This window comes from Lactuca sativa, chromosome 2 (assembly GCF_002870075.4).
Source record: "Lactuca sativa cultivar Salinas chromosome 2, Lsat_Salinas_v11, whole genome shotgun sequence".
Taxonomy (NCBI): Eukaryota; Viridiplantae; Streptophyta; class Magnoliopsida; order Asterales; family Asteraceae; genus Lactuca; species Lactuca sativa.
Genome location: NC_056624.2, coordinates 2,688,424 through 2,760,512, shown reverse-complemented (window position 1 = coordinate 2,760,512; position 72,089 = coordinate 2,688,424). Strand labels below are relative to the sequence as shown.

At 39.4% G+C, this 72,089-nt stretch overlaps 2 protein-coding genes across 3 annotated transcripts; one reads left to right on the top strand and one right to left on the bottom strand.

Moving 5' to 3' along the window:
* Positions 1-42,160: 42,160 nt before the first annotated feature.
* LOC111891982 (uncharacterized) lies at positions 42,161-45,962 on the top strand. Of its 2 annotated transcripts, XM_023888042.3 has the most exons (8): positions 42,163-42,975; positions 43,091-43,217; positions 43,891-43,987; positions 44,284-44,320; positions 44,424-44,595; positions 44,729-44,830; positions 44,910-45,005; positions 45,515-45,962. In XM_023888042.3, exons 1-6 carry the CDS (start codon positions 42,742-42,744, stop codon positions 44,815-44,817), a joined length of 756 nt encoding a protein of 251 aa, XP_023743810.1. In that variant the 5' UTR covers positions 42,163-42,741; the 3' UTR covers positions 44,818-44,830; positions 44,910-45,005; positions 45,515-45,962. The 2 variants fall into 2 exon arrangements, with proteins under 2 accessions (XP_023743812.1, XP_023743810.1); XM_023888044.3 differs by lacking the exons at positions 44,910-45,005; positions 45,515-45,962 and having other exon boundaries at positions 42,161-42,975; positions 44,683-44,822.
* Positions 45,963-51,313: 5,351 nt separating this feature from the next.
* LOC111891977 (uncharacterized) lies at positions 51,314-55,391 on the bottom strand. Its single transcript, XM_023888037.3, has 5 exons — positions 55,070-55,391; positions 54,285-54,627; positions 53,712-53,983; positions 52,688-52,884; positions 51,314-51,933 (listed from the first exon to the last, which is right to left on the bottom strand). The coding sequence occupies exons 1-5, from the start codon at positions 55,257-55,259 to the stop codon at positions 51,499-51,501; spliced, it is 1,437 nt and encodes a 478-aa protein (XP_023743805.1). The 5' UTR covers positions 55,260-55,391; the 3' UTR covers positions 51,314-51,498.
* Positions 55,392-72,089: the final 16,698 nt, after the last annotated feature.

Here is a 72,089-nt window from a genome sequence, read left to right as displayed (position 1 = left end):
AGGGTTTGAAATTTAAATTGTCCAAATTAAACTTTTAATAATAAAACATAAATTTCAAAACTTGAGGGCAGGTTTTAAACTTTTCAAATAGGGGATCAAATAACAAATAATCTAAATTAACATTTAATCACATAATTATCCATATTTGATTTATTTAAATATTTCTTGCAAAACAATTTACCAATTTAATTAAAATAATTAATCGATTATCACATAAGGAAACTAATATTTAATTAATTGATAAATATATTCAATTAGGTCAAGGATATACTCAAATATATCTTAAAATCGGATTTATATTGACCTAATATGATTAAGGTAAGTATCCAAAGGATAAACAGCAAGAAATCCCGAAATTAGCTCTTTCTAACGCTCGAACTCGCCGAGTACCACAATGGACTCGCCGAGTCCACTATGGAACTCGCCAAGTTCATCAGGCAGGAACAAAAAAATCAAATTTTTCAAGCATCAAACAAGCAATCAATGAATCAATTCAATAGAAACCAATCTAGGCTTTGATACCACTGATGGGTTTTGGCCATATGAACATTCCTATGTGCACATTCAAACCCTAATGCTTGGATCTAGGTTTCTCTAATTAAACATGCATTGTATCCAAGACTTCTAATGGTTATTCTATCATAATAACATTGAGAAATCAGAGTTATAAGTTTACCTTGAATTACTTGCTTGATCTTCTTGTCCTTGGAGCTTTAGAGTCACAATTTTCACTCCTCTAATGGCTTACAAACACTAAATAGCAAGAGGATGATTTGAGAGAGTGGGGAGGGACTTAGAAATCGGCCAGGGTTCCTTTAATGACAAGGGTGCTGATTTCCATGACCCCTAGGGTCTATTTATACTTGTAAGGCTCCTAGGGTTTTACCTTTAAACCCTAATTGGATAACTTAGGCCCTAAGCAATCCTAATCCCCTTCACACGGTCGTAAACACCTTACGACCGTAAACTCTTCTCGGTCTTGAGGTGTATATATAGTGGGTTTGTCAGACGATTTTGGTTGTTGATGCCTTTTGTATTCACGGTTCCCACCAAGTTGTATCAGACGTTTTAAGCTATAAACCGTATGCAAGCTTGGTTTGTTACTTCTTTGCGCATTAATTCGTTTTATGTGATTGTTGTTTGCTTTTGATCTCTGGTAAGATCTGTTTTTGGACCTTACAAGTTGGCTGTTGATTGGGTTCTTCAGTTATTTTTTGACTCAAATAGTGAGTTCGTAAGAGAGTACTATATGATGAACCACGACATAACCCTCATTGATCTCACCTATATGCTTATTGCTGCTGAATCAGCAATGATTTGACGCACTGGAAAAGCAAAGTTGATTGGTGGATCTGCCTTCCAGACCTCTATGGATATAGGCAATGGCAATGAAAGGCATGACATGATCGAAAAGTTTGATCATAAGAGAAAGGCAAAGTCAGAAGTAGTTCCATGTGCTGTTCCAAAAGAGTAAATTTGCTTTTATTGCCAAGAGAAGGGGCATTGGAGACGAAGCTGCCCAATTTACCTAAGAAATCTAAAAGATGGGAGAGTCAAAACGTATGGATCTACTTTAGGTAAATTCCATTAACTAACTCTTTTAAGTTCCTTTTCTAGATTCTTAATACATGATGTGATAAGATTGCATTTCGATGTTTTGTAGGATCAAAGAAAAGAAAGGAAGCTTAAGGGAAGAAGTGAGTGGAATCTAATCGTGAAGAAATGGATTTCGATCGCATTACTTGAAGATTAGAATCTTGAGCTACTACTTGGAGTTAGAATAAGATTGCTAGGAAATATGTATTAACATAGTTTTTCAATTGAATTGCATTGTAAGGACGAATTTTTCCGCAATAAAATAAATTTTGATTTTATATTATTTATATTATTTATTTATCCTTTCAATCAAATCGTTCTGAAAAATTGATGTTTGCATATTTCCAAAACGAATGGATGTGATTCTTAATTATGTTAATTGTGGAAATGTCAAGAATTTACCAAATAGGGAAATTTTCTCATCGCCCAAGTTTCATTTGGACAGAAACTTGGAATCATACAACTTGGTTGCATGATGAATGAGAATTTCATATTTGGAGATTAGACTAATTCGTTGACAAAGTGTCAAGTGAAGGAATAGGAGATCGAGTACACAAGGTTGTGTGTTGATCAAGTCCACCACAATAGTAAAAAAGATATTCGTCATGATTTAATAAAGGTTTAGTGAATATGGTTATACTTATAAGATTGAGTATGATTCTGAATTGATTGAAAGAGTTAAATCAATAGCAGAATGAATAAGAAGAATCAAGTAGGCAGAAAGATAAAAGTTTCTCTATTCTAAGAAGAAGGGAGAGTACCTTGTATTATGTTTTATGATAGGTATTAATGATTAAGAACCATATCTCAATTGATCCTCTAAGTGAGTCTTAGTACAATTGTATGTCTGGGAAGAGGGATCAAGAATTGAAGAAATGGTTAAATCAAGAAGTCAATCATACTTCATTCCAAAACAAGTCTTAGAGTTAAGATTGTGACATTGAGTGAAAAATCTTAAGAAGGTTTATAACATTCATCAAATATAGAATTTGGAGAAAGGTTTTCTTATTCTTGCACATTTGAAATTGGTAAGTTGTGATGTCTTGGATTAGACAAAGACCAACGAGGACCAATTTTATGAAGTGTTCTATCTTGATAAAAGCTACACTAACTCTTTAATATTTGTTTGTCAAGAAATGTTTATTGACAAGAAAATCTTATATTTCAAGGAGTCAGTGGGAGTATCGATGCTCTTGAAAGGTTTCAAGAACAAATCAAGAATAAACCTTATCGAAAATCACTAGCACACGACTTGAGGTTTACAACCTATCGTGTTGACACTATCTTGTTTCTGTGTCGTTCCAATCGAGTTAATTATGCATATGAGTTCTATGAGTTCTCATTTGAACGCATAAAAGGCAAGCACCTTGATCAATGAAAAGTACATTTATAGGAAAGGGTGAGCTGCTTAACTACTTGGAAGACATGGTGAGCACTCATGTTACCATAAGGCAAGAAATCAAGATTGAGAAAGTTCGGTCCAAATGAGTTTGGATTTGTTGCAAACTTTGGTTTTGAAAAATTCGCATGGATAGGAACACATACACCATTAAAGTCTAAGTGTCATAAGATTCCCTCCTTCATGAAAATGAATGTGAGGAAAATGCTTTCAACAAGAGAGATTTTAAGAAGTTAGTGATTGTGAAAATTGGATTCTCGAATTCGATTATGGTTACAGTATCCCTTTCCAAGATTCGAATTGTGAGATTTGGCAATTAGTCTGAATTGTTTAAGACACACATATGAGCTATCTAAGGCAAAGGTGTATAAGTTTAAGAAGCTTTGATAAAGGATTATCAAAGCATTAGGTATTAGAAATATGAACTTCAAAAATTCAATAAGTATTATTTTCTAGAAGTTCAGTTGTTTTCTAAAACATGTCAAAGCTAGTGGGACCATAAGTGTTATGCTTATATAATAATAATCATCATGATAGTGGGAGCATAAATATTATGCTTGTATGATTATTAAGGCAAGTATTGCAAGTTAGCAATATTAATTATAGAAAACAAGAGTTATACTTTGCAAAGTTGTAAGGGTTGAATAGTTGTTTTGCTATAATTAAGGGAGAGAATATTATACTTCATTTCAAATCTAAAGGCTTAGGTTGTGGAATGTTAATAGATAGGGGTGTGTATGGGGCGGTTTGGTTCGGTTATTGGTCAAAACCGAACCATAACCATTATGATTGGTTAATGCATTTTGGTAACCATTGGGTATGGTTAATATTGGTTATGGTTAATGGTTTTTGTTGGTTAACGGTTTTGGTTAATGGTTAATATTGGTTAACCACAATGTTCAAAATAATATAAATGACGAAAGTATGTGGTCATAAAAATGAAAAGAGAATACTAAAAGTCATCAGCACCAATGTTTGTAACCTAGCTTATAGTAATATAATAAAATGTGTATCTTTGATACTCAAAGTGAGATAACACATAGTCACATTTAAAATAAAAAACGTTTAATAAAAAGTATAAAACATTAAAAAAAATGATATTAATAACTTCATATATTGATAATCGATATTAACATTAAAATAAAACCAAACATTTATATATGTTCAATGCGATTAAATAAAAAACTATAAAATAAAATAACAAAACATTTATATTATGTGTTATCTGGATATAAAAAAATAATCACTCATATATATTCAATGTGATTAAGTCAAAAACAGTAAATAAAAAAAGAAAATTTTAAAAAAAAATACATTCTTATTATATCACAAAGTGAAGAAGAACCAAAAACTTAACTTACCTAGAAGTTTTGATAATAAATTAAAAAAAAATCCTTCGAATAGAACTATAAAGTCAAAACAATCTTTGATTATGATTAATGGTATGAGAAGCCTCCAATTAGGATTATGAGTGTGATGATTAAACCAATGGTGATTAATGTTTATAAATTATAGAATTAGCCGATTAAAAATTACAACATTAATCAATAATCTAACTCAATGCATGATTGGAAAATTGTGTGTATCTGCATGATCTGCGTGATCATCCTTTGATAGTTTGATTGCACGTTCATCTCCTAATAAGTGAGGATTAATGAATTATATTTTGAAATTTTAATAGGTCTTAAATAAGTTGACTATGTTATTTTATAAATAGTCCATAATTTTTATGTATTAAAATATCAAGTTAGCGGTTCGGTTAACCTATAAAACCATAACCGAACCGTTTGTTATCGGTTAACAAAAATTAGAAACCGAACCAACGGTTTTTAAAACGATTCGGTTATTATGGTTCGGTTATATCGGTTAATTTGGTTATGGTTCGGTTTTTCGGTTATTATGCTCACCCCTATTAATAGATTTAGTCAAGGATACATAGTGCGTTCTCAAAATTCCGATTATGATTGTGGCATCCCTCTTCATAGTTCAAATTGTGAGAATGTGACACATAAAATATTATGGCAAAAGATTGATAAAGTAGCGTATCTTTATGTAAGACATTATGCATCGTATCCCATACGCATCGGGTAAAGGATCGATTACAGATGCAATAATATTTGAGCATTCTAAAATTTTCCAAATGTCTAGCGCATTTAGAAGGAAAAAGGACAAGAATCGGTTTTGACTAAGATAATTAAACAACTATCAAAGGACGATCCAAAGTTCGCCGAGGATTGGTCGCTTGTGAGTAGTTGGAAGTATAGTATTGAATGGACCATATCGACATTATTATGAATAGATAAGATTCTATTAAGAATGAGTTGTCATATGGAAAATATGGAAATGGTTCCATGTTAGGAGTTGAATATTGAGAGTCTATGTCTAGATTAGAAATTTTATGCAAAAGGATGTTCAAGGAATGTACTTTGAGTGAGAGACATCATGTCTATGGAATTGTATTGTAACAATCTCAGATAGAGGACTTTGTAATTTCATTGGCAATAGTCATTGTGACTTTTGTACTATGACATTATGAAAGGATCATTGCATAAAATGATAGAATCTAGCATATTCTATAAGTGGTAAGAATTTGATATTCTTTCACTTGTGAAAAAAGGATTAGGGTGTAAAATGAGTATGATTGGAAATGTGTTCATTTGACCTATTTCAAAAAGTAAGGACCGTAGGTAAACATTGTGTGCATGCTAAGATCATGGGACAAGTATAGTTATCTTTCAAGTAAGAAGTTGATTACCCGAAACAACAAATAATCAATAATCAATATGGTGATAAATAAAAGGTGTTTTATTTATACTCAAAGGTTTGAGGCCATATGGGATTAGTATTATTCTTGTGTTTCACTTTGCATGTTTTGACATCCTGAATAATTTAATTCATTTAGAACAGTCAAATTATTCGAATGGACCACAATCGTTCATATGTTGGATGTAGATATGAATGAAGACTGTCGTGAATTGGTGTGTGGATTGTCTAAAGTGTATTAGAAATAAGCAATTGTTTGTTGCAATGTTCATGAGTGCTTATGAATATGATTTGAGCATTGGATTAAACCCACGCTCACATGGATCACTCCATGAATTCTATCACGAGTGATTGGTGAGACAATAACATCTTATATTCTTGAAACCGAGATGTGTGAGTTGTATCTTGCGAGTCGGTTGCACATTGATAATATGTAAACGCACCAGTAACTTGGTGTTATAAAACATATTGTTGTGTGTAATTTGGTAAATGAGTGCAAGCGAGCATTGAGTCAAAGTTTATCCGTTCCTTTTATCCAAAGTAGGATAAAAGCGATATCTTTGGGCCCCTCGATGATTTAGTGATGGCACCTAAGCGTTTGGCCAAGCTGGGACTAAATTGATGGATCATGTGTAGTCTGTTGTCAGTCATCATAAATCGGAAGTCAGGAAAAAGTATAGAGGGAATAATTAAGTTCATGTCTCATATCTATGCGATATCTAGAAAGGAGGAATATATGATCCCTTATCTAAAGGACACGCGTATCTGATAAGATCATAGTTGACAGCAGCTTTGGAAAGCTACGATTGCAAATCAGGATCTGAAGTCATACGTAGAATAGTTATTAGACTTATCTAAGTGGGAGACTATTGGATTAGTGTCTAACTCCATAACAATTTTGGTATGTACTTGACCCGATGGTGCATGGTCCTTTTGGGTTGCCTTCACCAAAGCAACTTGATAGGATGAATTATGGAGAGAAAGGATTAATTATGATTTATTAATATATTATGAGAATAATATATTAAAGGAGAAATCATATTGTTTAATATTAGTCAATAATTAATTAGGAATTAATTTTGTGGCTAAAAGACATTAATTAAACTTAAGGGACTAGAATTGTCAATTGTATGATAGTTGAATATTGAGCTAATGGACTCCATATTAGAGGGGTGGACGAATTCTATGGGGAAACCCATTAGAAATCGTCCTAGGCCTTTAAGGAAGGAGTCCATGGATTGCTTAGGGCCTAAGCATCCAAATTATGGTTTCCCTGTTAGATAACCCTAATAGCCTCACTATTTAAAGATCCCTAGAGCACCAAAAACGTGTGGAAGTAAATCCTTAGGGTTTTGGACGGTTTTGGGTAGCCTCCTCTCTCCTTATTCTTCATCCTCTTGCTCTTGGTGTTTGTGAGCCATTAGAGGAGTGACAATTGTGACTCTAAGCTTTCTAAAGTCATTGTAAGGAGGAATTGAGATTGTTATTGCTACATAACAATCAAAGATAATTCTCTAAACCCTAATTTCAGTTTATAATATGTTATATCTAAGATTGTAAGTCTTCGATACATTGCATGTACAATAGAGAAACCTAGATCCAAGCATTAGGGTTTGTATGGGCACATAGGATTGTTCTTATGTCTAAAACGCATCAAGTTTATCCATGTTTAATCTAGAGTATCTTGTTAAATAATTATCTCGTATTTGATTACTTATACTTTACCTTGTACCAAACTATTATCTCGTGAATCAGTTAATACTAGTTTGTGAGATTGTCTTCGTTATACCCTTCGGGGTACCAGTAAATCCTCTCCGGATGTATAACCAGAGTCTCCTGGAGGGAGAACGTGAAATTTCTGGATAGATCTATTCGGGACTGACAATCCCACACCTAAAATGCTAGCTACAGTTAGGCGGGCATGCCTGGGGTGACAAATTTTGGAATCGAACGACGCCTAAAGAACGTCAAGGAGGTCACGGGTTAAATTAGTATACGACTCACAATGAGTATTAAATTAACTAACTTTATTCATGGATTTCTTTCTTTCTTCTATAGTTTTATGTATTAAAACTACCCACTTATTAGTCTTATATGCGCGTTAAAACTAATGTACTTCTCAAGGATAACAAGGCTTTTAGGATATTTCACTTAAACGCTACAAGTATGGTAGATACTTGTACATTGCATTCCGAATCGATAACCAACCGCCTACTTTTAAGGAAAATAAGGTTTTTTCTTGGGATAACTTAACTGTTCTTAATCAAGTTGTGTAAACAAATACATAACTAAACTTTTCTTATAAGAAAATATGGGATTTTCTTGGATAGCAACTTTTTCAGTAAACCAAAGGAAACTTGTTCTTTTATCATAAATAAATTGCTTATGAACTCACCAGCTTTATGCTAATATTTTTAAAACTGCTTGTATTCTCAGGTCAACGTTAGACAAGTATCCCGCAATCTTTTGGAGAAGACGAAGCATTTTAGTAGTCTCGTATTTACTTTTGTTATACTGATGTATATGTAAAACATGTATTACCTTGCTTTAAAACAAATGCAAATATTCTTATGTAATGTAATGGTTGTGTTTACTATGCTTACTATGTACATTGGTTGTGATACTTTACATGACATCCTCCGCCCCGGAACGTTTCCGCCATCGGTTTCGGGGTGTGACAGATTGGTATTATAGACCTTGTTTATAGTGAACTAAGTATACTGAACCTTACATGGTATATAACTATAAACACTAAGGGGCCAAAGCGCTCTGAACTAAAAGTATACTTTAAAATACAAGTATTTTTCAAAAATGTACAAGAATACCTAAACGCCAGAACCTGTAACCACGAGTAGAACAAAACATAAGTAATTGGGTGTTGGGCACTGAGGTTAAACGTGGGCAGTTATGTGGTCGTGTCTAGGGTCAACATAGCCTGATCAACTATATTCATTCGAGACACGACCAACATGTGCTTGAGAGTGATTGTGGTGTGCAACAGGCCTAAAACTTACCTAATATCCAAACAATGAGTCATCGTCGCAGCGAAATATAAAATACTATAGGAGTATTTTAGACCAAACCGAATACGTTGTAGAAATTCATTCCGAGTGTTGCTACTCATTCTTTCCTTAGCGATAGTTTACCTGCTTTGATAACTCCTTCCTGTTTTATCGCTTAGTAGAACACTATATCTGCCATAATGAGATATCTCTTGTTATATATCTCTAGATCCAATCTAGAGGACTAACCATCCTCTCTTTCCTGACCATTTTAGATCATGATGCCTCCAAGGAAAAGACCCAACTCAAAGAACAACAATCCTCCTCTACAACCACCTCCCTCTCCATTTGATCCCACCATGTTCCGAGCAGCTGTTACTTCTGATGTGGCTGCTGCCATGTCACAAATGAACCACGGTGGTTCAGGCGGTCCAGAAGGTGGTACTCAGCCCCAAAACCAGGAAGGTAGCCAGGGACACCGGAAGGACTTTTCCTACAAAGACTTTATGAACACGAAACCCACAACCTTCAATGGAACTGGAGGTGTTATTTCTCTAACTCGATGGTTTGAAAAGATCGAGTCTATTTTCGAAATCTGTGCTTGTTCTGAATCTGACAAGGTGAAGTTCACTGCCTGCACTTTCACCGATAAAGCCCTGACTTGGTGGAATGGCCAATTCATATCCTTAACCCTGCCTGTAGCCAATTCTATGGGTTGGGAGAGCATGAAGGAGCTTCTACTTGCAGAGTACTGCCCACGGGGCGAAACACAGAAATTGGAGCATGAACTCTGGAACCTAAAGATGAAGGGTTTCGATGTCGCCGCTTACACCTCCAGATTTGAAGACTTAGTGCTTCTCTGTCCAGGAATGGTTACCCCGGAAAGAAAAAAGATTGAAAGATTCATCTGGGGGCTGACCCAGCCAACCAAGGGAAATGTTTTGGCTGCGAAGCCAAACACATCCAACAGCGCTAAATGCTTGGCACAAACTCTGATTGATCATGGTGACGATCTCGAGGAAGTGGCCACCGCTCCTGAACCGGCTAAAGGGAGCGGTGAAAATAAGAAGAAATTCTGGAACAAACGGAAGGGTCAGGGTTCGCAAGGATCCTCGAAGAAACAGCAAACTATGGCAGTTCACGTTGCTACAACTCCCATCGTCGCTCCTACAACTCAAACTCCAACCAGCAGATACACTGGTACCCTCCCCTGGTGCGGCAAGTGCAGATACCACCATCGTACTCCCGGGCCTTGTCGTGAAAAGCTCTGCAACAACTGTGGCAAGAAGGGCCACATTGCTCGAAACTGCAGAAACCCAGCCCAATCAACCACTCGAGCTTCCGGAATGGGTGTTGGTCAAGCCTACTACGGTTGCGGTGAAGTCGGGCATTTCAAGCGAAACTGCCCCAAACCAGCAACAAATGGCAACACCGGGAGATTTCCTACTATGGAACGAGATGAGGCACACGCCTATTCCACTGTTGTTTCGGGTACATTCCTTCTCGACTACTCTTATGCTTGCATCCTTTTTGATTCTGGTGCTGAAAGAAGTTTTGTTAGCCATTCATTCAAACTTCTTCTTAAATGTAACTCCCAACCATTAACCGAAACGTTTACCGTCGAAATGGCTAACGGTGAGAAAAAGAATGCCAACGATATATTCAAAGGTTGTACCCTTACCCTGAACAATCATTCTTTCCCCATCGACCTAATGCCAGTTTCCATAAAGAGCTTTGATGTTATCATTGGCATGGATTGGTTGAGTCCTGATCATGCTGATATCCTTTGTTACAAAAAAGTCATCCGTCTCAATCTCCCCTCTGGCCAGACTCTCATCATCTACGGCGATAAACTTAGTTCCAATCTCCACATCATTTCCTGCATCAAAGCTCAAAAGCTTTTGCGAAAGGAGTGTTACGCATTCCTAGCTCATGTAATCAACGAGAAACAGGAAGTTAATGACCTCGAGAGCATCCCTGAATTCTGCAACTTTCCTGATGTCTTTCCCGAAGGGCTCCCAGGAATTCCTCCCGAACGTCAAGTTGAGTTTCGCATCGACCTAATTCCTGGAGCTAACCCTGTAGCCAAGTCTCTATATCGTTTGGCTCTGGCAGAAATGAAGGAGGTATCCAGTCAGCTCAATGAGCTGCTTGACTAAGGGTTCATCAGAACGAGTTCCTCACCTTAGGGATCCCCGGTATTATTTTTGAAGAAGAAAGATGGATCCTTTCGGATGAGTATAGACTACCATGAGTTGAACAAATTGACCATCAAAAACCGTTATCCTCTTCCTCGAATAGACAACCTTTTCGATCAGCTTCAGGGAGCCAGTTACTTCTCGAAGATAGACCTTAGATCAGGGTACCATCAGCTTCGAGTTCACGAGAATGATGTTTCCAAGACAGCATTCAGGAGTCGATATGGCCACTACGAGTTCGTAGTGATTCCCTTCGGCCTAACCAATGCACCGACAGTGTTCATGGACCTGATGAACCGGGTGTGTCGTCCCTTTCTGGACAAGTTCGTTATCGTGTTCATTGACGACATACTTGTCTATTCCAGAAGCGAAGAAGATCACAAACAACACTTGAGGTTAGTGTTGGAAACTCTTAGAACGAAGAAGCTATACGTGAGATTCTCCAAATGCAAATTCTAGATTTGGAAGGTAACTTTCCTTGCTCACGTGGTAAGCGAGGAGGGTATACACGTGGACCCGTCCAAAATCAAGGCGATAGAGAATTGGTCGGCACCAAAGACACCCACAGAAATCCGTCAATTCTTGGGTCTCGTCGGCTACTATAGAAGATTCATTCAGAATTTTTCTAGAATCGCCGAACCCCTAACCACTCTGACGCAGAAAGGTGTAACCTTTTGTTGGAGTGAAAAGCAAGACACATCATTCCAAACGTTGAAGCGAGCCTTGTGCAGCGCACCTATCCTATCCCTACCCAAACGGACAGCGGACTTCGTTGTTTATTGTGATGCATCCAATCAGTGCTTAGGATGTGTGCTTATGCAGAGAGGAAAGGTTATCGCTTATGCCTCGAGACAGCTGAAGGCACATGAAGTTAACAACACTACCCATGACCTGGAGCTAGGATCAGTGGTCTTCGCACTGAAGATTTGGAGACACTACCTCTACGGAACTAAGTGCACGATCTTCACCAACCATAAAATCCTACAACACATCTTCAATCAGAAGGACTTAAATATGAGACAACGGAGATGGGTAGAACTGCTCAGTGATTATGAGTGTGAAATCCGCTACCATCCCAATAAGGCCAATGTGGTAGCAGATGCCCTTAGCCGAAAGGAAAGCTCAAGCAACAAGGCGAAGACATTGATGATGACCATCCATTCCTACTTATCCGTAAAAATTCGAGAATCCCAGTTGGAATCCCTAAAACCAGAGAACGTGTCGAACAAATCCTTGAGAGGAATGGATAAGAAACTTGAAATCAGAGGTGACGGAGTCTACTGTTTCAAGGATCGAATCTAGACCCCAAAGTTCAGAGGTTTCAGGGAAGTTGTTATAAACGAAGCTCACAAGACCAGATACTCTATTCACCTAGGTTCGGATAAGATGGACCTGGATCTCAAGAAACAATGCTCGTGGCCAAACATGAAAGCCGAAATCGCTACCTTCATGGGCAAGTATCTGACTTGCACCAAAGTAAAGGTCGAGTATCAGAAACCCTCGGCTCTACTCCAGCAACCCGAGATACCTGAGTGGAAATGGGAGATGATTACTATGGATTTCATCACCAAGTTACCCAAATCTCCGAGTGCGTACGATACCATTTGGGTAATTGTCGACAGATTGACAAAATTCACTCACTTCCTTCCGATTAAAGAATCATTCAAGATGGAAAGACTCACGCGAATCTACATCCAATAGATAGTCCGACTACACGGTGTGCCTGTGTCCATAATCTCCAATGTAGATAGCAAGTTTACCTCAAGGTTTTGGCTATCCCTTCAGAAAGCTCTTGGAACTAAGTTGGATATGAGTACAACTTATCATCCTCAGACAGACGGATAGAGTGAGAGAACTATCCATACCCTGTAAGACATGCTGAGAGCATGTGTCATCGATTTCGGAAAGTCTTGGGACACCCATTTACCCTTGATCGAGTTCTCGTATAATAATAGCTATCACACCAGCATCAAGGTTTCCCCGTTCGAAGCCCTCTACGGTCGCAAGTGCATATCCCCTATGTGCTGGGCTGAGGTAGGGGACACGCAGATAGCTAAAAGTCAAGTCCCCGACAATGCTCTCACTAGTCCTAAAATCATCCGCGAAACCACCAAAAATATTATCCAGATCCGAGAACGACTGAAAGCTTCACAAGACAGACAGAAGAGTTACACCGATAAACGATGGAAACCCTTGGAATTCCAGGTTGGAGATCGTGTCATGTTGAAGGTCTCACCCTGGAAAGGCATGATACGCTTTGGAAAGCACAGGAAACTTAACCCGAGGTACATAGGACCATTCGAGATCCTCGCTAGGATCGGTGCCGTAGCCTATAAACTCCGACTACCTCAAGAGCTTAGCAACATCAATCCTGTCTTCCACTTCTCAAACCTTAAAAAGTGTCTATCCGATGAAACCCTCGTGATCCATTTTGATGAGATTGAGATCAACGAAAACCTGAAATTCGTAGAAGAACCAATCGAAATCATGGATCGAGAGATCAAACGTATGAAACAAAGTCGCATCCCGATAGTGAAGGTTCGCTGGAATGCCAAGCGGGGACCCGAATTCACTTGGGATCGCAAAGACTCGATGAAACAGAAATATCTGCATCTCTTTCAAAATCCATGATTTGTATCTTAATTCTAAATTTCGGGATGAAATTCCCTCTAACGGGGGGATAATGTGACAATCTGAAAATTTATCCGTCACTGTAACCCGTTTCCGTTAATAAAACCGTTTGTACATCAATTTTTCCGTTAACTTTTGGATTAAGTTAATTAAATTAAGAGCTTTATTGTGACTTCATGAGCGTCCAAATGCATTAGGAACACGCGAAAATACCCTCGATATTCATTGGGAAATTTTTTAGTTACAACTAAGTCGGGTTACGACAACTTAATCGGGTACGACCATAAGCTCCGTTTAACGTCGGTATCTGGTAGATTTCCACCGGGCCTCAAACTCAAACCCTATGTAAGGGTGAGTGGACTTCATTTGAAGCTTTTTCACTCTCCCTCACTACTCTTTCTCTCTCTCTTCAAGCCAATTTTGATCCAAAATCACCCCCTTTCAAGCTCCAAATTGGTAAGTGATCTATCCTAGCTTATAGTTTAGCTTGTTTAGCATACAAATCCATGTTTAAATCATCCAAAAGTACCAAAAACTTGTGTTTATGGCCCAGGCACAACCCCAAACTGCAAACACCCATAAATGGGGTTTTGAAGCCCCAAAACCCTTCCAAATCGCTTTTGGTGCTTAGCTATGACTTAGGGGCTTACATGTAGGAGCTTAGACCACCAAAAACTTGTTATTTGGGGAGTAAACATGAGTTTATGGCCCAAGATCATGCTTGGACCATAAACCCTCCTTCAAGGGCCGTAAACACCATTTAAGGTGTTAAATTTCCCCTTAAACACCTCCTATGGCTTGGAATAATGTCTAGAACCAACCACCATTGCATTAGGGATCTTAAACTTGAAAGAAAACGTGACCATAAAGGGATTATGGTTGTAAACCCCCAAGGGAAGGGTTATTTGGCCGTAAACTCCTCTAAAGAGGTCAAATGGTGCCCTAACTTCATTCCAAGGCTTGTATATTGGACTAGAATCATATGTGCTTAACCTAGGACCATCAAATCACAAAAGGAAAGGGCAAGTAAGAGTTTATGGCTGTAAACTCTGTGTTTACAGCTGTAAACTCCCCAAAATGGTCCATTTGATGATTTAATCACTTCCATTTCCCTAGAACTGAACCTAGCCTAATTCCACAAGTGTTGTAAGACCATTAAGCATCCAATAACACACCACCCCTGAGTTTACAGCCGTAAAATCATGGGGATATGGTCTATGGGCCGTAATCTCCCTAGAAGTTTACTCTTGAAGAGCAAACTCCATATCTAGGCCTTACACCTCCTTAGATGCAACCCGGATCACTCTTAACACTTGAGATAAAGTGTTTTCGCGCCTCGGAGTGTATTATCTTACTTAATTAGTAGTTCAAAGTCTAATTAGATACAATTATGTATCTCCTTATGTTACATAGGAACCTCGTGTGTGTTCAAGCCTTAAACTGATACTTAGCATCCTAACCGGCACATTTCTCATCTGGTGGGTTCATACCCCTACACTTTTCCGAGTTTTTCATGTTTTCAGGGGGAATACAAGCAAATCATAAAGGTTTTGGAAACTTAAAACTGATGTAATTATACGATTTACTAACAAACTTTTAAATACTTAATCCCTTTTGTAATATGCGGAGCATAAGGGAGATTTTCGGAATGTAATTACATAGTTTTCAAAAAATGTGGGAACTTATCAAATCTTCCCAATTATAACTTACCAAATCATTCAAATTATTATGGGAATAATTTTGGATCATCGTTACTTGTTTTATGGATTCAAACTTCGTGCAAAGTCAATAATATAAACTATGTCTGATTTAGTTTATCCATGTTTAATCTAGAGTATCTTGTTAAATAATTATCTCGTATTTGACTATTTATACTTTACCTTGTACCAAACTATTTCGAAACTCGAGAACAATCTATTATCTCGTGAATCAGTTAGTACTAGTTTGTGAGATTGTCTTCGTTATACCCTTCGGGGTACCAGTAAATCCTCTCCGGAAGTATAACCAGAGTCTCTTGGAGGGAGAATGTGAAATTTGTGGATAGATCTATTCGGGACTGACAATCCCACACCTAAAATTCTAGCTACAGTTAGGCGGGCATGCCTGGGGTGACAAATTTTGGAATCGAACGACGCCTAAAGAACGTCAAGGAGGTCACGGGTTAAATTAGTATGGTTATACGACTCACAATACGTATTAGATTAACTAACTTTATTCACGGATTTCTTTCTTTCTTCTATAGTTTTATGTATTAAAACTTCTTACTTATTAGACTTATATACGCGTTAAAACTAATGTACTTCTCAAGGATAACCAGGCTTTTAGGATATTTCACTTAAATGCTACAAGTATGGTAGATACTTGTACACTGCATTCCAAATCGATAACCAACCACCTTTTAAGGAAAATAAGGGTTTTTCCTGGGATAACTTAACTGTTCTTAATGAAGCTGTGTAAACAAATAGATAACTAAACTTTTCTTATAAGAAAATATGGGATTTCCTTGGATAGCAACTTTTTTTGTAAACCAAAGGAAACTTGTTCTTTTATCATAAATAAATCGCTTATGAACTCACCAGCTTTATGCTAATATTTTTAAAACTGCTTGTATTCTCAGGTCAATGTTAGACAGTTATCCCGCAATCTTTTGGAGAAGACGGAGCATTTTAGTAGTCTCGTCTTTACTTTTGTTATACTGATGTATATGTAAAACATGTATTACCTTGCTTTCAAACAAATGTAAATATTCTTATGTAATCTAATGGTTGTGTTTACTATGATTACTATGTACATTGGTTGTGATGCTTTACATGACGTCCTCCGCCCCGGAACGTTTCCGCCATCGGTTTTGGGGTGTGACAGATTGGTATCAAAGCCCTTGTTTGTAGTGAACTAAGTATACCTAACCTTACATGGTATATAACTATAAATACTAAGGGGCCAAAGCACTCTGAGGTAAAAGTATACTTTAAAATACAAGTATTTTTCAAAAATATACAAGAATACCTAAATGCCAGAACCCGTAACCACGAGTAGAATAAAACATAAGTAATTGGGTGTTGGGCACTGCGGTTAAACCTAGGCAGTTAGGTGGTCGTGTCTAGGGTTAATATAGCCTGATCAACTATATTCATTCGAGACACGGCCAACATGTGCTTGGGAGTGACTGTGGTGTGCAACAGGCCTAAAACTTACCTAATATCCAAACAATGAGTCATCATCGCAGCGAAATATAAAATACTATAGGAGTATTTTAGACCAAACCGAATACGTTGTAGAAATTCATTCCGAGTGTTGCTACTCATTCTTTCCTTAGCGATAGTTTACCTGCTTTGATAACTCCTTCCTGTTTTATCGCTTAGTAGAACACTATATCTGCCATAATGAGATATCTCTTGTTATATATCTCTAGATCCAATCTAGAGGACTAACCATCCTCTCTTTCCTGACCATTTTAGATCATGATGCCTCCAAGGAAAAGACCCAACTCAAAGAACAACAATCCTCCTCTACAACCACCTCCCTCTCCATTTGATCCCACCATGTTCCGAGCAGCTGTTACTTCTGATGTGGCTGCTGCCATGTCACAAATGAACCACGGTGGTTCAGGCGGTCCAGAAGGTGGTACTCAGCCCCAAAACCAGGAAGGTAGCCAGGGACACCGGAAGGACTTTTCCTACAAAGACTTTATGAACACGAAACCCACAACCTTCAATGGAACTGGAGGTGTTATTTCTCTAACTCGATGGTTTGAAAAGATCGAGTCTATTTTCGAAATCTATGCCTGTTCTGAATCTGACAAGGTGAAGTTCGCCGCCTGCACTTTCACCAATAAAGCCCTGACTTGGTGGAATGGCCGAGTCAAATCCTTAACCCTGCCTGTAGCCAATTCTATGGGTTGGGAGAGCATAAAGGAGCTTCTACTTGCAGAGTACTGCCCACGGGGCGAAATGCAGAAATTAGAGCATGAACTCTGGAACCTAAAGATGAAGGGTTCCGATGTCACCGCTTACACCTCCAGATTTGAATACTTAGCGCTTCTCTGTCCGGGAATGGTTACCCCGGAAAGTAAAAAGATTGAAAGATTCATCTAGGGTCTGGCCCAGCCAACCAAGGGAAATGTTTTGGCGGCGAAGACAAACACATTCGATAGCGCTAAATGCTTGGTGCAAACTCTGATTGATCATGGTGACGATCTCGAGGAAGTGGCCACTGCTCCTGAAACGCCTAAACAGAGCGGTGAAAATAAGAAGAAATTCTGGAACAAACGGAAAGGTCAGGGTTCGCAAGGATCCTCGAAGAAACAGCAAACTGTGGTAGTTCACGATCCTACAACTCCCACCTCCGCTCCTATAGCTCAAACTCCAACTAGCGGATACACTTGTATCCTCCCCTGGTGCGGCAAGTGCAGTTACCACAATCATACTCCCGAGCCTTGTCGTGAAAAGCTCTGCAACAACTGTGGCAAGAAGGGCCACATTGCTCGAAACTGCAGAAACCCAGCCCAATCAACCAGTCAAGCTTCCAAAACGGGTGTTGGTCAGGCCTGCTACGGTTGCAGTGAAGTTGGGCATTTCAAGCGAAACTGCCCCAAACCAGCAACAAATCGCAACACCGGGAGAGTTCTAACTATGGGACGAGATGAGGTAGTCGTTGATCCCACCGTTGTTTCGGGTACGTTCCTTCTCGACAACTCTTATGCTTGCATCCTTTTCGATTCTGGTGCTGAAAGAAGTTTTGTTAGCCATTCATTCAAACGTCTTCTTAAACATAATTCCCAACCATTAACCGAAATGTTTACCGTCGAAATGGCTAACGGTGAGAAAGAGAACGCCAACGATATATTCATAGGTTGTACCCTTACCCTGAACGATCATTCTTTCCCCATCGACCTAATTCCAGTTTCCATAAAGAGCTTTGATGTTATCATTGGCGTGGATTGTCGAAATGGGTTATGAAAAGGATTACAAATATGGTACGAACTTCGGGTTGTTAAATTATCCCCCCATTAGAGGGAATTTCGTCCTGAAATTCTAAGATGAAGATACATATCATGAAATGAATGGAGATGAGGATGAATCTGCTGCTTCGGGTCTTCACACTCCCAAGTGGAATCGGGTCTCCGCTTGATGTTCCAGCGAACCCTCACTATCGGGATGCAGCTATGTTTTGCACTTTTGATCTCTCAATCCATGATCTCGATCGGTTCCTCCACGAAGTTCAGGTTTTCATTGATCTCTTCTCGTCTAAGGGAATCACTAGCGTTTTATCAGATAAGCACTCCTTATGAATAAAGACGTGGAATATCGGATAGATGCTGCTAAGTTTTAAAGGTAGTTGGAGTTTGAAGGTTACGGAATCGATCCTCACGAGAATCTCGAAGGATCTAATGTACCACGAGTTTAGTTTTTTTTTCCGCGCTTTCCACGGTGTACCATGTCTTTCCAGAGTAAGACCTCCAACAAGAGGGTACATCTTTCTGTGTCAGAGTGATTGAGGTTTTGGGGATTTAGGAAAAATTTTGGATGAACCTGCAATAGTAGCCAGCGAGACCCAAGAATTGACGGGTCTCTGTGGGTATCTTCGATGCCGACTAATTCTCTATTGATTTGATCTTATGAGGATTCCATACGTATATCTTCATCGTCTACTACATGATCAAGGAAAATGGTTTGACCGATGAGCATCATTACGAACTTATAGTGACCATACCGAGTCCTGCATACCGTCTAAGAAATATCACTCTCATGGATTTGTAGTTGATGGTACCTTGACCTAAGGGTTATCTTTGAGAAGTGGCTGGTTCCCTGAAGTGTATCGAAAAGGTCATCTATTTGAGGAAAGAGTGTATCGGTTTTTAACGGCTACTTCATTAAGCCGACTGGATAACTCCTGTATTTCTGCTAGAGCAAAGCGATACGGAAATTTGGCTACGGGGGTAGCTCCATGGATTAAGTTGATACGAGATTTGACTTGACATTCAGAAGGAACTCTCGAGAGCTCTTCGAGAAAGACATCAGGAAAATTACAGTCTTCGGGGATACTCTCGAGGTCTTTAACTTCCTATTCCTCGCTGATTACATGGGATATGAATACATGACGTTCCTTTCGGGACAACTTTTGAGCTTTGATGCAGGAAATGATACGAAGATTAGAGTTAGGCGTATCGCCATGGATCATGAGAGTCTGGTCAGAGGGGAGATTGAGAAAAATAGCTTTTTCATAACAACTCATATCAACACAATCGGAACTCAATCGATATATACTAACGATAACCTCAAAGCTCTTTAGTGAAACTGACATTAGGTTAATGAGGACAAAATGATCATTCAAGGGAAGAGTATAGCTTAGGAATAAATTATTAGTGTACTTATTCTCACCTCTAACCATCTCGACGGTAAATGCTTCGGTTATTAGACGAGGATTAGATTTACGAAGATATTTGAATGAATAATAAGTAAAATTTCCTTAGCACTAGACTAGATTCAAAAAGGATGCTAGCATAAGAATTGTCAAGAAGAAATGTACCCGCGACGATGGTGGGATCAACAACTGTCTCCTCCTGCTTCATAGCTAAGACCATCTCAGTGTTGTTGGTGTTGTTGGTGGTTGTTGCTTTTGGGCAGTTTCGCTTGAAATGCCCGATCTCTCCACAACCATAACAGGCCTGATTAGTACTCGATTCAGAAGCATGATTGATTAATTGGGCTGGTGTTCTGCAGCTTCGAGTAAGGTGGCCCTTCTTGCCCCATCTGATACAATTCTTTTCACCGCATGGACCTAGAATACGATGGTGATATCTGCACTTGTTGCACCAAGGGAAGTTGCCAGCATACCCATTGATAGGTGCTTGAGCTATAGATGCAACAACAGGGGTAGTGACAGTTTGAACTGCCATGGTTTCATGCCTCTTAGAGGGTCTTTGTGAACTCTGATACTTTCTCCTTTTCCAGATAACCTTCTTTCTCTCATCACATTCATTCTGGTGTTCCTGATCATTTTCATGGTTTTGGGGATAGGGACTACTTCCCGGTCCACTAGACTTACCAGGATTCAAAAGCGTTATTGCAGCCGTTACTGCAGCGGTAACTGCTGTTTGAAAAAAGATGAGATCGAACGGAGGAGAGTATGGTGGCGGAGAGTTGTTGGAGTTTTCGGCCCTAAACACTACATACACATGAGTTCACGGTCGTGAACTCATGGATGAGGGATTTATGATGCTAAACGGCAAGATAACACTTGAGGAATATTGGTATGATTTTATCTAAGGCTTAGGAAGGAATTAATTCACCAAAAACACCATTAATGGGAGTTTACAGCCCTAAACAAGGAGTTTACGGCCGTAAGCTCCTATACCCCCCTTAAATTGTTGATTTAATGGCCTTAGACTAATCACATGTGATTCTAACAATTTATACAAGCCCTTGAATGAGATTTAAGCATCATATGACTTGTGTAAGTGAGTTCACGGCCCAGGAACTCATTCTTGGGGAGTTTATGGCCGTGAACACTCAAATGAAGGGATTTCATCATGTTTAAGGCCTCCAAACTGATTTTGATTGATTCTAGAATTTATTCCAAGACTATTGGTGTGTTTAAATGGCTTTTAAACACTTGACTTTGAGTTTACTCTCCATGAGGATGAGTTTACGGCCCAAGTATGTTCTTGGGCAGTAAACTCATGTTTACTCCTCAAAAATGATGTTTAGGGTGTTCTAAGTCCGAATTGGTTAGCCACAAAGTCATATCTAAGTCCCAAAATTGGGTTGGAGGGGTTTTAAGGAACAAAAACCCACTTATTATGTGTTTACGGCCCAAGAATGCTCCAGGGCCGTAAACTCATGTTTGAGGTTCGTTTTCATAGATTAAACTCGGATTTGAAGGCTAATGAGGTTGAACAACAAGTTAGGGAAGTTATCTTGATGATTTGAAGCCTTAATTTGATGTTTTGGACCTAGTTCTTTGGTTTGAGGAGAGAGGTTAGAGAGAGAGTAGTGAGAGAGAGCAAAAGCTTCAAATGGAAACTTAATCATCTTTAAATAGGGTCTAAGATTTGGACACGGTGGAATTCTACCCGATACCGACGTTAGACGAGGCTTTTGGTCACACCCGATCAAGTTGTCGTAACCCTATATGGTTGATTTTAAAAATTTTCCGATTACTAGAATGGGGTGTTAAAATGAGTTCTAAATGCTTTTGGACACCCATTAAGTCATAATAGAAATCCCAAATTAATGACTTAATTTAATTGCGTAAACGGAAACGAAATTGAAAACGACTAATGGATTATCAAAATGGGTTACGAAAAGGATTACAAATATGGTATGAACTTCGGGTTGTTACAAGAAGCGAAGAAGATCACAAACAACACTTGAGGTTAGTGTTGGAAACTCTTAGAATGGAGAAGCTATACGCGAAATTCTCCAAATGCAAATTCTGGATTCGGAAGGTAACTTTCCTTGGTCACGTGGTAAGCGAGGAGGGTATACATGTGGACCCGTCCAAAATCAAGGCGATGGAGAATTGGTCGGCACCGAAGACACCCACAGAAATCCGTCAATTCTTGGGTCTCGCCAGCTACTATCATAGATTCATTCAGAATATTTCTAGAATCGCCAAACCCCTAACCACTCTGACGCAGAAAGGTGTACCCTTTTGTTGGAGTGAAAAGCAAGACATATCATTCCAAACGTTGAAGCGAGCCTTGTGCAGCGCACCTATCCTATCCCTGCCCGAAGGGACAGTGGACTTCGTTGTTTATTGTGATGCATCCAATCAGGGCTTAGGCTGTGTGCTTATGCAGAGAGAAAATGTTATCGCTTATGCCTCAAGACAGCTGAAGGCACATGAAGTTAACTACACTACCCATGACCTGGAGCTAGGAGCAGTGGTCTTCGCACTGAAGATTTGGAGACATTACCTCTATGGAACTAAGTGCACGATCTTCACCGACCATAAAATCCTACAACACATCTTCAATTAGAAGGACTTAAATATGAGACAACAGCGATGGGTAGAACTGCTCAGTGATTATGAGTGTGAAATCCGCTACCATCCCGGCAAGGACAATGTGGTAGCAGATGCCCTTAGCCGAAAGGAAAGCTCAAGCAATAAGGCGTAGACATTGACGATGACCATCCATTCCCACTTATCCGTACAGATTCGAGAACCCCAGATGGAAGCCCTAAAAACAGAGAACGTGTCGAACAAAGCCTTGAGAGGAATGGATAAGAAACTTGAAATCAGAGGTGACAGAGTCTACTGTTTCATGGATCGAATCTAGACCCCAAAGTTCAGAGGTTTCAGGGAAGTTGTTATGAACGAAACTCACAAGACCAGATACTCTGTTCACCAAGGTTCGGATAAGATGTACCTGGATCTCAAGAAACAATACTCGTGGCCAAACATGAAAGCTGAAATCGCTACCTTCATGGGCAAGTGTCTGACTTGCGCCAAAGTAAAGGTCGAGTATCAGAAACCCTCGGGTCTACTCTAGCAGCCTGGGATACCTGAGTGGAAATGGGAGATGATTACTATGGATTTCATCACCAAGTTACCCAAATCTCCGAGTGGGTACAATACCATTTGGGTAATTGTCGACCGATTGACAAAATTCGCTCACTTCCTTCCGATTAAAGAATCGTTCAAGATGGAAAGACTCACGCAAATTTACATCCAAGAGAAAGTCTGACTACACGGTGTGCATGTGTCCGTTATCTCCGATCGAGATAGCAGTTTTACCTCAAGGTTTTGGCAGTCCCTTCAGAAAGCTCTTGGAACTAAGTTAGATATGAGTACAACTTATCATCCTCAGACAGACGGACAGAGTGAGAGAACTATCCAGACCCTGTAAGACATGCTGAGAGCATGTGTCATCGATTTCGGAAAGTCTTGGGACACCCATTTACCCTTGATCGAGTTCTCGTATAACAACAGGTATCACACCAGCATCAAGGCTGCCACGTTCGAAGCCCTCTACGATTGCAAGTGCAGATACCCTATGTGCTGTGCCGACGTAGGGGACACGCAGCTAGCTAAAATTCGAGTCCCCGACAGTGCTCTCACTAGTCCTGAAATCATCCACGAAACCACCGAAAAGATTATCCAGATCCGAGAATGACTGAAAGCTTAACGAGACAGACAGAAGAGTTACACCGATAAACGACGGAAACCCTTGGAATTCCAGGTTGGATATCGTGTCCTGTTGAAGGTCTCACCCTGGAAAGGCATGATATGCTTTGGAAAGCACGGGAAACTTAACCCGAGGTACATAGGACATTTCGAGATCCTCGCTAGGATCGATCCCGTAGCCTATAAACTCCGACTGCCTCAAGAGCTTAGCAACATCCATCCTGTCTTCCACATCTCAAACCTTAAAAAGTGTCTATCCGATGAAACCCTCGTGATCCCTTTTGATGAGATTGAGATCAACGAAAACCTGAACTTCATAGAAGAACCAATCGAAATCATGGTTTGAGAGATCAAATGTACGAAACAAAGCCGCATCCCGATAGTGAAGGTTCGCTGGAATGCCAAGCGGGGACCCGAATTCACTTGGGAGCGCGAAGACTCGATGAAACAGAAATATCCGCATCTCTTTCCAAATCCATGATTTGTATCTTAATTCTAAATTTAAGGACGAAATTCCCTCTAACGGGGGGATAATGTGACAATCTGAAAATTTATCCGTCATTGTAACCCGTTTGCGTTAATAAAATCGTTTGTACATCAATTTTTCCGTTAACTTTTGGATTAAGTTAATTAAATTAAGAGTTTTATTGTGACTTCATGAGCGTCCAAATGCATTAGGAACACACGAAAATACCCTTGATATTCATTGGGAAAATTTTTAGTTACAACTAAGTCGGGTTACGACAACTTAATTGGGTACAACTATAAGCTCCGTTTAACATCGATATTGGATAGATTTCCACCGGGACACAAACTCAAACCCTATATAAGGGTGAGTGGACCTCATTTGAAGCTTTTTCACACTCTCTCTCAGTTCTCTCTCTCTCTCTCTCTCTCTCTCTCTCTCTCTCTCTTCAAGCCAATTTTGATCCAAAATCACCCCCTTTCAAGCTCTAAATTGGTAAGTGACCTATCCTAGCTTATAGTTTAGCTTTTTTAGCATACAAATCCGTGTTTAAAACATCCAAAAGTACCCAAAAACATGTGTTTACGGCCCAGGAACAAACCTAAACCGCAAACACCCATAAATGGGGTTTGAAGCCCCAAAACCCTTCAAAATCACTTCTGGTGCTTAGCTATGACTTAGGGGCTTACATGTACGAGATTAGAACACCAAAAACTTGTTATTTGGGGAGTAAGCATGAGTTTACAGCCCAAGATCATGCTTGGACTGTAAACCCTCCTTCAAGGGCCGTAAACACCATTTAAGGTGTTAAATTGCCCCTTAAACACCTCCTATGGCTTGGAATAATGTCTATAACTAACCACCATTGCATTAGGGACCTTAAAATTGAAAGAAAACATGACCATAAGGGCCTTACAGCCGTAAACCCCGAAGGGAAGGGTCCTTTGGCCGTAAACTACTCTAAAGAGGTCAAATGGTACCCTAACTTCATTCCAAGGCTTGTATATTGGACTAGAATCATATGTGCTTAACCTAGGACCATCAAAACACAAAAGGAAAGGGAAAGTAAGAGTTTACGGCCATAAACTCTATGTTTACAGCCCTAAACTCCCCAAAATGGTCCATTTGATGATTTAATCACTTCCCTTGCCCTAGAACTGAACCTAGCCTAATTCCACAAGTGTTGTAAGACCTTTAAGCATCCAATAACACACCACCCATGAGTTTACGGTTGTAAACTCATGGGGATATGGTTTATGGGCCATAATCTCCCCTAGGAGTTTACTCTTGAAGAGCAAACTCCATATCTAGGCCTGACACCTCCTTAGATGCAACCCGAATCACACCTAACACTTGAGATAAAGTGTTTTCGCGACTCAGAGTGTATTATCTTACTTAATTAGTAGTTCAAAGTCTAATTAGATACAATTATGTATCTCCTTATGTTACATAGGAACCTCGTGCATGTTCAAGCCTTCAACTGATACTTAGTATCCTAACCGGCACATTTCTCGTCTGGTGAGTTCATACCCCTACACTTTTCTAAGTTTTTCATGTTTTCAGGGGGGGGGGGGGGGGAATACAAGCAAATCATAAAGGTTTTCCAAACTTAAAACTGATGTAATTATACGATTTCCTGAAAAACTTTTAAATACTTAATCCCTTTTGTAATATACGGAGCATACGGGAGATTTTCGGAATGTAATTACATAGTTTTCAAACAATGTGGGAACTTATCAAATCATCCCAATTATAACTTACCAAATCATTCAAATTATTATGGGAATAATTTTGGATCGTCGTTACTTGTTTTATGGATTCATACTTCGTGCAAAGTCAATAATATAAACTATGACTGATTTAGTTTATCCATGTTTAATCTAGAGTATCTTGTTAAATAATTATCTTGTATTTGATTATTTATACTTTACATTGTACCAAACTATTTTGAAACTCGAGAACGATCTATTATCTTGTGAATCAGTTAACACTTGCTTGTGAGATTGTCTTCGTTATACCCTTCGGGGTACCAGTAAATCCTCTCCAGAAGTATAACCAGAGTTTCCTGGAGGGAGAACATGAAATTTATGGATAGATCTATTCGGGACTGACAATCCCACACCTAAACTGCTAGCTACAGTTAGGCGGGCACGCCTGGGGTGACAAATTTTGGAATCGAACGACGCCTGAAGAACGTCAAGGAGGTCACGAGTCAAATTAGTATGGTTATACGACTCACAATACGTATTAAATTAACTAACTTTATTCACGGATTTCTTTCTTTCTTCTATAGTTTTATGTATTAAAACTACCTACTTATTAGTCTTATATACGCGTTAAAACTAATGTACTTCTCAAGGATAACCAGGCTTTCAGGATATTTCACTTAAACGCTACAAGTATGGTAGATACTTGTACACTGCATTCCAAATCGATAACCAACCACCTACTTTTAAGGAAAATAAGGGTTTTTCCTGGGATAACTTAATTGTTCTTAATCAAGTTGTGTAAACAAATGGATAACTAAACTTTTCTTATAAGAAAATATGGGATTTCCTTGGATAGCAACTTTTTCGGTAAACCAAAGGAAACTTGTTCTTTTATCAGAAATAAATCGCTTATGAACTCACCAGCTTTATGCTGATATTTTAAAACTGCTTGTATTATCAGGTCAACGTTAGACAGGTATCCCGCAATATTTTGGAGAAGACGGAGCATTTTAGTAGTCTTGTCTTTACTTTTTTTATACTGATGTATATGTGATATTTGCATAATTAGTCATATATTTAGCATACATTTTTATTCATTTTTAGCTAATTATGTGCATAATGTGGACAAAAGGTACTTAATAATGCTTAAATTTTGTTTTCAGTCCAAAAGACATGCTTGGAAGTAAAAGGGAACAAGGAGAAGCAATTAGAGACCAAAGAATGAAGAATGAGGAACAAAAACACATCTACTCGGCGAGTCCTCGAGGCTACTCGGCGAGTACCCAAGAATATTCCAGAAGATAAGTCAAGACTCCTGGCAATAGACGGATTTTACACATCTACTCGACGAGTTGAGTGATCTACTCGCCAAGTACCCCCTGTTTGATGATAATTATAAATATTGAACCCTTATCTGAATGGAAGAGACTTCTGGCGTTTTTGGGAGCTGCATCTGCGAAAAAGAACCCTTTGAAGATCTGAGAAACCCTAACCTTCAATCCTTTGAAGAATCAAGGCAATTTAGGTTATACATTCCACTTAATCTTAGGAATTAAGCATGTCTAGCCTAGTTGAATTTGTTTTTGAGTTTGTTTTTACTATGACTATGAACTAAATTTGTTTTGTTTCTGTTGGGGAAGACCAAGTTACTCCTATGGTTTAATTATTACTTTTTGATTGGTTGTTTATTGGTGATCTTATTAAATTAAGTTTGTTAAAGAACCTTATGCATTAATCACAACTATTTTATGATAATTGGAAGGAAATTAAGCTGCATGAACATCTCTTAGTTGTTAACCTCATATGTTTATGTGAACACTTTATCATATGCCTAGGAATAATGAATATGAAACTAGGATTAATTAGAGAATGGGTAAATTAATGTGTGAGCTTGTTTGAGAAACCAACAAACAAGAGGTTAATTGAAACACCAACTTGATTAACTAATTACAAATCTTATTTAATCCAAATAATTGAACTAGGGAATTAATTAGTTTAAACAATTGGCCACTGCTTGAATTGATTAATTGTCTAAGGGTTAGGAGTAATGAACATGAACCTAACCACTATAGTTGGTAACCAATAACAATTGATTTATCATATAAATAACCATAGGAGTGAATTGGTTGGACCTAAACAGAAACCCTTTATTAAACTTGGTAAATTTGTTATTTGTCTTAATTGTTTAGTTAATTAAGTGCTTAAGTGGTGTGTTTAAGTTTCTAGTCTTGTAAAACTAGAGAAAAACCCTTTTACTTTTATTACTTGCTTAGTTAAAATTAGTTATTAGATTAATTTACATTTCCTGAGTTCGACACCCTACTTATCCAACTATACCACTAAAATACAGGTTAACTGCCTTTGTGTGCTTAATTTATCAAAAAGTAGGATTAAAACTAGCTCGATTCACACACATCAATATGTAAAACATGTATTACCTTGCTTTCAAACAAATGTAAATATTCTTATGTAATGTAATGGTTGTGTTTACTATGCTTACTATGTACATTGGTTGTGATACTTTACATGACGTCCTCCGCCCCGGAATGTTTCCGCCATCGGTTTCGGGGTGTGACAACACCCCAGATATGTCTGCCATCATGATTATGATATGATGTTATGTGTTAGTAGTAGGGGTGAAATAGTCCCCGTATTTGGTTGAGATAGACCGGAGGGTAGGTCAGCACCCTAGAATAGCTTGACATGGGTAGGTCAACACCCCAGAATGGCTTGGCATGGGTAGGTCAGCACCCTAGAATGGCTTGACATGGGTAGGACGGGCGCCCCAGAATTGCCCGATAGTATGTATACTATGTGATTGTATGGTATGTAGTATCATGGGGGAAATCACTAAGCTTCATGCTTACAGTTTCAGTTTTGGTTTCAGGTACCTCTTCGTCCAAGGGGAAGGAGTTGGTGGTGTAGCACCGCATCACACACGCACACTTATGATTTCTGCTTAGAGCTTTCTGGGATTGTACTCTGATATTTTGTTATTTCAGATGACTTGGTTTTGAAACATGATATTATTGTTTTATGTATTGACATTATTTTGGCAACGTTTTGATGAACCATTTTAAAAATCACCTAATCAAAAGTCAAATTTTTTGCCTCGAATTTTGGGATGTTACAAGTTGGTATCAGAGCCCTGATTTGAGGGATTCGGACACACCCTTGGGGGTGTCTGGACTCAAACTGAGGGACTAAAAGATTTTTCACAATGAAAACAGTTTCAAAATTTTAAGTTAAAGAAATTTGACAAAGGACAAGGTGTGTGATGCGTGCAACCGCCCGAGCTCAAGTAATTTTTCCCCAAGATACCTATACTTGTTATGTTATGTGTATGATTTATGATTCTGAGAACTACATGCTAGATTAGGGCTAAGGATCTAGGAGGATACCTTGCATTCCTGATATGTGATTCTGAGAACTGCATGCTAGAGTAAGGCTAAGGATCTAGGAGGATGCCTTGAATGCATGTTGTATAAGCTGTATGGTAGGACTTTTTAGCCAGCGGTAGGATAGCCTAATTAGGTTATGCCTGATGTGGTTACTCAATGCACAAATGTTGCTTGCTTTATGCTTCAGGGGTCCTGGCTAACTTTAACTAACTAGTGAGCGGATATGCAACAATATTCACAAGGTACTTAGGAAAGGGAAGTAGGGACTCCTAGTACAACTGATAGCGAAGAGTAGGTCGGAGGGTGCCCTACGAAAGCCTAGGCCGAGATCAGTGGGAAAGGGTATCGGTAAAGGGACTTGGTGAAGTTGAATCAATCCTTGAGGAAAGTACGAATAGATGTGGAATGTAGTATAGGCCCATACTACTGGAAGCAGAGGATCCCTGCTCGAGTCAAGGAGGGTCGAAAATGGAACTAGGGAACTTGGAGAGTGTGTGAGACCTCTCGAGAGCATGTAAGATCCTAATGTTTATGTGTTTATCGCTTCTGAGATCATGAGAGGTATCCTTGAGTCGACCCTGGTTATTTTCGGGTCGATCAAGGAAGGGATTATTGAGCTGATGGAGGATCGTCTCCGAGCATTCAGGAGTGACTTGGCGTCCAGCCAGTCGGGTACACGCACACTGTCCTTTAAGGACTTTAGAGGGAGTGGTGCGCCGGATTTTCACGGGGTGTAAGACCCCATTGCTGCTAGGAGATGGATCACAGACATTGACTATGTGCAGTTGACGAGCTTCTGCCTGGAAGGGTCGAAGATCCACTTTGTTGCAGGGTGTTTGAGGGAAAGAGCTAGAGACTGGTGGGAGTCAATTCGTGACTCATTGGGAGCCCCAGTCGTTGAGGCTATGGCGTGGTCAGATTTCGAGACCAGATTCAGGGCTGAGTTTGCGTCGACTGTAGAGCTTCAGCAGCTAGCCAAGGATTTTTTGGATATGACGCAGACGACTGAGACAGTGGCGAAGATCACCACCAAGTTCAAGGATAGGGCCCTATTGGTACCACAGTATGCAGGGGATGAGGAGATGTGGAGGACCTGCTACCATGATATGTTGAGGCCTGATATTAGGGAGCATGTCAGCTATTTAGCCTGCCCGACCCTAGAGTCCATGATTTCCAGGGCATGGGAGAGGGAGCTCGATTTGGAGTATGTCAGGAAGAGGAAAGAAGAGACTGAGCAGGTGACGGGGGTTTCAGGGAAGAAACCTAAGGGATTCGACGTTAGGTCGAAGGGCCAACTGGGCTAGAGCCGATGCAAGAAATGCTACAGACTGCATGAGGGAGCTTGTAGAGAGGGATCATCGAGCTGCTACAAGTGCGGCAAGACAGGTCACTTTGGCAGGGATTGTACTGCCCCCACCCCCACAGTGAAGATGTCAGACCTGATTTGCTCCCATTGCAATCAGAAGGACCATAATAAGGCCAACTGCCCTAGATTGACAGTAGCGACAGCAACAGCACCAGCGGCGGCGCCGACCCCGGCGTTAGCATGGGTTACGGATGGTCGGAAGGCCAAGATAGAGGTTCCAGTGGTGCGGAGTCGAGCATTTTAGTTGACATCCGAGGAGGCACGTGCTGCACCCGATGTGGTGACAGGTATGATATCGTTCTTATGATTTTATGTTATGTCGTTGTGATTTTGATATGCTATGTATGTGCTCTATTTAGGATCGTTCCATGTGAACGGTATCCCAGTTCAAGTATTGTTTGATTCAGGTGCTACCCGATCGTTTGTCTCTCTTGTGCTTAGCAAGAAGTGTAACGACCAAAAAATTTCAACAAATTTTTAACTTTTCAAAAACAACCCATTTTAATCATGTTATTACAAAAAGGTTTTCAAATACATTTATTATCAGAGTATTCCCAGAACCATATCATAAAACACAAATACAAAGAGCGGTACGATCACGCCTTTGCCTTGCCACGGTCTCCTGAAGAACCAGAAAAACATTAAACCACAAATGTAAGCCCGAAAGCTTAGTGAGATACCCCCAAAATACCAACCACATATACCATAAACATAACTTGCTATATCATATCGAATCACAGAACAACCTTGCATATCGGGTCTTCTGTGTGACTGGTCCGCCGTGTCGGGCCTTCAGTCCACCTGGTCCACCCTCCGAGTCTAGTCATGTCCCTCAAGTCTGCAGTATGGTTGGTCCGCCCGCACCGGGCCTTCAACCCACCTGGTCCACTCTCTGAGTCTACAATATGACTGGTCCGCCCGCATCCGGCCTTCAGTCGGCCTGGTCCACTCTCCAAGCCTCGGCACGTCTGGTCCGCCCTCGTGGGGCCTACAACATATCCGGACCGCTCATTGGGCCTTTGGAATAACCGGTCTGCCCTGGGTATGTTGGCCTACAGCACAAAGTAGGTCCCGCCTCAACCCATCCCCAGTCAAACAACCATATGCACATAAACATACAATCATATAGCAATTCACATTCAATCAAACCGATCTAGCAGATCACGTAACCCAACACACTCTAAGCAAGATACCGACCTAACCGGTCACTAGCATAGCATCACCCTATATACCAGGATACCGACCTTAACTAGGTCTCTAAGGAATACCATCCTAACTACCAGGATGAAAACATAGTAAAACAACAACATAACAACAATACCCGGATTACAATCCGATAAAGGGCCGGCCTTGGTGCCTTAGACCCTGTTGATATAGTGAGGATAACTCACCTCACAACTGCTGACTGGAAAGATAATATCGAGATGCTCTGACCACTGACACGATCTCCAACACTGGCTAGCACCAACACTGAACTCAAAACAAAAGCCAACAATTACCAAAATGCCCTTAGAAGTCAACTGGTCAACTCTTGGTCATAGTCAAAGTCAAAGTCAACCTTCTGGCTGACTCTACTCGCCGAGTCAGCCCGCTGACTCGCCGAGTCCCCCAACACTGAAAAGGACCCATTTCAACTCACCGATTCATCCCTTGACTCACTGATTCTTAGCTTAACCAGGAAAGGCTAAGACCTCAAGACCAGACTCGCCGAGTTCAAGAACAAACTCGCCGAGTCCAAGGCTATCTTCAACCAACTCGCCGAGTTGTTCTTCCAACTCGTTGAGTTCCAGCCCACCTTCAAGTAACTCGCCGAGTACACCCTTGTGACTCGCCGAGTACCACTAGTTCTTAACCCATACAGAAGCCTTCCAGGCCATGCAATCGATCCAAAACGTAGATCTACCCTTCTACAATCCTTCCATCGCGTAAAGTGGCAAACTTTACGTGAATCCAAAGAGATCTAGGCATTTTACACTCTAGGGCTAGGGTTTGGGACAAGATGGCTTCACCAAACACTCAATAACAGGGACTTTAATGCACTCTAGACCTTCTCCATTCCATATCTGAGGTAGCAACCTCAGATCTAACCTTCAAACTCTAAATACCATAAGCTAAACTTCCCACACATCGCAAAAATGATGAATCTAGAAGAATAGCAGCCCAAAAACGAGATAATACCTCAAAAGGAAGCCCCAATCAGCAAGGAAATCTGAATCTAAGCAAAGCCCCTTGCTCCAAGCCTCCTAACTCTCCAAGATCTTCCTCCGACTTTCTTCTCCAAGGCTCAAATGCACTCAAATCCTTCACAATCACGCTTCTAGGGTTTTCTGGACTTCAAGGGAAGGTAAGGAGGCTGGGGAGAGGGTATAATGTCCTTTATATAGGGCTCATCCCCCGACATTAGGATTTTCTTCACTCAGCGCCTACTCGCCGAGTCCAGCCTTGGACTCGCCGAGTTGGCCACTTAACACGCAACCTGAGTCGCGACCCTACTCGCCGAGTCCACCCATGGACTCGTCGAGTTGCCCTTCAAATTTACACTTTGAACCCCGAACTTGCACTCCTGGACTCGGGATGTTACAATTCTCCCCCACTTAAATTAGGCTTCGTCCTCGAAGCCTGCGGTAATACAACTCCAGAACTACTTCCGTAATGTACCACCTGGCATTAACCAGACCAGATTCCTCAAAACACAGCCATCGAAACCCGAACCCAACTTTCTCTTTTCTTGCGGTGTTCTGGCCCCCGCTTCAAACCGACCACCGGTCTCATCCTCTGATAACCACACCTAACCATTGAGTACCACTCCCTGATACCTCGCTCGCTCCAATTCACCACAATCATTTGACTCATGAGAGCTAGAAATAATCCCTGAACCACCAGAATCTCGGTCTGAATTCAACTTTACCCCCTCCATGCTGACAGGACGATACATCCCTTAATCTCATAGCAACTCTCATAAGTTCCCCTCCGCAATCTCATACCCATGTTGAACTGGCTCTAGCACCTCAGGTTGGAAAACCCGATACACTGACAATACCTCCAAACATCCCCCAGGATGAATTACCACTACATACACAATTTCTTAACCAAAATCGAGCTGAGAATCAAAGACTTCATCTCTGCATCCCTTATGAGCCTCTTGACTTTACACCCTTGGAATTTCCTTCCTTGACCTCGGCAGACATCTAAACCGAATGTGATTCCATATCACCGCCGCACACACTGTGCAATAAACATAATTGAAGCACTCCAATCATAACTTCATACTACTGTTTTCACTTCCGTGAACTTACACTCCCTCTCGGAGCTACGTTCCTTTTTTTTTCCTTACCAAGGAGATCCACTTGGCTGCCTTGACACTACCACAAGTGCCATGGTGCTCACCCAATACTACACCATTTCCTTATGGCATAACCGCTATCCCCTGCGCCACACATACTTGAATCCGCTCGCAGGGACTCCTGAGTCCATGCACTACCTCCACTACACGTGATCAATATCCGGGGCCAGACCTTCTAACGCTAACATATCACGACATACTCAATCCATTTCCTTGCACCGAACTAACATCACATGCAGAGTCTTTAGAATGACCGGACCGCCTTACCAGGCCTTCAGCCAAACTGGACCACTCTCATAACCTTCAGCAGACCTGGACCGCCCTCCAGGGCCTTCAGTCTGGTTGGACCGTTCTCCAAGCCTTCGGCCTGACTGGTACGCCGACCGACCTTCAGTCTATCCGGACCGCTCAACTAGCACTTCAACATTCCGAGTTACTCCTTCGGGAAACTCCTCCCATGCATACTGTTCTAGCCCTCTAAGGGTTCCGAACTTTACCTCCATCCCATACACTCAGTCCCGGCCCGATCCTAGGCCTTCCACAATCAATCGCTCTTGGTCTGTATCCCGCCCCGCACGCCTGCCACTCAGTAATACCAGCCTACGCTTTTGGCTGACCGAGACACTACTGAATCCCATGTAGCTAAACGACCTCTCATACTCATTGATTTTTCTGGAGAATTCTCCAATTCTCCCCCACTTAGAGCACTGACTATCAACCACCGGTCTCCATCACCGACCTCCCTCAACAACCCTTCACGACCCATACTCTTACGCGCGAACCGATTCCCACTAACACGAGCAACCTTCACCAATCGCATAACAATACTGATCATCCCGACATGAAAGAAACTCGATCCTCAGCTAACCACTCCTCAGACTGCAAATGCTGCTTGATATCCAGACCAACACCCGATTCCCACGAACAACCCTCATGAATGATAACCAATGACATTCCCAACACTAAACCCATAACCATGCCATAACCCTCAAAATCAATGAATACAATACCAAAATCCACGCAACGAGACTAGCAGATAAACAATACTCCACAATAATCATAAAATAATAAGACATCAAGAAGAAACATACCCGCAGTTGCATCCGGCACTGCCCTGACCTCCTCCGCTGTAAGCTGAAAAGCACGACCCTGAGCCCTTGGGGGCTCCGCACCACCCTGACCTCCACCCGTGATCCTCAACGTGGCCGGTGCTGGAGCCTGCACCGGTACTGCAACAAGTTGTGGACAGTTGACCCTCAAGTGTCCAACCTGATGACAATGATAACAGATCCTCAAATCCCGACCCAGGACTGCCTGCCAACAATCCCTCGCATAGTGCCCCTCCTTTCCGCACTTGCGGCATGCACCACCGGACCGACAAACTCCGGTGTGACCCTTCCCACACTTCCCACAAGTGTGGCTGCTCTGATCTCCAAATCTAGAATCGACGGTCTTAGACCGTTTTGGCGCCGGCTGCGACTGCACCGGAGCCTGCCTCTGCTCTCGTAACTGCAACTCAAGCTCCAACTCACGCCGCCTGGTAGACTCCTGTAACTCTAACAAGGTCTCGCACCTCTGCGTAGACACGAACTGTCTGATATCCCTCTTGAGCATACTCAGATATCAGGACATCTGATCCTGCTCTGAAGCAAACTCAGGGCAAAACATCGCCCTCTCAGTGAACATCCTGGTGATCTCCGTCACCGACTCCGAATCCTGCTTCATCTCAAGGAACTCATGAGCCAATCTCTCCCTCTCAACCCTCGGAACATAACGAGTGCTAAACATCTCTCGGAACTAATCCCATGAAACTGCAGCCCTCTAAGCATCCGAATATGACCCCGTGGTCAATTTCCACCAATCCTTCGCCCCAAGCCTCAACAGGTTCAGAGCACACCTCACCCTATGATCAGCAGGGCATGAACACGTGAAGAAACACCCTTCCATGTCTGACAACCATCTCATAGAAACAATCGGGTCCTAAACTCCATCAAAGGTAGGGGGCTTCGTATTATCGAAGTCCCGATACTGGAAACCTCTACCAGCTCCTCCCCCTGCCGCTGCTACAGACGCTATAGCCGCCGCGGCAGCCGTCTATGCGAGAGCCGCATAACGCTCATCAAAATACTCCACCATGGTGTTCTTGATCGACCCAAACAGTTCCGGCAGCTCGGCCCAGAACAATGCAACAACCTCATCATGCAGGATCTCACGTATCCTAGCATCCAACTCGTCTGTGCTCATTTGACCAACAACCTCGGGCGGTACAAACCCGCCCTGACCTCCCTCTCCTGCTCATGCCTCGTGACCATCATACTGAAAAACATCACAAAATCTCAGATACTTCCCACTAACCCGGGAACCAACTCCCAACCCAACCCTAGAGGTCATGGTTTCCCTGATACGCGTATGGGTCCTGTGCTTTCATTAGTACGGGCCCATACTACCTTCCACACCTACCCATATTTGTATGAAGTACTACCACAACACCCTAGTGACAAATATACATAGCAAGCGCTCAATCCTCACTCCTAGAGGAACACTGAAAATCTCATACAGAAGGAAACCCTAGGCTAGCAGGCATCATAAAACAGGTAACATTATCATGAAATCCTGAAGATCCCTAGCCTAGTAGTAGCATGCTGTTCTATCAAAGCTTGAAAATAATTATCATGCATGGTATTTTGGGGTTACTTACTGGCTCCTGCTGATTGTACCTCTGCGTCCTCCTTTTACTTAATTTGAAAACCATTTTAAATTCTCTTTTAAAAACTCTCCCTGATTTGAGACTGGATTCACACGAATGTTCCTCCAATTCACTCAAACCAAGGCTCTGATACCAACTTGTAAAGACCAAAAAATTTCAACAAATTTTTAACTTTTCAAAAACAACCCATTTTAATCATGTTATTACAAAAAGGTTTTCAAATACATTTATTATCAGAGTATTCCCAGAACCATATCATAAAACACAAATACGAGGAGTGGTACGATCATGCCTTTGCCTTGCCACGGTCTCCTGAAGAACCTGAAAAACATTAAACCACAACTGTAAGCCCGAAAGCTTAGTGAGATACCCCCAAAATACCAACCACATATACCACACACATAACCTGCTATATCATATCGAATCACAGAACAACCATGCATATCGGGTCTTCTGTGTGACTGGTCCGCCGTGTTGGGCCTTCAGTCCACCTGGTCCACCCTCCGAGTCTAGTCCTGTCCCTCGAGTCTGCAGTATGGTTGGTCCGCCCGCACCGGGTCTTCAACCCACCTGGTCCACTCTCTGAGTCTACAGTATGACTGGTCCGCCCGCATCGGGCCTTCAGTCGGCCTGGTCCACTCTCCGAGCCTCGGCACGTCTGGTCCCCCCTCATGGGGCCTACAGCCTATCCGGACCGCTCGTTGGGCCTTCGGAATAACCGATCTGCCCTGGGTATGTTGGCCTACAGCACAAAGCAGGTCCCGCCTCAACCCATCCCCAGTCAAACAACCATGTGCACATAAACATACAATCATATAGCAATTCACATTCAATCAAACCAATCTAGCAGATCACGTAACACAACATACTCTAAGCAGGATACCGACCTAACCGGTCACTAGCATAGCATCACCCTATATACCAGGATACCGACCTTAACTAGGTGTCTAACGAATACCATCCTAACTACCAGGATGCAAACATAGTAAAACAGCAACATAACAATAATACCCAGATTACAATCCGATAAAGGGCCGGCCTTGGTGCCTTAGACCCTGTTGATATAGTGAGGATAACTCACCTCGCAACTGCTGAATGGAAAGATAAGATCGAGATGCTCTGACCATTGACACGATCTCCACCACTGGCTAGCACCAACACTGAACTCAAAACAAAAGCCAACAATTACCAAATTGCCCTTAGAAGTCAACTAGTCAACTCTTGGTCAAAATCAAAGTCAAAGTCAACCTTCTGGCTGACTCTACTCGTCGAGTCAGCCCGCTGACTCGCCGAGTCCCCCAACACTGAAAAGGACCCATTTCAACTCACCGACTCATCCCTTGACTCACCGATTCTTAGCTTAACCAGGAAAGTCTAATACCTCAAGACCAGACTCGCCGAGTCCAAGAACAGACTCGTCGAGTCCAAGGCTATCTTCAACCAACTCGCCGAGTTGTTCTTCCAACTCGTTGAGTTCCAGCCCACCTTCAAGCAACTCACCGAGTACACCCTTGTGACTCGCCGAGTACCACTAGTTCTTAACCCATACAGAAGCCTTCCAGGCCATGCAATCGATCGAAAACGTAGATCTACCCTTCTACAATCCTTCCATCACGTAAAGTAGCAAACTTTACGTGAATCCAAAGATATCTAGGCATTTTACACTCTAGGGCTAGGGTTTGGGACAAGATGGCTTCACCAAACACTCAATAACAGGGACTTTAATGCACTCTAGACCTTCTCCATTCCAGATCTGAGGTAGCAACCTCAGATCTAACCTTCAAACTCTAAATACCACAAGCTAAACTTCCCACACATCCCAAAAATGATGAATCTAGATGAATAGCAGCCCAAAAACGAGATAATACCTCAAAAGGAAGCCCCAATCAGCAAGGAAATTCGAATCTAAGCAAAGCCCATTGCTCCAAGCCTCCTAACTCTCCAAGATCTTCCTCCGAATTTCTTCTCCAAGGCTCAAATGCACTCAAATCCTTCGCAATCACGCTTCTAGGGTTTTATGGACTTCAAGGGAAGGTAAGGAGGCTGGGGAGAGGGTATAATGTCCTTTATATAGGGCTCATCCCCCGAAATTAGGGTTTTATTCACTCAGCGCCTACTCGCCGAGTCCAGCCTTGGACTCGCCGAGTTGGCCACTTAACACGCGACCTGAGACGCGACCCTACTCACTGAGTCCACCCATGGACTCGCCGAGTTGCCCTTCAAATTTACACTTTGAACCCCGAACTTGCACTCCTGGACTCGGGATGTTACAAGAAGTTTCCTGAGTCTTCAAGCATGTTGGATTGCTCTCTAGAGGATGCGATTGCGGATGACCGGTCAGTACGAGCATCAGAGGTCCACCGAGATTGTGTTTTTATGTGGATTTGTGTTGACACTTGAAACAATTATATTTTCGAGAAATATATTATGAGTTTTTATGTGTTTTAAATATGAAAAATTTGATTTGAAAATTTATGTTGTTACAAACAGAATTCAACACTCAAATCAATAGTCTAGGTTGACTCAACTCGTCGAGTGCATCTATGCGACTCGGTGAGTTCTTTCTATTCTCAGAAAAATCGGGAAAACTCAAGTCAACTCGTCGAGTCTGCACCATGTCTAGAACATCGGGAAAAACCCTAACCAACTCGTCGAGTTGGCTCACCAACTCGTCGAGTTCCTTCAGCCATATCTCTCACTTAGACGTCTTTAAGCAAGAATAAGGCCCCAATTAAACTCTAGATCTAGCCTCGTATGGCTAAGATACAACGTAAACTTGCAAGCTTTACATCCATGCATGGCCTTTAAGGGCTAATTTCATCAAAACAAGACTCAACAAGGGCTTTAGGCCATGGAGATTGTCCTAAGCTTGATAAAGCTTAAACTTTAGGCCTTAAGGGGCCTAATAGTGTCCAGATATGAAGTCTCATCTCCATATCATGCTCGCAGCCATAAATGACTCAAGGAGAAGCTAGAAAGGGCCATAAACTCTCTAATGGAGAGATATAACCATCAAGTGATCAAGTTAGTGGCTTTTTACCTCCAAATGGCCACTAACACTGAAAGAATGCCGGATCCAAGGACTCATTCACGTTTCCAAGCCTTTTGCTCCTCAAGCCCCTTCAAAGAATACACCAAAACACACACACTTAGCCCCCCCCCCCCCCCCCTCTCTTCGCTCTCTCTCACAGATGGTAACAGTTCGATTAGGGTTTCTCTCAGGGTACTATGGTGACGAGGGAGATAGGGTAAAGGGCTTAGAGTCCTTTAAATAGGGTGCAAACCCAAATAATTAGGGTTTTCTCACTCAGCTCCAACTCGTCGAGTTGGTCCCTCCAACTCGTCGAGTTGATTCTAAAACCCACACCACCACCTCAGCCTCTACTCGACGAGTTGGGGCCTCCAACTCGTCGAGTTTCCCTTTCAAAATGAATATTAAATAATAGAATTTATACATGGGAGTCGGGGATGTTACAACCCAACCCACCTCCTTCAGCTCATCCTATGACCATTCGTTCTCGGGCAGGTGTTACTAAACCTATCTCTTGTCTCAACCTCCATACTACCACCTTATCTCCCTTCTCACCGATTCCGACCTCTATACCCATAGCCTGATCTGATCCTAGTTGGTTACTAGCCATGGAAGACGAATTTAAAGCGTTACAAGAAAATGAAACATGGGATCTTGTCCCTCGCTCATCCGATAGTCCAATTATTCATTGTATGTGGCTATTCCGCCACAAGTTTAAAGTAGACGGTTCGCTTGATAGATATAAAGCACGACTGGTTGTTAATGGGAAATCCCAAACGGTAGGGATTGATTACCACGAGACATTTAGTCTAATTGTGAAATCGGATACTATTCGGACCGTTCTTAGTATCGCTGTGTCCCAGGCATGGCCGATCCACCAGTTAGATGTTAAGAACGCCTTTCTTGATGATGATCTTCATGAGACTGTTTTATGCACCAACCTCCAAGATTTGTGGATACTCGGTTTCCTTCTCATGTGTGTTGTCTCAGGAAATCTCTATGTGGACTTGAACATGCCCCTCGTGCCTGATATACTAGATTTGCCCCTTTCATCACCTCACATGGCTTCCAGAGCAGCATATGTGATTCTTCACTATTCATATATTAACATGGCCGACACCGTGCCTACTTATTGCTCTATATTGATGACATTATCTTGACTGCCTCTGATTATGTTTTTTTTTTTTTTTTTTTTTTTTTTTTTTTTTTTTTTTTTTTTTTTACGCAGTATTATCACCTCTTTGTCTTGAGAGTTTGCAATGACTGATTTGGGGGCCCTTCACCATTTTCTAGGTATCACGGCCACACGTGATAACATAGTTTGTTCTTGTCGCAAGCATTTTATACTTGTGACATTCTTTAGCGAGCTTTTATGGCTTCTTGCAAGCCTTGCACTACCCCGGTGGACACGTACACTAAACTCAGTGCCACAGATGGTGAACTTCTTACTGATGGCACCCTACTTCTTGCTTATGGCACCCTATACAGGACTCTTGCCAGAGCTCTACCATACTTAACGTTCACTCGTCCGTATATTACATATGCTATTCAACAAGGTTGTTTATTCATGCATGCCCCGAGAGACCCCACTTTCAGTTCATGAAGAAGATTTTTCGGTATCTACAGAGCACCATTGACTATGGTTTTCAATTGGTTGCTTCCCCATCACACACTTTGACTGTTTACTCTGATGCCGACTGGGGGTGGATGCCCTCACTCTCGCAGATCTACCTTCAGCTGTTGTGTATTCCTTGGCCACAATCTAGTCTCTTCGTCGTGTAAACGACAACCTCTGATCTCCTGATCTAATGCGGAAGCAGAGTATCAAGGAGTTGCAAATGCTGTCTCAGAGACCACATGGTTACGAAATTTGTTATTTGAGTTGCACGTTCCTCTTTGCAAGGCGACGATAGTCTATTGTGATAATGTTTCTGCGGTTTATTCATCTCATAATCCAGTTCAATATCAGCGCACAATACATGAAACACCATCTCTACGATCCAAATCCTATGGAAATTGTTTGGCCGTAAACCATCACAGTTTTTTTTATCATATATATATTTTCCATTATCAATTTAGAATAAGAAATGATTCCAAAATAAAATTATTTGCAGCCATTAAAGAAAACCAACCTCAAAAGCAAACTATTCGTAAAAAATAAATACACCTTGATCTATTGTGTGTCCATTAAAATATGATTTATTTCCAAAATAACCTATATCGCCGTAAACAAAATCAAAACTATATGCGACCCTCCAAATAAAACGTTCAGAATCTATTCACTCTTTTGCATGGGCAAAACGATTAGGTTAAACCCAATCACACCAAAAAGAACGTAACAAAAAAAAAAAGTTATGGATGAAAATCAAAAATTTGAAAACACGACAAATTTAAAAAAAAATCAAATGTAAGTTCAAAAACAAACAAACAGATTTGTTTCAACTCCTCATCTCGTTCTCTCGTCACTGTCAAATAATCTGGTTCTTCTTAAAATTTTCCATTTTGATACCAATTTCGCTATGTAAGTACTAATCATTCGCTTATCTCTGTAAATATTAGATTTTCACGAAATCTTTTTTTCATTTTGGAGTAAACAATTTCGATTTGTAGAAGATTAAAGAAGATTCTCGTTAAAGTGCTTCATTCAAACTCAAAAAAAGTAGTTTAATTTCTTCAGCATAACCCCACCACCATCATTACATGATACCAGTTGGTTGATTATTATGCAGCTGATTGCTCCACCCAACTCCTTTTCGCCTGAATTTTAGGGTTTTCGCTCCTTCGCAATTTCAAATTAATATTCCTTCTGGTGGTGTAATTAATCATCTTGATTTCCCTGTTTCCCGGTCTCAAAATTTTCAATTTAACTTCCCACTTTTGTACACAGCGTTTCTCCTTTATTTTTTTTCTTGATTGATCGTACTTGTGGTATATTTTGGATTCACTTTACTTCTTAGAATCTCTTCTCCTTATCAAAAAGAGAAAGGGTGGTCTTCTCATGGCGTTTCAGCCGTCGGATCGACCAGGTCCAAGCTCAGGATCGAGTTCAAGTTCTGGATTTCATCATAATTCCCCTTTTGGTGATACCACTTTGACTAAAATTTTTGTTGGAGGGCTTGCTTGGGAGACACAAAGTGAAACTCTGCGACAATACTTTGAACAATTTGGAGAAATTTTTGAAGCCGTTGTGATCACTGATAAGAACACCGGCCGATCCAAGGGTTATGGTTTTGTGAGTATTATCTTGATTTTAATTTTAATTTTATTTTTTGTAAAATATACGATAAGCCATGCATAATTCCTGTATCTATTTTGAAATCTTGAATGGATATGTATGGAGGATTTAGGTGACTTTTCAAGAACCTGAATCTGCAAGGAGAGCATGTCTTGATCCTGCTCCGATTATTGATGGGAGACGAGCAAATTGTAATTTAGCCTCGCTTGGAAGGCCTCCTCGGCATTCCTTGCCATTTGGTAAAAAAAAAGTTCATTTTTATAAAAGACAATTTTCATGAAACTTCGTGTTTTCAGGGCGAGTGTTTTTTTTTTAAAAAAAAAAAATAAGAAAAAGCTTTATTTTAGAACAAAGAGTAGTGTTTAAAGAAATGCTATTGTAACAAAATTACTAGGTTATCCTTAAGAAAAATCAGGTATATATTTTTATATTGGTCAAAAGATTACAAGCTTATGGTTAAATTTGCCAAGCAATTCTACACAAATAGAAGCTAGTAGCTACAACTTCCAACTCGAATAAAAGCTACAGCTTCAAGCTACCAACTATTTTTGCCAAACATACCCTGGGTGGATTATTTTCTAATATTCCATGAAAAACTTCAAATGAAAATGAAAATTTTGAAAACGCTTTTGATTGATTCAGTTTTCAAAAATTTTCCAATAAAATGACAATTTTTTGTTTTCCAAATTTTATGTAAATTAGAAAAATAATTTTTATAGTTTTTCAAAGTTTTCTAAATTTCGAAGATCGGAAAATGAAAACTCCACCGTTCCAACGAAACGCGTTTTCTAAAATTTTCATTGAAAGCTGAAAATGAAAACTCAACTCTATTTTCTAAAAATATTTTCAAAGAAAATGAAAATAGTTTTCTACAACCAAACGCACCTTAAATGTTTTGGTTTCTTGTGGTAGGATCTTTGAGATCACCAACGCCTTATTTTGGAAGCTATGGCTATCAACAACCTTTTCCTTATGGTTACCAACAAGGATTAACATATCCCTCATACACGTAAGTTGTTTTTCTATTTGATTATATTCTTATTATTCACTTGTATATATGTGTAGTCTTACATTTTATTAGTTATAGTTAAATATTGTATTCAACAGAGTTAAACTCATACATTGTATTTATATTTATAATATAAAAAATTCATATAAATATTGTATTCACCATGCCCTTTCCATTCCTTTGTTATTTCATTTTCATTCCATTCCTATGCGATGTTTTCTAGTTTCTATGTAATTATTAGTATGCACAACACAAGTACATGTAGTTATATGGTACTTGCTATTTTATTTGTGCAGGTATCCAACATTTGGTCCCGAATACGTCTACCCACAGGTCAATAGTGCATACCAACAAAAATTTAATCACATGTCTTATTTATAGTAATCTTATAATTCTCACCTTCTCGAAAGACCTATTTACTTTTTTTTATAAATAGGGAATTTACAATCCATATGCGGGTCAACAACACTATGCTCAGATATATGGTGTACCCAACACACAAGTGTATCCATACAACCAAACAATGACTGGTCAACAGATTTTTCAATTTGGTGGGCCCGGTTATAGCGGAATTCAAACTTCTTCAATTCAAGCACCATATCCAACAGGTAAATATTTCTTTACATTTGTATGGTTATAATAGTATGGGAAATTGCTCATATCTGTAGTGATGTAAGTATGTTTGCTATATTTAGGTAAAATGGGTTAATGTTGGTTGCTTTTGGTTTGTGTTATGATCAGGTGTTGCAGGGCCTATTTCGGTAGTTCCTGCACCACCACAACCACAGTTCATTCAAGGTGGAGGTTCTGGAGCAAATGCAAGAGGGTAAATATTTGGTTAAGGTTAGTGCATAATTGGTTGTTAATTTTTGTTCTGGTAAATAATGAAAAAAAAAAAAAATTCAATAATTTGTTTTTATAGGTGCTCATAGATTGCGACAGGAGTAAGAGCAACAGTAGTGCTACTTGAGTGGCAGGGGCCTTGGATTTACCCTTGCGACTTATTTGCATTCTAGAGGTACCATTTTTACACGTTGTCAACATTAAGTTTGTCTAAATTACAAATTTGGTCCCTGTACTTAGCTGAGTACGTAGTTTTTGCAGGTTTGGTCATTTCATGGTTTGGTAATGCTTTTGGTCCCTTTTACTAACACGGTTTGTTTCAAGCTGTTAACCCTTGTAAAACGAGGGACAAATAGTCATTTCTAAGGATTTAAAAGCTTGAAACAAACTATGTTAGGATCAAGACCAGAAGCATCAAGGATAAAATGAAGACCAAATTGTAAAAAGCTTTTTTTTTTTTATTGACCTAAAATAAAAAAAATTTAGCTAAGCACAAGGACCAACTTGTAATTCCATCTAGTAAGGGTGAGTTCGAAACATGACCAAATTATAGTAACCACTTTTAATCAATCATTCCATCAAACGGCAGATATATGAGTTGTGTGGTTTTCTTAAGTATATAATTTGGTTCTATCTTTGACCTCATTCTAGTTCATAAACCTGATGATACTTTTTGTGATGCAGGTCATATACATGCATGCTAACCAGAGAAGTTATCTTCCAATTTGCTTCGGGTGATTGGAGAAGTTTGCAAATTTGCCTCTTCTTCCTTAGTGCCGCCACTTGGCTTGGTCTACTGGTATTATGGAATACCGGTGGCCATGGAAATGGCCACCAGAATCTGGAGCCAAAAAATGGCTCTGCGATTCTATGTAATAAACAAGAACCGGCATTGGAATCAACGTATGATTTTTGTTAAATTCACAATGCCCGTTGTTATTATCCCGTGTCCCAAAGGGTGGGATCAGGATCTTCTTTTACTTAAAAAAACATAATTTTTATTACAAAACTGTAATAAAAATGGCTCTGTGATTCTATGAGTTTGTGTGACTCGGTGATTCATCATCGAATGTTACTTTTAGTCGCTTAATGTAAAGACTAAAATAGAAATTTACTTCTTTCTTTTCTTCCATGCTGCTTTTCACTTATAATACACTGCTTTTAATCGACAATCAAACTCAATCCAATCTTGTATGGTTCATTAGTAACTTAATCCAATAGTTGCATTTTTTTTAGTTATTGACCATACAAATGGAAGTGTGTCATCACATTGACTAATCATTTTTCATACTTTAATATAATAGCCACTAGTATTAACTAGCAGATTTGTTTTTTCTGACACAAAGCATCACTAAATAACATTTTTTGACACTTCATTTTTTGCGAGGAATATCTTATATAAATATAATTGTGCCAACCTGATAAAAACCTAATGATGCGTTTAGTTGCGGAAAATGGGCCGTTTTCCAGAAAAAATTTTCAAAGAAAATGAGAATTTTGAAAACGCGTTTAGTTTGTCTATTTTTCTAAATTTTTCACAGAAAATGAGTTTTTCGTTTTCTAAAATTACAAAGAAGTTGGAAATTTTTGGAAAACCGATAATCATTGTTTTACATATTTTTCTAATTCCATTTTTTTTAAATAAACACACACCCACCTCTGCCTAACCCACCTTAACACCCCTACTAACCCCCCCCCCCCCCCACCCACCCACCACCACCGCCTGTCATCACCACCGCCGCCACCACCACAACCACCATCGCCATCATCGACACAACCACTGCCCCCACCCACAGCCTACCACCGCTACCGTTTTCTAAAAATGAAAACCGATAAGAAATATGCACATCTAAACGCGTTTTCTAATTTTCTAAAATTGAAAATGAAAAATGAATAAGTTTTAACTAAATGCGTTTTCTAAAATTTTCAATGAAAAAATGAAAACAGAAAAGGAAAATCGGAAAGGGATAACAAAAAACGGAAAATGAAAATTGTTTTTCTGTACTTAAACACAACCTAAGCTTCTGCGAGCTTCCTATATTTCAGTGAATAGTAATGTTTTGTCGATGTAACGTTCAACCTTATATTTAAACGGGAAATCTCCAAAGAAGTCCCAAAGTTTTGGGTCAATTTATGATTTAGTCATAAATTAAATTTCATTAACGAAAAAGAACAGGATGATTTGGCATGCTCTTTCTTTAGGAAGAAAAAAACAGATTATTAGGAGAAAAAGGGGGAAGAAGGGCTCAAACCCTTAACCTCCTACTCCTAACCCACACACCTCACCACACGAACTGGAAGCATTTTTGTTATTACTTCTTCAATTGTATTTATAAAGTCTTAATAATTAACTCTTAATAACATGGTCAACACTACTCTGTGACCCTTCTTCTTCCCTTTCTCCCATCTCCGATTCTCTCATCTCAACTCTGGCCAATCTGTCATAGGAAAATTCATTTTGGTTCAAAAGTCGACCACCCCGCCTCTGTTTTGGTTCGAAAATCCACATTGGCAAAACCCCTCGACAAACTCTAGTGAGTCTGTAGATCTACATGTCGTCGCAACTCCTCCCTTTCTTTTCTCTCGTTACAACAAAGGCCGCCACAACTCCTCCTGCTGCAGATCTGGAATCAAATTTTCATTTTTGAAGAAGATTAGAGAAACCAACAAATTGTTTTCCAGGTATCGATAGAGGAGAAGAAGAAATGATTAAGAGCTGAAAATGATCTCAAATGTTTTCAACAACTTTTTCTTAAATGCTGATTAGAAATTAGGATTGGAGATTTAGTGATTCCTAGAAAACATTGGTGAGTCGTTAATGGTGATATTTGTTAGGAGTTGTGAGGAAGAAGAGAGTTATAAGTCTTTATAAATAAATTTGAAGGAACGAAATCAATAAATGTTTCTATCTAAAATGGTAAAGTGTATGGTTGGTCATAGGAAAATTCATTTTGGTTCAAAAGTCCCCCTTTTTTTTCTCAAATAATTCTGATTTTTTAAATTCTAAAGGGCTGCCACATCACCAGCCACCTCAACCCAAAAGTCCATTTGGCAAGCCACCTCATCAGTTACCTGTTGAAAAGGTAAAAAAGGGTTAAAGTGGTTATAATAGCCGGTTTTCTGTCCTTTTTTTTTTAATGAAATTTAATTTAGGACTAAATCATAAACCCAAAATTTTAGGACTTTTTTTTTTGGAAATTTCCCTATTTAAACCATTCAACTATATACATGACAATTATAATTTCTCTTCACTAAAGAGTCATGAGATCATCTATTTCTATATATTTGAGGGTGTAAATATTATATCTTTAGATTAAATATTGATCTGATTATTGCATTATAATTCTTAGTTCCTTCTAAATGTGGTCATTAGTTATTCGTTATCATTTCAATGTGATTGTGTTTCAATATAAAAACACATGAAGTATGGTGTTCCTTAGTCGTCATCAGTTGGTGTTCCACCTTCTCTATATCAATATGATCATTTTAGTGAATAACTTTTTTTTTACTGAAACAAGTACAATGTATGATCAATTTTTAGTTTATTTAAAAGATAAAACAAATATATAAATCAATTATATTATTTCAAAACAAGCTAAATTAGTTACTAGTTATTTTAAATATTTTTATAAACTTAAAATTAAGTATAAAAATAAAAAATTTGAAAAAATATATCATTAATAGTCTGTATTGGTACAAAATAAAATATAATTTTGTTGTATTTCGTTTGTTATGAAATAATCTCTAATTTGTAATTTATAAAGTTTGTTAGATAAAAAATACAATAGAAATATGACATGTGGCATGATCAACTGAATTTCATACTTGGAACTCACAGTTTTTGTTGAGAATAGATTGCAATTTTTTTTTCTTTTTTAATAGAATATTTAGTCTTATAAGGGGGCGTTTGTTTTGCAGAATGTTTTCTGAAGGAATGAAATTTGTTAAAAGAATTAGAATCCAAAGGAATTAGAATCTAAATATACTAAAGAGAAATCTCCAGAAAAGTCTCAATATTTGACCCTAGTTTATGAAAAAGTCCCAAACTAAAATTTATTTACGAAAAAGTCTCAATTACTGGTAAAAATGACGATTTGACCCTATTTTCCCGGTTTACCGGTTTCATTACTTATCCGGTTTTAATAAAGTCCCATTATTTTATCATAATTTACGAATAAGTCCCAAATTATGGTAAAATAATGAGACTTTAATGAAACTGGATAAGTATTAAAACTGATAAACCGAAAAAAAAAAAAAAAAAAAAAAAAAAGAGCCAAATCGTCATTTTTTCCGGTAATCGAGACTTTTTCATAAACCAATTTTAGTTTGAGACTTTTTTGTAAATTAGAGTAAAATATTGAGACTTTTCCGATGATTTCCCTATACTAAAAGCTGAAATGTGCTTAGAGGACAAGGAATGGAATTTGTTTTTTTATTTGTTATCTGATTTTACAAAGAAATTGAAAAATAAAATTTATAATATGATAGAAATACCCTATATATTACTTTAATAAACAAGACAAAGTTTTAATTAATTACACCTTTTATTGAACTATTCTATAACATATAAATTAAAAAATTAACATTTCGTAGAACACAATCAAATAATAAAAATATATTTTAAATTGAAATAAAATGATTATATATAATAATACAAAGCAACAAGTCATTTATTATATAATAATATAAAACACGTAGATAATATATATATATATATATATATATATATATATATATATATATATATATATATATATATATATATATATATATATATATATATATATATATATATATATATATATATATGACAAAACTTCAAAAATGGTCCCTGTTGTTTTCAAAACTATCAAGTTTAGTCCCTAAGTTCAAAAAACCTCACAGATGGTCCCTGTGGTTTCAAAACTTTTAACATTTGGTCCTTTTCGCTAACTCCGTTAGCTTTTAGCCGTTAAGTAAGGGGTATTTTTGTCATTTCACTGCCCAGAGACCATTTATGAGGTTTTGTATTATTTTTTTTAAATAAATAAATAAATAAAATTTAATATGCAATGGGTCCCACATCTGTGTGTGTGTGTGTTTGTGTTTGATAAACACCAAGAACATATTCATATATTCAAGAACAATCAAGAACATATTCCGCCACCACCACCATTCGAACACCTTCTACCACCACCACAGTTTGCCACCATCACGGTCTGCCACCTCCACCGTCGGCCAAAAAATCATCCATAAACAAAAACAATACACAAAATATGGGTTTGTCTCGAGTTCACCCCTATCTGATGAATACACACACACACACACTTGAAATCAGATTCGATGAACATACACTCATACACATATAAAATCAGATAAGATATATACACACAAAGTCAGATGAACACACACACACACATACGAAATTTGATGAAAACCCTACCTAAAGAACGAAATCAGATGAACACACACACACACACACAAAATTTGATCAACATATGTTTTCTCGCCGTCACCCTTGATGCTCATTAGATCTGGAAGACGAAAACACTAACTGAAGAACGAAGCCGTCATCGGAAAAAGAGATCGACGAAGTCGTCGCTAACAACCCTAGCTTCGATCTATGTGTCGTCGTCACCGCTACACCACCTACATACGCCACCATCCTCTATTCCATCCTTTGCATCACCAACTGTTTAATCCGGAAACACCATCATCACCGAGAGAACCTTTCACCAATATCTGTTTTCCGTCGGTGTTGCAGCGACGAAACCCTAATCGGAGTTAGAAGCACAAAGAGCACCACCACCACCAAGTCCAGTTCTTTGAGAAGACAACAATTAATCTGAGAATGGAGGCATACATCGGAGCATCAGGTGAATAGATTTAGCAAACATGTTTGCTCATCTGTTTCCATATCTTTTTCATGGAAACCGAAGCTATGGGCTTTTCTCATTGAGTTTATGGATGAATCCAATTTAGGGGTTTGTTTACCCAACTGAAAACAGAGAGAACGGAGAAGGGAGATGTGGGTTTGGCTTTCTTTTTTACTGAGAGAGAGAGAGAGAGAGAGAGAGAGAGAGAGAGAGAGAGAGAGAGAGAGAGAGAGAGAGAGAGAGAGAGAGAGAGCCTTTAATATTAAATAATTGTATTTTTTTCTTTTAAAAAAAAAAATAAGGTAAAACTTCATAAATGGTCCCTGTGGAAGTGAAATGACAGAATTGCCCTTCACTTAACGGCCAAAAGCTAACGGAGTTAGCGAAAAGGACCAAATGTTAAAAGTTTTGAAACCACAGGGACCATCTGTGAGGTTTTTTGAACTTAGGGACTAAACTTGATATTTTCGAAAACCACAGGGACCATTTTTGAAGTTTTGTCTATATATATTTTACCAGAATCTTATATACATGGGAGGATAATTGTGCAAGGAAAAGAAAAGATAAGCAACTGAACGGTGGATTCTTGATGCATGGGGAATGAATTGAAAATCTTTGATATAGGGAATTAAAAAGTAATTATGGAAATTATATTTCATCCCTTTTGTAAGCCAAACACGTATTGTATTGGATTTTAGTTTCCAAATCCTTTAAATTCCTTAGGAATAAAACGAAACAAACGACCCCTAAGTAAACCAATCTTCATGATTCAGCAACAAATACAATCTTAAGAAATGAAAGAATAAATAGACCTTATTTCTTGGCTCTCTTCAAGAGAAATTTCAAGGAAAAAACCCCAAGAACAAAAGTCTGCCAGAACCACCCACTTGAATTCCCCGGATCCACTCTCTTAGCCAATCTCCAAGCATAAACCGCTTCCCCAACATGCATTGCAATGGCCCAAACCGCCAGTATCCTCAACACCAACATGGAACGTAAGAAGAAAAGGCATATGGATCGAAGGAGTGGCACAGGCGTAATATCGGGGAAAAATGCGGCTGCAATTACAGTCGACATTCCAAACACGCAGAAGAACCATGCGTAGATTGTGGGCCCATCTAAGCTTTTTCGTTTTTGTTCTTGGTAGAATGAGATGGTGGTAGCCATGCCTTGTTGAGGGGTTGTCATTGGGGTGTACCCCAGCTCCTGTTTTGCTTTTAGGTAATTAAAATAATGTGTCACACCCACCTACATATACCAAAAACAATATTTTGTCATTTTGTGTGTAAATTGTAATTTCTTTCTTTTGGATATGGTCCCTAACCCAATTATGTTGCTTTTTTATCCATGTGGTTTCAAGTTTCATTTTTGGTTAGGATATAGTCATTATGTATTATTATTTTTAATATTAAAAAGAAATACATAAATCATAAATGTGGGCAAAATGATCATTCTAGCGCTCTGAAAATATCCGTTACTTTTTGACCCATATGGTTTAATTTTGTTATGGATTATTTTTGGTGATGTGGCGTTAAGTCCTGGTGAAATGACTATTTTGCCCTCACTAACATATTTCTTAAAAATAAAAAAATTTCACGAGGGCAAAATGTCAATTTACCATGTTCCCTAAACGAATGTTGTTATTTTATTATATGAGCGGTCTCAATTTGTTTTGGATTTGGCCCTAACATTCATTCCTGTCTATTTTTGTTGCTAGATCATATAAGATGGTAAAATGACCATCTTATCCTCCCTTATCAAATTTCATTAGTTTTTTCTATCAAAAATACACAAGTTAGAGCAGATTCATCATTTTACCATATACTTCCAAAACAAAATGAAGAAAAAAAAAACCAACAAAATTCGAAAATGGGGCCACCAAATGAATAAAGAAAAGCAGAAAATTCTTTTAGGGACCAAATCTAAAAAACAATATAGCACAGGGACGGAATTTGTAATTTAGTAGTTAATAATAAATGAAGATAAACATAGTTTTATGAACCTTGTAAACTTCTGCAGGGAGCAACAATGGTTGAGGAAGCCAAGCATGATTCAACCAAGGATACATGATTGTGTAGACAATGGAAATTATTTTCCCAAAAAAAAGAGCTCTTGGAAGACTTAATGATGCCTTTGGCATATCATAATCTAAACCTCTCAGCAACGGGCGTAGAAATTCAAAAGTGTTCACAGGAGAACCTGTTTATCATAATTCATAATTTTAATTTTAAGTGGGACAAGACCCATAAAATAACAAATCAAACCAATTCTCTTATAACTTATTAGTGTAGCAACTTTAAAACATAAGTTGCAGCAATAACACAATTTTTTTTTTGTGCATTATATTTATATCATCCTACTTTTGTTTATTTCTCATACGTCATTGTATCTTTACTCTTTTTATTACTAACGAGTCATGCTTTTAAAATTTTACCCGATTAACCACTGAAACAATTTTCTTTTTCCGATTTAACCACTGAAAGTTTCTTTTATTTTCAGTTTAACCACTGATCGTCTGTTTTTTTTTCCATAATAACCATTGTAAGTTATTTTTTCTGGTATTGACTAGCAAACACCAGTCAGAACAATATATTTTTTTGTTAAAGATGGGTTTTTTTAGAAAAAAAAAAATCAAAGTTTCAGTGGTTAAATCATAAAAAGAACTATTATAAAAAAAATAATAATAAAATAAAATAAAAAAATCATAAAAGGAAACTCTTTGAGTGGTTAAGTCGAGCAAATTCCAAACTTTAGTGGTTTTTACAAAATCCAATATTTTATGTAGTGGCTTTTATGAAAAATAAAACAAAGTTTTGGTGGTTAAACCGGAAAAAAATAAAAGGTCAGTTGGGTTTTTAGGACATTACAAAAAATCAACCCAGTTATAGCATCGAAAACTCGTTTATGTTGATATGAATTACTAATTTGCTATAACTGAGTAGAATGTTGTAATATAAAGAAATGCAATATAAAAATAAAAATATTAAATGAAAGTAGGTTGCTATTTAACTGAAAATGAAAATTACCATCTGATATGAAATATGGCTGGCCAGCAGCAACTGGCTGTTTTCCTCTTCCAGGAATATCATCCAAAAGTCCCATACTTGCCAGAACTAAAGCCAAAACCAAGTTATCAACATAAACCCAATCACTTTTCACATTTGAATCCCCAATTTTGAATGGAAGAAGCCCTAATTTTGCAAGACTGATAAGTCTTGGAATGTGTCTTTCTTCACCAGGTCCATAGATAGCAGCTGGACGTATTGCACATGTATAAAAAAATTCTCCCTTTTTCTTCCTATAAAATATTAACCAACAAAAACTACATTACCCTTTTATTCATAATCTTTTTATCTATAATATCAACCTTCTTAACAGATAGTAAACCATATTTCCAAAACTATGGGCTAAGTCAAACATAAGATAGATAGAGTAAAAAATAGGGCAACATGCCAGAAATAGCAATGCATCTTCACTATAATAAGAAAAAGTGAAAGTAAAATGCTATAATAAGAAAAGAAAAAAAAGAGAAAGTAAATTGCTAATTCTTGGATTTAGTCGTAAAAGATATTGAAAAAAAATATATATATTATACTTACTTAGAAGGGCGACCATTGGTTTTAAGCACAAGCTGTTCAGCAATAGATTTGCTTCTGCTATAAGGATCAACATGGATGTCCAGAGGGATATAAGGAAGCCTTTCATTTCCATTAATAATTTCATTTCCAGCAAATACAACATTTGCTGTACTCACATATACAAGTCTCTTGACACCATTTTCATGGCAAGCTTCCAAGACATGACATGTTCCATTAATATTCACATCATCAACTCGCCCAAATTGAAGCATTTCTTTACCAGACATGCCAAATGAAGCTAAGTGGAAAACACAGTCTACTCCACGTAATGCCTTCTCCACATCTTTTCTATTACTGATGTCCCCTAAAAGCATAAATTTCCATCAAGTGAGTTGCATATAGTAATATATATAAATGTAATCGGCCTAGGTAGCAGCCTTTCATTTCACAAAATGTTCATTGATTTGTCCGCTTTTACAACTCTATGATGACTTATAAATGTGAGTTCATCGTAACTTTTGTTCAGAAACTATGGTTAAGGATTATGGAAGAGAAGTGCTTTGGTTCATACAGTTCTCGATCCTTGTAAGAGCTTAATGATTAATCTATCTTCTAGAAGATTCAATTGTCTTATCCAGTCGATTATTTTCAGTCTACTAATTTCTACCACATTCATAAATCGCATGCAATTAGAACTGAATCTAATGCTAGAATACCTAATTCTAGAAGTAAATCAACAAACACGAAGATGCTCAAAATTCAGCTGAACACATCCCTAATTTTAGAACAGAAAACGCAGTTAATACCTTTAACGTAGTGGACTCCGTTTTTGAGAAGATGGTCGGACCAAGGAGAAGTTGATCTTAGATCAAAAGCTCGAACAAGACGCGCGCCTCTGCGAACCAGCTCCAAACACAGCGCTGAACCCACAAAACCCAATCCACCTGTAACAGCGAACGCCTTTCCCTCTATACCCTCGTTCTCACTTAAATGCATCTCTGCGAATTCGAATTGTGTGTATTTGTGACACCCACAGTATCGATGTGAGCAGCAGAGATCTCTGAATTCGAGGGTTCAAAATCAAGGTTGACGATTTGACCTTTGACTTCTCACTATGCTCTGCTCTGCTCGTCTATATATATATATATATATATATATATATATATATATATATATATATATATATATATATATATATATATATATATATATTAGGAAACATTTTTGGGCCACGGCCCTAGTGAATTGATCATTAAACTATTTTTAAATGATTTTAGGTAAAATACAGTTGTTTGATAGAAAATACAACTACTTTCTTGCTGAAAATATAGGCAATATATCATTCTACTTTAAAAGTATATTGTTTTAATGTGAAAAAATATATAACTTAAGTACATTGTTATTTGTTTCATATAGGAATACAAAATAACAAAGCTTGTTTTTATAGACCTGTAGTGGAATTAATCTTTACAACTATTGTATACTCATACAATGTTCATCTAGAAGACTCGAAACCCATCCTTGATAATAGACCATTTTATTTTCTTTCGACATTAAAAATTCATTTGATTTTTCTTGTTTACAGCTTGTATAGGTGTTGTATGTTTATTTCTTAAAACCTGTGATCTTGATTTATTTACATTTTGATAACCCTTGAAAGCGGACATCACAGGTTAGGTAAGTTCGACTGTTGATTCACCTATTGATTGATGCAGTGTGATGGCATCTCCTGTGTATTTTGTTATCACTAATGCAAGTCCTACACAATGTTGAACCAACATAAGTTAAATGCAAAAATGACAACATACTTACATTTATTTGTTTATTACAAAATCCTATTTTTTCGTTACTTTCAATTTATTTTCTTACTAAATCATTGTATTTTAAAAAAAAGGATTGAAAGTATATTATTGAAATTTAAAACATGACAAACGTTGAAAGTATATTATTTTAATCCATTCTATATATTTTATTTTCTGTTGGTAAGATGATCAATTTTTTAGCAAGTTGTAAGTGTTTGATCTATGTTTCCTATTTGTTTGAGTATGACTTTGACCAAATAATAAACAGTTTTTGTTTCTACAACTTTTGTTTCTCAATAAAAAAATATAAATTATATATGTAATAATAGACTTACCACACATACATATACAATGAAATTTGTTTTTTCTGTTACAAACTAAAAGTAAAAGCAATTTTATTAAAAAAATTATTATCTATTTCTTATAAGAATAGTTGGTTACATTTTTTTATGTGCATGTTGATTCTCTTAAGAGTATGAGTAAGTTGGTTTATACAATTAGTAAATTCTCATATACGCAGACAAATTAACAAGAAAGTAAACATGAATATATGATAATAAATTAATAATTTAAGTATGCAAACCTCATAATAAAAGTAGATTGTAGGTCGATTTTTCATAAAAAAAAAACTTAGAGAAGCTGGCAAGATCAAGCTCTTGGTGTCCCTACACAACACAATCAAACAGGAAGGTTGAGAAAGTGGTTTTCTAGAACTTCAATGATTGTTAGTTACACTCAATAACCATCAAATCAAATGAGTGGCAAAAGAATCTGACTTTGATTCATTGATATTATGAGGTGGGAGCTAGATGAAGTACAATAGCATCCAAACATCAAGAAAGAAAAACTTTCAACTAATTAAAAACAATTAACCAACCTAGAGCCTTTGTTTCTCTTCTTTTTTATTGAATAAATGAAAATAAAATGTTATAAAAAATAATAGCAATTAACATGCATTGATATTTCTTCTATTTAACCTCAATATAATTGATATTTCTTCTATTTAACCACAATACAATATTAGTTTTATTTCAAGATACCATAAAACGACGATCAGGTGTTCTGTTTACCCTCTTTTTTTACACAAAGTAATTTTCTGTTTATTTATAGACTAACATTGATTTATTAGACTATAAATAAAAATATATGTCTCCTAGAATCTCTAAATCATATTCCATAAGTTTCCACAGCCATATCTAGAACACATACGTAAAAAAAGTGAAGGCATAATAGAAAAAACAAGTAAAAATTGAAAAGAAAAACTCACCATTCATCCAAGTTTTGGGGAGGATGGAATTACGATCTTCCATTGAAACTTCCATTCATTGTCCATTAATCTCAAACCTACATAGAGAACTTCTAGAAATCAACATCCAAAGGGCTAATTCATGCATAAGTTTTTAGTATCTTCTGATTTTAAATTTCTTGAGAATTTAGTTTAGTTTCAGTTAAATTATTTTATGAGCTTCAAATCAGGACTTACATAAAGGGTTTTATATATGAAACTCATGAATATTAACCTATTGAGACTTTTGGAGAAAAGAAGTTCTCACCTCTACGGGTAACATAAGAGTCTGAATTCAAAACCGACATTGTTTGGGCAATTCACCAATTGCGGATCAATCCTGACAAAGTAAATCGTTGTCAACCTGGACCTGTTATCCGGTCTGTCCATCCTACCCATTTTGCGTCCTGTAGCTAAGCAACAGGTGTTTGTTGATGAATATAGTATTTACTTCAAATATTTCTTAGATTTTTAGTATGCACATAATGATGAAGAGTGTGTGCAAACCTTTTAGAATCAAGAAAACCATTGGAACTTTAAAAATAAAATCATCTTCAGTTTAGTTTAGTCATCGGTTCCAAATTATTTGATAAACTAACTCTCTGTTTAAAAACCTAATATAACTCATTTCTTTTCCTCTCAAAACATAAAAGAATGTCGTATGAGAAAACATATAAGTTTGATCAGATCATTAACATTAGCCCTCTTCGTCCACTTGTATTCCAAACTTGAATTTATTGAGAAGAAATTATAGGAGTAGATACAAATTAAAGAAATGGAAACCTTTTTTTCTATCGTGTCAAGTTCTAGATCCTCCAACAAACATTCTGTCTTTCTATGAACAACTTTGTTTTAACCCTTTATTTCATTAAGTGATAATGTCTAATTTCTCTTGAAAAATGACTGATTCTTGTTGCGAGTCTTGTCACTCGTAATAAAATCTGATGGTTCAAAGAAACGATTGTAAGCACTATTTCATAACCCCATTGTACATACCAACGGAATGAAGCTAAAGTCGAAAAAGTTTTGAAAATTTCTAAAGCAAATTGAAAAACTAATCTGCTATGAAGCCAACTATATGCATATTCCTACAAGAATATAAACTTTAATTCGCCGAGTCATTAAGTTTTTAATAGATAATTGAATGTTTCATATTAATTCTGAAGATAAAAATTACACTTTATTTACAAATTGTTACCACAGATGCTTAGTTGCTAGGCTATTGAATCACCGATGTCATTGAGGAAATTACCAATCTAAACTCGATCCAATCCATCTATACCGATACCTGAAAGTTTTTATTTGCTTATCATAATATTACCTCTTTGTACATTAACAAGAAAACTTTTAGCAAATGCACCATGTCTGATATAGAGAGGGGAGAAAGAAGCAGAGGATATTATACATACCGCTTTGTATGCAAACAATCAACATCATTTTGGGTTTTCTTCCAACACGCTTGGTATCTATTAATCTACAAGGTATAACAAAATCCGCTTATTCTTTTAATTATCACATCAACCGGTCAACTAAATGATTTTAATGAGTGTTCTAGTCGTTTTACCTGTTAAGTAGAACCTTCTGACACTTCCATTACAGTGATGATGCAGTAATACCCCCATATAATTGATTGCCACCAATAGCTCCTGAGTTGACTCTAAAACGAAACCCATCAAACAAAAACTCAATCTCAATAACAACAGATGATATTTGGAAAACTAATTTGAATGAAAACCCCTAATGTGAGCTGCAATCAACAGATTATAAAAGAAATCAACAGAGAAGGGTAGTAGGTAGGAAGTGTTGATTTGGGGAAAGGTTTGAACACAGTACACCATATTTACCTTTCCAGTTTTCATCATGTGGATATATCTCAAGTCAAGACTTGAAATTGAATTCATTGTCTTTAGGTTGAATCCAATGTTGTTCTCTTACGCATTTCATCGAACATGTGGTACACCAAACAAAAATTCCAAGCTAGCAACATGAAAATCTAAAATCCACACATCCTATACAACCAATAGATGAAAACATCACCCCAGTTGTCCTTGAGAAAGGACGTGGTATGTAACAGCCCGGATTTCCAGGTATTTTATTGTTTTGTTTTTTTTGGTGTTTTGAGAAGAGACTCGGCGAGTTGGAGCTCAGACTCGCCGAGTAGGGTCACGATTCTGGACGCGGGATTCGTCTGGACTCGGCGAGTCCACGCTGTTTAATGAAACCCTAAATTTCTCGGGTTTGGGACCTATTTAAAGGGCCTTATGGCCGTCATTTGCACCCAACAGTCCATAGAGAGAAACCCTAGAGTGCTTTAGCGATTTGAGAGAGAAAGGAAGCATTTCTTGACAATTGTGTGTTGTTTAGCAAAGAAGAGGGAGGTTCTAGCCAAGAGGAGGCAAAGGAGACTGCTATTCGGTGGATTTGAAGCTTAGCCCTTCAATCTAAAGGTATGATTTCGGCTCATCTCCTGTTTTATGAAGTATAATTGATTTTAGGGTTTCTTGTGACCTTGTTGAGTTGATTGGATGGCCAAATAGTCCCTTGCTAGTGATGAGACTTCGGATTTGGATCCATAGAGGTCCAGAGAGCCTCATTCATCAAGCTTTATAGAGAACAATGGAGGTTATGACCTTGAGTAGTGAGATTTGTTGATAATTCTTCATATATGGTCATATAGAGGTTGTTTATGCACCAAGTCTGGGGCTTTACGTGGTGAATCAGTCTAGGAAGGCCAGATCTATGAATTGTTGGAATAGATCTGACCTTAGAAGCAAGTTTGAGTGATTGCATGGCATGGACTCGCCGAGTCCGATGAGCAGACTCGGCGAGTAGCTTGAAGATTGCCTTGGACCGGCCAGTGAGTGGTCCAGTCGAGTCATGGGTTGACTCAGTGAGTCAAGGCGAGTTAGAGAGGGTTGTCAAGTGGACTGAGTCGAGCTGGGACTCGCCGAGTCGTTCTTGAGACTCGGCGAGTTGAGTCGGGGTGGCCCCGTGATTTCTGCCAGGTGAAACTCGTCGAGTCAGGGGGAGTACTCGACGTGTAGAAAGGGAATCCTAGAGAGTTGGTGAGAACGTCTAGACTCGCCGAGTTGCCGTGTGCACTCGCCGAGTCCGGTCAAAGTTGACCGTTGACCGTTGACCTGTGTTGACTTCTTGGGATAGTCAACCTTAGAGATAAAAAGTGTTAATTAGAGTCATGTGATGTTATAGGAGGATTAGAGCTCGGAGGATCGAGCACGAGGGATTTCCAGGGTTCGTGAGATACCGAGACACGCGAGGTGAGTCTTCTCACTATACTTTACCTTGAGTAGGTAATCAGAGCTATGTGTTAGTGTATGTATGTTATGTGTATGCCATGTGTTGTACTGCATTATTTCTATGTGATTTATGCTATGCATGATTTCAGAGTTGGAACCGGAAGGTTCCTAGAGTTAGAACCTGAGGGTTCATAGAGTTGGGTGCACGAACCCATAGAGTTATAGCCTCGAGTGGCTAATATGTGTTTTATGTGTGGTATTTGTGACATCCCCAAAATCACGGCCAGAAAAGACCGATTTTGTTTATGCTTTATAAAAATCAGAGTACTTCATCTTATAAAAAGGTTGCGGAATTTGTTCCCAGAAAAACATGGTAAATACGTTATTAAAACATTTTCGAAGAAACGTATTTATTTCATTTAAAAATGTTTGGGATGTCATCGTTAATACCGAAACATAAGCATAAACAGAACTTACAATTATTTACACTAGTGATCTACATCTCTTTTAAATCTCTCAGTGTAATGTCACTTCACTTCGTCACCTGTGATATACATAAACTGAGTGGGTCAGGTTGGGAAACCTGGTGAGTACATAGGGTTTTCAACCCACAATAATATAATTATTATATTCAATCAAACAATCAACCCAATTACCCATCCCTATTATCTTCTTTACTCTTTAAGGATTTAACCTAAGAGTCATCTATCCTGCATTCGTTTATTCCGAAGTCCCTTTATAGGACTGGCACTAAATCCATAGCCGCCAATGTTCGTTCATAAAGCACTAATTCCATAGCTGCTATAGTCTATTCATCGGGTACTAAATCCATAGCTACCAGTCTTTATCTAATAGGTACTAAGTCCATAGCTACCAATGTTCAACAGGTACTAAGTCCATAGCTACCAATTCCTACAGGTACTAAATCCTTAGCTACCAACGTCTAACTAATAGGTACTAAGTCCATAGCTACCAATTCCCAACAGGTACTAAATCCATAGCTACCAACGTCTAAAAGGTACTAAGTCCATAGCTACCGGTGTTTGTCCCATAGGCACTAAGTCTATAGCTGCCAATGTATACTCACGCCATCTTCTATCTCTCATCATTCATCTACCCATCTCATACCCAACATTTTCGTATATATAAGATACGTATACAGTTTAAGTCCTTTAAAACATGTATAAAACGTTCAACCAACATAGACAGCAAGTATTCAGATAATATGCACACATAACATGTAGTTTATATACAATACTTCATATCTATGTGTAAGATGAAAGGGACTATGCACTCACCTGAAAGGTGGTGAGTCGGCACTCGGACAGCACTTCGTTACTCTTAAAACAATTATCCCTTGACGAAACCTAGTATCATTACCACTAGAGTTTAGTCTAACTCTTGACGAGACTAATTTAATAGTCTAGCTATTATTACTATTATATAAGCGTTAAATAACACTCAATATAACTTATAATAATAGCCCAAATAATTATTTTAAGGTCCTAACAATGTTACTATAATTAAATAAAATCTATATTAAATATACTATAGGCGTAGCTCACTTACAGCGGGTTTTTATTAAAAACCGGGCTTTGCTGGAGCAGCGTTTCCAAGCCGAAAGCTTTTCTTCTTGGAGCCGTCGGGCGCTCCGGGGCTTTCTTCTCGTGATAGGGAGGTTCCCTAGACTTGGGAGGGGTTTAGGGAGGTTAGAGAGAAGTTAGAGAGAGAAAGAAAGGCTTATGGTGTGAAGAAAATATGAGGAGTTCACCCTTGTATTTATAGGAGTTTTATAGTAAAGTAGTCTCTAAGCTTCGTCCGTAACTTTTGCATACGAGCTCCGTTTTTGTCTGTCTTTTTACCGTTGAGTTCCTATTAATGAGATCTTCAACTTTCATTTAGACCTCGTTGGCTAATTCTCATTCTATCTCGGATTTACAAAACTGTATCGAATTCGCCGCGCTCGAAAAGTAGGGACTAAGCTTCGTCCATAACTTTCGCATACAAGTTCCGTTTTTGTCTGTCTTTTTACCGTTGAGTTCCTATTAATGAGATCTTCAACTTTCATTTAGACCTCGTTGGCTAATTCTCATTCTATCTCGGATTTACAAAACTGTGTCAAATTCGCCGCGCTCGAAAAGTAGGGACTAAGTTTCGTCCATAACTTTCGCATACGAGCTCTATTATCGACGTTCTTTATATCCACGCATTGGTATTTACGAGTACTATAACTTTCATTTAGATCCCGTCGGCTAAAAATAGACCGATCTAAAATTCAGATTTCGGGCTGTGTACTGCTATGCTAAATCTTAGAAAAATCATAACTTCCTCATACGAAGTCAGATTTGGGCGTTCTTTTTATCGATTTTCTTAGTTTAACATATTCTACGACTTTCGTTTAGATCGCTAAGGCTAAATCTCGCTCTATCGTAAATTCACTATTTACGCTTCCCGGTATCGTGCCGGTTCCGTCGCGAAACTTCAACGGGTCATAACTTCTTCGTTATAACTCGGTTTTCGGCGTTCTTTATATGTACGAAAACCTTGTAACATACTATACAACTTGGTTAAGATTATTTATTCTAAATAATCTTTTGTCGAAAAGTCGTTTTCGACCCCTATTGCCTCTAAATTGACTAGCCCGGATTTGCGGGCGTTACAATTATCTCCCCCTTAGGATGATTACGTCCCGGAATCATCAACGAAACAGGGTCGTATAATGACTCCATACGTCATCTCTTCATCCTAGGTAATAATTATAACTTCTACATTCCTTCGATTCTATCTCTTAAACTCATTGACTGTAAGAGTACTCGATCGTGCACCTGCTCTTTACCTCAGGTTAGACTCCAAATTACGACCTTCAAGTCACAATCTCGATCCTTGTTGGATACGGACTTGAGATAAGTTCTTTTATTACTACTATAGATCGATGTGTCATATTCTAATGACCTATCATCGTATGTTGCAACACTTAGACTTAGGTCTCTTAGAGTTAAATTCTAAAACAGACTATGCCTTCCTTCATGTTCTAATGTGATATAATCACACTTTAACATTAGGCATTTCTAGCCACCAAATTCTTTAACAACGAGTGCGATACTTCTATTGATCGCTTTGATTTCAACCGTTTGGTTTAAGTCGGACGCTACATCAAACTTGGTTCTCTGAACCACACAACATACTCATCGTAGTCGGACTCGATTCGATATGACCACTAGGGTCGGAATATCAACAATCTTCTTAGTCATTACCGAAATGATGGTAACAACACACTTGAATAAAACGAAATCAATTACTAGCTTCTTGGTAACCTTGTGACTTTCCCTGATCCAAGTGTGAGTCCTGTGCTTCCGGTAGTATAGGCCTCTACTACCATTCACACCTACTCATACTCGTCTCAAGTATTGTCTCACAGTTCTCCAAGTTATTATCACAAAAACAATTTTAACACAAATGTGTCCAAACAATCATATAATTTTCCCTAGACTCTACTAGGACTTCTTCCACGTGTATCTTTAATTCTGCTTCAACTCGGTTGGTGATGGAAATGTCAGACGATGGGATAACTTCATGGATTATACCAAAAATCTTTCTTTCTACTAATCGAACATGTACTTCTCCCGTACTAGACATATTATTTATTAGACGCATTCTAAAGGCAAGATATCACTCTTACGATATCTTCCGATAGGTATCATTCACTATCGTAAGCCTTCTCATTTCCTCATTTACTCAATTCACTACCAGTCTTCACCATGATGTTCTGCACACCAGAGCATTCGTTTGGTGTATCGAGACGAGAATAAAGATAAAGGAAGATTTAGACGCGTATCCCTCCTTATTACCTCGAAAAATTATATGCCAGTTCTAATATCGTAATTAAACGTTTAGAAATCTGAACACATAAAATTTCCAGATCCGGTCGGCAACAGACCATAGATCCGATCAAACGATAGCATAAAGCTTCCCAAATCATTTAGCACATAAAAGCGTTTTAGGCATCTTTCCTAATTAAGCTAGTGCTTGTGTCTATTCAGGTGTACTTCCTAAAATATATTAGACACACTCCTCACGATCATCGCTTAGCATTCTAAGTTTAAGTCTAGAAATAAATCCATATTCCTAGTTCGCTTAAACTAATGCTCTGATACCAACTGTGACATCCCCAAAATCACGGCCAGAAAAGACCGATTTTGTTTATGCTTTATAAAAATCAGAGTACTTCATCTTATAAAAAGGTTGCGGAATTTGTTCCCAGAAAAGCATGGTAAATACGTTATTAAAACATTTTCGAAGAAACGTATTTATTTCATTTAAAAATGTTTGGGATGTCATCGTTAATACCGAAACATAAGCATAAACAGAACTTACAATTATTTACACTAGTGATCTACATCTCTTTTAAATCTCTCAGTGTAATGTCACTTCACTTCGTCACCTGTGATATACATAAACTGAGTGGGTCAGGTTGGGAAACCTGGTGAGTACATAGGGTTTTCAACCCACAATAATATAATTATTATATTCAATCAAACAATCAACCCAATTACCCATCCCTATTATCTTCTTTACTCTTTAAGGATTTAACCTAAGAGTCATCTATCCTGCATTCGTTTATTCCGAAGTCCCTTTATAGGACTGGCACTAAATCCATAGCCGCCAATGTTCGTTCATAAAGCACTAATTCCATAGCTGCTATAGTCTATTCATCGGGTACTAAATCCATAGCTACCAGTCTTTATCTAATAGGTACTAAGTCCATAGCTACCAATGTTCAACAGGTACTAAGTCCATAGCTACCAATTCCTACAGGTACTAAATCCTTAGCTACCAACGTCTAACTAATAGGTACTAAGTCCATAGCTACCAATTCCCAACAGGTACTAAATCCATAGCTACCAACGTCTAAAAGGTACTAAGTCCATAGCTACCGGTGTTTGTCCCATAGGCACTAAGTCTATAGCTGCCAATGTATACTCACGTCATCTTCTATCTCTCATCATTCATCTACCCATCTCATACCCAACATTTTCGTATATATAAGATACGTATACAGTTTAAGTCCTTTAAAACATGTATAAAACGTTCAACCAACATAGACAGCAAGTATTCAGATAATATGCACACATAACATGTAGTTTATATACAATACTTCATATCTATGTGTAAGATGAAAGGGACTATGCACTCACCTGAAAGGTGGTGAGTCGGCACTCGGACAGCACTTCGTTACTCTTAAAACAATTATCCCTTGACGAAACCTAGTATCATTACCACTAGAGTTTAGTCTAACGCTTGACGAGACTAATTTAATAGTCTAGCTATTATTACTATTATATAAGCGTTAAATAACACTCAATATAACTCATAATAATAGCCCAAATAATTATTTTAAGGTCCTAACAATGTTACTATAATTAAATAAAATCTATATTAAATATACTATAGGCGTAGCTCACTTACAGCGGGTTTTTATTAAAAACCGGGCTTTGCTGGAGCAGCGTTTCCAAGCCGAAAGCTTTTCTTCTCGGAGCCGTCGGGCGCTCCGGGGCTTTCTTCTCGTGATAGGGAGGTTCCCTATACTTGGGAGGGGTTTAGGGAGGTTAGAGAGAAGTTAGAGAGAGAAAGAAAGGCTTATGGTGTGAAGAAAATATGAGGAGTTCACCCTTGTATTTATAGGAGTTTTATAGTAAAGTAGTCTCTAAGCTTCGTCCGTAACTTTTGCATACGAGCTCCGTTTTTGTCTGTCTTTTTACCGTTGAGTTCCTATTAATGAGATCTTCAACTTTCATTTAGACCTCGTTGGCTAATTCTCATTCTATCTCGGATTTACAAAACTGTATCGAATTCGCCGCGCTCGAAAAGTAGGGACTAAGCTTCGTCCATAACTTTCGCATACAAGTTCCGTTTTTGTATGTCTTTTTACCGTTGAGTTCCTATTAATGAGATCTTCAACTTTCATTTAGACCTCGTTGGCTAATTCTCATTCTATCTCGGATTTACAAAACTGTATCAAATTCGCCGCGCTCGAAAAGTAGGGACTAAGCTCCGTCCATAACTTTCGCATACGAGCTCTATTATCGACGTTCTTTATATCCACGCGTTGGTATTTACGAGTACTATAACTTTCATTTAGATCCCGTCGGCTAAAAATTGACCGATCTAAAATTCAGATTTCGGGCTGTGCACTGCTATGCTAAATCTTAGAAAAATCATAACTTCCTCATACGAAGTCAGATTTGGGCGTTCTTTTTATCGATTTTCTTAGTTTAACATATTCTACGACTTTCGTTTAGATCACTAAGGCTAAATCTCGCTCTATCGTAAATTCACTATTTACGCTTCCCGGTATCGTGCCGGTTCCGTCGCGAAACTTCAACGGGTCATAACTTCTTCGTTATAACTCGGTTTTCGGCGTTCTTTATATGTATGAAAACCTTGTAACATACTATACAACTTGGTTAAGATTATTTATTCTAAATAATCTTTTGTTGAAAAGTCGTTTTCGACCCCTATTGCCTCTAAATTGACTAGCCCGGATTTGCGGGCGTTACAGTATTTTGGGGAACTCACTAAGCTTCGTGCTTACAGTGTTGGTGTTGTTGTTTCAGGTACTAGCTATGACCGTGGGAAGGCGCCGGCTTGATCTGTACACACGCAGGGGACTTTGATATATTTATGTGATCTTGGGATTTGTATGATATAGATTGGAATTTGAAACTTAATGTTTTTATGAAATTAAATGAGAAATGTTTTTTTATATTGCGAAAAATTATTTTGAAATTCACGGTGTTACAAGTTGGTATCAGAGCCTTAGTTTGAGGGATTCGAGTACACCTTCGGGCGTATTTGAACTCAAACTGAGGATTTGAGATGTATTTTCGAAAAGAGTAAAAGATTTTTGAAAAACGCAGAGCAAGAGATGTGTGTACGATCAGTCAACGCCCGAACGGTGATTTCCCAAAATACCTTTATATATTATGTGATATTGATATTGATATGATGTATCCGCATGCTAGAGTAGGCTAGGTATTGCTATTAGGACTAGAGTGGCCTGATTTGTGATGCCTTAGCCTAGGGAGAGGTGAGCTGCTATGAAATGCTTGAGAGTGAGTAGGTAGCAGCGAGGGACTTATGAGAGATCTATTAGAGAGTGGTATATGCATGATAGAGTACTTGAGACCTGGGATCCAAAGAGAAGGACTTGGAGTGTATTCTGGTGCGGTGCGGACAGTAGTATTGGGCCCGTACTACTGGAAGCACCGGACCGGTGTGCAGCCCAAGTCAGAATCTTTGGAATGCCAAGAATCAAGGAGGAAAGAGTTGACGAGTGTGAGCATACTCGTGTGGATTCTAATTTATCGTATGTTGTATTTCAGAGGTAGATCATGGTGAGGACACGTTTGATGCCCGAGAGCAGTGGTACCAGTGAGGAGGAGATCCGCCGGATCATTCAGGAGGAGGTGGTTGCGGCCATCAGGGCAGAGATACCGGAGATGTTTGGGTCTATAAAGACCACATTGATTGAGACGTTTGATGAGCGTTATGCCGCTCTTTCTGAGGCTGCTGCTGCAGCGGCTACCGCAGCGATTGCTGCTGCGAGACCGCAGGGTGGGGATGCGTTGCTGTTCCGTGAGTTCAGCAACACAAAACCACTAGATTTTGATGGTACTCAGGATCCGGTGGTAGCTATGAGGTGGATATCTGATATTGAGGGGTGTTTCTTCACTTGCTCGTCTCCTGAGCATTTGAAGGTCCGGTTCGCGCTGAACCAGCTTCGCTTGGGAGCGAAGGACTGGTGGATGTTTGTGACGGCGCATTATACGCCTGCTGAGCTTGCTGCGGTGACCTGGGAGAGGTTCACCACCATGTTTCGGGATGAGTACGTTCCCCAGGTGGAGAGGGAGCGTTTAGCACAGGAGTTTCTGACCCTCAAGCAGGGTACTGAGTCTGTTACAGCGATCACGAGGATGTTCCACGAGAGGGTGATGTTCTGCCCTGAGCACGTGTCCACTGAGCAGGCACGTATGAGCCGCTACTTGAGCATCTTGAGGCGGGATATTCGGGAGTTCGCTGCGAACTCCTCGTACCGGACATTTGCCGAGCTTTAGGCAAATGCCCGGAAGAGGGAGATTGAGCTTGAGACTCAGGCCAGGGAGGAGGCGGAGTCTCAGGGGAGGGATCGGCGACCGGCACAGTCGTAGCCGGCCGCCAAGCGGGCCAAGCCTGCTGATCCCAGACCAGGGAGCCAGAAGGGCCGCACTTGCGGAAAGTGCGGCAAGGGTCATGACGGAGTTTGCCGAGCGGGGTCTTGCTACAAATGTGGCAAGGAGGGGCACATGGCCAAGGACTGCCCCAAGGGGTTTGCAGTGTATTTTCACTGCAACCAGACCGGACACCGGAAGGCTGAGTGTCCGCAGTTGCGCGGAGCATCTCAGGGGTCTACTCCTGCCGCCATCAGAGCTACATAGAGTCGGCCTGTGAAGGCCAAGACGCCGAGAGCTCGAGGGAGAGCCTTCCAGCTGATTGCGGAGGAGGTCCGCGCTGCGCCCGATGTTGTGGCTGGTATGTTTCCCTTCGTGTATTTATTTTTGATATTGAGATTTTATGCTTATATTATGTTATGCGTAGGTACCTTTCTTGTGAATTCCGTACCTGCTTTAGTGTTATTTGACTCGGGTGCGAGTCGGTCTTTTGTATCTTTGGCCTTTAGTCAGCATATCAGTGTTAGTTGTGAGGCATTGAGTCGGCCTCTGAGAGTTTCCATAGCTGATGATAGAGTGATTTGTGCCACGGAGATTTTCCGGGGATGTGTGTTAGAGATTTTCGGGGTTGAGTTTCCGATTGATCTGATTCCTATTGCGATGGGTGATGTTTGTGTCATTATGGGCATGGACTGGTTGAGCCGATTCGGCGCGGTTATCGACTATGAGCGTCAGCTGGTGACTATACGAGACCCTAGTGGGGGAATTCTTTCGGTGTACGGCGAGGGTACCCGTTCGGGATCAGCCTTTTGTTCGGCCGCTAGGGCGAGGCAGTGTCTACAGCAGGGCTGTAAGGGTTTTGTGGCGTATGTGTTGGATACGCGAGCGACTTCCGAGAGACCGAGTTCAGCTGAGGAGGTACCGGTGGTGCGTGAGTTTCCAGATGTCTTTCCCGAGGAGCTGCCGGGAGTACCTCCTGTGAGGCAAGTGGAGTTTGGTATTGATTTGGTTCTGGGGGCCGTGCCTATAGCTAAGGTGCCTTATCGTCTTGCACCTCCAGAGATGCAAGAGTTATCCTCGCAGCTTCAGGAGTTGCTGGGGAAGGGATTCATTCGGCCGAGCAGCTCGCCGTGGGGAGCACCTATTCTGTTCGTCAAAAAGAAGGATGGTTCACATCGGATGTGTATTGATTACCGGGAGTTGAACAAGCTGACGGTCAAGAACCGTTACCCATTGCCAAGGATCGACGATTTATTTGATCAGTTGCAGGGAGCATCTTGGTTTTCCAAGATCGACTTGAGGTCGGGATATCATCAGGTGAGAGTGCGGGATGAGGACGTCCAGAAGACAGCATTCAGGACGCGATATGGGCATTATGAGTTTGTGGTGATGCCTTTTGGGCTCACCAATGCCCCGGCGGTGTTCATGGATCTCATGAACAGGGTATGCAGGCCGATGTTGGATTGGTCGGTGATTGTATTTATCGATGATATTCTGGTGTATTCGAGATCTAGAGAGCAGCATGAGGAGCATTTGAGGGAGGTCCTTGGGGTACTAAGATCGGAGAAGCTTTATGCAAAGTTCTCCAAGTGTGATTTCTGGTTACGGGAGGTCCAGTTCCTAGGACATCTCGTTAACCAGGAAGGGATTCTGGTCGATCCGGCCAAGGTTGAGGCGGTGATGAGTTGGGAGGTGCCAAAGTCACCCTCTGAGATCAGGAGTTTCCTTGGATTAGCAGGGTATTATCGGAGATTTATCAAGGATTTCTCCAAGATCGCAGTGCCGCTCACCAGATTGACCCGGAAGGGTGTCGCTTTCTCATGGGGTCCCGAGCAGCAGACCTCCTTTGAGACACTTCGCCAGAGGCTGTGCGAAGCCCTGGTATTAGCTCTCCCGGAAGGGATGGAGGGTTTTGTAGTATATTGTGATGCATCGATTTTGGGGTTGGGTGCGGTGTTGATGCAGAGGGGTCATGTGATAGCATATGCATCGAGGCAGCTGAAGCCTCATGAGACGAGATATCCCACGCATGATCTAGAGTTGGGGGCAGTAGTGTTCGCCCTCAAGATTTGGCGTCACTACTTATATGGGGTTCGGTGTACGATATACACGGACCATAAGAGCTTGAAGTACTTGATGGATCATCCCAATCTAAATATGCGTCAGAGGAGGTGGTTAGATGTGGTCAAGGATTATGATTGTGAGATCTTGTACCACCCGGGCAAGGCCAATGTGGTGGCCGATGCGTTGAGCCGCAGGGCGGATAGCACTCTATTGCAAAATGTATGTTTGAGATTGACCGTGATAGCTCCGGTATTGGATGCCATTCGTGGGGCACAGGCCAAGGCTGTGCAGCCGGAGATGCAGAAGAGGGAATGGATCGTTGGTTTGGTTTCAGAGTTCATTACGGATGGTCGAGGGCTTATGACTTTTCAGGGTCGGATTTGGGTACCGTTTGTGGGTGGTACGTGCACTTCCTTGATGGAGGAGGCTCATCGGTCGAAATTTTCGATCCATCCGGGGGCTACGAAGATGTATTTGGATTTGAGGAAAGAGTATTGGTGGCCCTGTATGAAGAGGGACGTCGCATGGTTCGTTGAGAGGTGCTTGACCTGCCGTAGAGTTAAGGCCGAGCACCAGAGACCGCATGGCAAGTTGCAGCCATTGGAGGTTCCCGAATGGAAGTGGGAACAGATCAATATGGATTTCATCACCAAATTGTCGAGGACTGCAAGAGGAGTTGATGCAATTTGGGTGATTGTGGATAGGTTGACGAAGAGCGCTCACATCCTTGCCATCAGTGAGAGTTCTTTAGCAGAGAAGTTGGCAGAGTTATATGTGAGAGAAGTGGTATCTCGGCATGGGGTGCCGATCTCGATTGTTTCAGACCGTGATGTGCGCTTCACTTCCAGATTCTGGAAGAAATTTCATGAGGAGTTGGGTACTAGATTGCATTTTAGTACCGCATATCATCCCCAGACAGACGGTCAGAGTGAGCGGACGATTCAGACGCTTGAGGACATGCTTCGAGCATGTGTGTTGGATTTCGGGGGTAGCTGGGATGCGTATTTACCCTTGGCAGAGTTTTCCTACAACAACAACAATCATTCGAGCATTGGTATGCCACCCTTTGAGCTGTTGTATGGTAGGAGGTGTCGGACCCCCATTTGCTGGGGAGAGGTTGGGCAGAGAGTGATGGGCAGTACAGAGATCGTGCTTCAGACGACAGAGCAGATTCAGCAGGTCAGACAGAGGTTATTGACCGCCCAGAGCCG

What these genes read in the sequence shown, in the direction of transcription:
- LOC111891977 (XM_023888037.3), bottom strand. Translation starts at nt 55,259, where the DNA reads ATGCATTTAAGTGAGAACGAGGGTATAGAGGGAAAGGCGTTCGCTGTT. An exon ending in ACCAATGGTCGCCCTTCTAA is followed by an intron (nt 53,984 to 54,284) that starts GTAAGTATAATA and finishes AATATTTTATAG; the next exon opens with GAAGAAAAAGGGAGAATTTT. An exon ending in GCCATATTTCATATCAGATG is followed by an intron (nt 52,885 to 53,711) that starts GTAATTTTCATT and finishes TATGATAAACAG; the next exon opens with GTTCTCCTGTGAACACTTTT.
- LOC111891982 (XM_023888042.3), top strand. Translation starts at nt 42,742, where the DNA reads ATGGCGTTTCAGCCGTCGGATCGACCAGGTCCAAGCTCAGGATCGAGT. An exon ending in TCGGCATTCCTTGCCATTTG is followed by an intron (nt 43,218 to 43,890) that starts GTAAAAAAAAAG and finishes TTCTTGTGGTAG; the next exon opens with GATCTTTGAGATCACCAACG. An exon ending in CCGAATACGTCTACCCACAG is followed by an intron (nt 44,321 to 44,423) that starts GTCAATAGTGCA and finishes TTTTATAAATAG; the next exon opens with GGAATTTACAATCCATATGC.